Here is a 72,089-nt window from a genome sequence, read left to right as displayed (position 1 = left end):
CAAAAATTCAAAAAGAAGAACAGGGCATATACAATGCTGGATACAAATATCTGCATAAGTACTAAACAAAGATAAATACAGGATATACAAAGCTGAAATACAATAAGCAACAATAAACCATCATAAACTACAAAAATAGGAATACTAAGAGAAAACCCTGAACAAATAATAAAAACACAGACCAGTGTTCTTATAAAACCAATTAAAAAAACTGGTACTGCATGAATAATGTTTCATTGGGTAATTCATTAAACAAGAATTAAGAAGGGGCGATATAATTAATATGGTTGTATCCCCTTAAGGAGAAAAAGAAAGAGAAAAGCAAGATAATGTAAGCAGTTTGATTTAATCATAGCATGTCACCAGTTGTAGGAATTGGTTCTTGGGAAGGCGAACGTTAAGAGAAAACCAGCGTTCAAATCGAACTACAATGCATACAATGCTCATAAACAGTAAAGAACAATAGAGACAGCAATATAAGCTGTGTTTAGGACTGTGCAAATAGAGGAGAGGCTTGTTGAAATGTGGAGCCAGCAAAGATGTCTGTTTAGGCTGAGACTGTAATCACCCTGCGATTTCTAGTTGTATGGTTTGACACCATCAGAGGCAATGGGATTCAGCCACTGCAGTTGTTAAATCTGACATGCTGTCCAAATAGAAATTGTGTCATGTAGGTTATAGATTAATATTTTTTATTGTCTTGTGTCTGTATATAAAAGAACATGTCCATTTTCTGTTATCCTTATACCAGTAACGGAGCACTGCATGTTACACTTGACTTGAGCATTCATAGTTTTCATCCTCTTTCTCGGAGGTTGATGCGCTTGCTGCTTCCTGAGCAGCTCTTCTTTTCTCCACCCTAGCAGCCCGCTTATTCTCTTCTTTCGTCTGCATCTTTTCGCATTAAAACTGATTAAGTCGGTGCTTGTGTTGCAATTACTTAGTACATCTGCCTCAAGAATGATTTAAGATATGAAGAAGTAGGGGAAGTGACGGTGAAGGAGGTCAGGATGAGAACGGCACACATATGCATGTGCTGGACGGCCGCCCTGCTGGCCACTGCCGAGAGGTGATTCTACAATAAAATGAAATAAAAAGAGGAATAACCTTGGAGGTCAATCATCACCCCGAAACTGACAGTAGACATCATGTAGTATATGTGTACCAAATGTCACTTCAATAGGTCAAACGGTTTGCGAGCTACAGGTGATTTAAAGTCCTGGACAGACAAATGGACAACTACAGTAGCGTATTATATATAAAGATGATGAATAAAGTGGACTTTTTTGTTTATTGCCACAAGCGTATCTGAGTTATTTTTATAGAAAAAAAAAAAAGTCTATCATTACGTTCGAACCACAAAAACAGAACGTGAAGGATGATTTGTGTGCAATTTGGACAGTTTATGAACAAATCTCTTGTACTTCTGGTGTCCTGACTGGAATGTGAAATAGAGATACCCCACAATGCCCAAGGGGAAACATTTGGATACAAAAAACATGGGACCATGTGAGTGGGACAGTAAAACAAGGAAGGAAAGACCCGCTAGAAAAAGGACATAATATGATGCCAAAAGCTTCAAGCCTAACTTGGTGGCTCCAAAAAGTGCATCCATCAGGGCTTCATACTAAGCTTGGTTTAATGAAGCAGTTTGTCGAAGCTCTGTCAAAATAATGGAGCCTCTTTTATACATTTGTGCCAAAGGTTTCCAAATTTCTCAGAGGCTAAACTGGAAAAAGGACATTTCAGTCGGACCGAATATTAGAAAAGTCATTTCTGATGCAGAATCTGATTGTGCATTGAAGAACTTGGAATGATGGGCTTGGGTATTATTCATAAAAAAACTTTCTAAGTCTTTAGGTAACAATAAAGGTCTTAATTATAATGAAATTGTCAAAAATGTACAGATTAAGTTAAAGGAAATGAGTCTCAAAGTTTTATTTTTGGGTTCAAATGTGGAATGTTTCCCCCAAGAATTTTAGAGCAGTGAGTGAAGAGCGGGGTGAGAATATCAAGGACATGGAAAGAAGGTACCATTGATGTTGAGATGTCAGGATGATGGTGGACTTCTGCTGGATGATTCATACCGACAACAGAAAAACAGGGCCACCAAGTGGAGTTTTGGATCAAACAAACCAAGAAGTTATATACTGTATAATTCGAAGTATATGTATTGTTGCTTTCTCTACATAAATTTAAAAAAAATTTAGATTGACTAAATATTATAACATTAAATTGATTTAGACCAATAATGCATACATTAATACATTGTGTAATTTAAATATAATTTAAGTACATTTCTTTTCAATTTTGTACTTAAATATGATGCAATGGAAACATTTGAATGATTTTTCTCTTGTGTTTATGAATGCAAATAAAAGCAACTACTCACAATTCAGATTTTCTTATGAGTTTAGTTTTACAGTCCTATGAAATTAATATGACGTACCAAGTTATAACAGGGGAAGACAGTTTAGTAATAAAGGCAAATCACTTTAAAAAAAGTGTATTTATATTTTGGAAGATAATTAAAAACAAATGATCAGTAAGACATTGGAATATGTTGTCAGTTTTGGAGCTCTACATTCAAAGGAAAGCAAGCTTTCAATGCGTATTTTTTGATGTACAGTTTAGATCTAAAAATAATTGCCAGACATTCAGCCTGTCCTGAGCTGCAAACCGCTACAAAAGTACACAGAGCAGAGGGAGTCGGCTCATTTAGAAATTAAAAATAGCTTGGGTTTTGCAATAATTCCAGCAAACATTAAGATTCTAGTCTGGAATGAATTCAGAGAGTCACCAGTTATTTACTATTGATGGACCTTGTGTTAAACAAGGCAATGTTAGCGGCAGATCTGTTCTCCACGAAAGTAAAATATATAACTTAAATAAACAAGTGTGAGGAGACACACATGCACACTTCGACACCTTTAGAATTAACCATGATTTGTATTATAAAGTACCCAAAGATATATCTATATACCAGAACAGAACTCTTTTTGCACAGATCAACACTTTAGACTTATCTCAATGTGTTACAGATGTGGCACATTACCAGTCTTGTGATGAAAACTACAAGCTGGACAGCATACTTTAACACAAGCAGTGCTGATGAGCTTCACAGACAAATACTGGCAACATCCCAGTCGCACTTTGGATGCCACAGTATGATGAACTTCTTTACAGGGTTCCACTTTGACGATTTAAAATTGAGAAGTCCATCATACACACTTAAAAACAGTGATTCTTTAATGGAATTTTAATGGGTTGTGTGGTTCCTAATAGAACCTTTGCTTGATGAAGAACCCAAAAGAACCATTTAACGTGTTTGTTTTGCATACAAATGTGCTTCTTTGGGCTTTGGCTGAGTTCCTAATATGTGGACAAAACAGAAATCTTGCAAAATAATGTCTAGTAGGAGAACTATCAAGATACTAACAGATCAAGAAAAGCTGAATTGAACTTGTGCTACTCTCCTTTTAATTTCAGTTTGACAGATCTATCATCTGATTCATTATTATTTATGGAGTACTTGTGTACTAAACGGATGAACTAGTACCCTTTTCTGTTATTGTGACGCAAATCGGATTTTCGTTTTTAACATTATAGCACCCAAAGGGGGACATTAACATTAGGGACCTATAGGCAACTATGCTCCACCCCCACTAACTTTAAGGTTAGCATTTGTGGTTGGTGTAAATCAGTCTAATAATTTAAACTCCAAAAATTAAGCAACCGGGGCGCCTCCCCCACGGAGACCAACACTAGAATGGGTAGGAACTACCATCCATTTAGTAGACAAGTACCATTTATGGATCTAAAGGTTCTTTCAGGAACCTTCTTTTGGGAACTGTAAAGGGTACCCCCTATCGCATGGCTCTGAAAGGCCACTCTGGTACCTTTTTTTAAGAATGTAAGAGTACTTTAGAATAGTAAAAATCCTCTCTTTACCAAGGAAACAATATTCATTGGGTCATCAAAGCAAGGATGTACCTGGAATACTAAATAAAGTCCAGTCTAACAAGTGCCATTACTCGATTACCACTCATTAAAAAAGTAAAAATGATTATCACTTCAATTGCTTCAACTCATTAAAAACATTCGATTAACTGAACAAATATTCAATTTGATTTAAAAAAAAAATGTAATCCACTTTCAGCATCATCGAGTGGGAGGCAAGAATAAACGCTGGACTGGTTGGCACACCACCCTAGGGCCCACTATTACATTCTGTCCTACATGGCGATTTTTTAACCGGCATGTCTCTGGAATTCGCAAGGAAAATCGAAGAACTCGGGCGAAGTAACGGAAAAATGCAAAATCCACAGAGGTAGCTCTGCCTCACCAATCTACCCTAAAAATGAGCTCCAGGCCGCGACACGTACTGTTTAGATGCAAAATGCAACGAACGAATATTGTCATCTAACTGAAGCGGACTTTATAAATTTTAACTAGGAGGTGTGAAAATAGCGCATGGCAGTGTACTTCATTTCTTGTGATTGTTCATAAACCTGGTATTAATATTTAAATGAGAATAAAGTTTTCATCCTCCGAAACTTTTGAATATGGTGATGAAGCAGACGCAGTAACAGCCCGTCTCAGGCACACTCGCTCAATCTGTAGTCGCAAAGTGGCACAACACGTAAATCATGGAGATGGTAGAGAACACTATAGGAACAACTGGGATTCGATTTCTGGATTAGAAAAGACGATTTTTTTCACTGTAAGATATATTGTAATTATCAAGCCGTGTCAAGAAACCGAAAACGAACCTGGGCCTACCTGTCGGACAAGTTTTTTCAAATATCTACCGTGAGATGTCACCTGTGGTAAAATGTTCTGTTTATTTCTTTCTGAAAATGAAGCCATTCATTTCTTAGCATTCCATCGCTCATAGCAATAAGCCAGTAATCGTTGAAGCTCTCTGGGTCCAGACTTGAGTTGAACGTGGTTGTTACCAGATCGTCTGAACGGCTGGCTTTTCGGCGACTAAATGAACAATTGTAACAATGCTCATGCGCTTTGACTCCAAGGCTTTCTTTGTCGCGATTCCCGCAGCTGAAACACTACGTCATTTTGGGAAGGATTTCATGGAACTAGCAAGTAAAGCAAGAAGCACATTTTTTTCTTCGCAGTAGGCTTCATTTTCAAAGGTATTAAAACTGAAAACTGAGTTTGGGTTAATCCATAATATTTAATTCATTACATGTCTCTTAAATCGATCAATGTTTTTTTTATTTTGGATATCGCAATTCAAAGGCATGGCCAAATCTGAAGCATGATCAAAATTACAGTGCTATGGCATAGCCTACATATACTAACTATAATGCACACAATAATACCATACCCTTTTCTGAACCCGATGAATCCTGAGCAAGGTAGCAGGGGCATACCATAATATTACTAATTATTAAACGTTTCATAATAAAACACGTAAATTAATCTTAGTGCTGATTAGATACCTAGTCCTATAGGTAGAAGAAACCAGAACTCTATATTATTGGTACCTTAACTCTTTGAGGGCCGAATATTTTTTCCAAAAAAATCAAAGTTTTCTGAAAAGCACACAAAGCAATGGTTTCACGCATAAATCAACATAAAACGTCTGTTGCTATGTGCTGTGGCTGCTGTTGGCGCATGTTCGGTATCTCTGGCGGTAGTGGCTGCACCAGGGCGTCTCGATAGCCAGAAGGTGGGCTGGCTGCCTGGCTGTCTTCGCATAGCAGGTGAGTCGCGATGGCGGTCACAGTGTGACGCAATATGGTTTGTACTTCTTGTCATCATAAGTGGCGGTCCTCCCAGGCAAACACTGCCGTAGGCGCATCAGCTACACGAAAGAGTTCAGCACCATGATCAGCATGGTGACCAATCAGATGATGCTGGTACCTCACTTTCGTTTTCAATACCCACCTCCAGATAACTTGCATCAAACTCAAGAGTCAGACAAGCAAGAGTCCTATTCACCAAAAGTACGTAAAACGTCCATGGAGTATTTTGCTTTGTACATTCGGTTTGGTCTCTCACCAGATGTTGATGCCATTTTAGAAGTTGTTTGCTCTTCGCTACTCCTGCACACTTAGGGAATCAAGGTTATATCAACAAAGCTATGTAACTTTCCTTCTAGCAAAGAGAGTCGAACTAAAATGTAAGGGCAAGTTTTGTCACCGTTTACTGATTACTGCCCTCTACCCCTGAATTGTGACAAAAGTCAACATCAGCCCCGAAAAAGTTAATAAAGAACATAACGTTAAAATCCACAGTGTTAAAAACCAATCAATCCATCTTTAAATAATTTACTTCATGGTCGCGAGTCTACCGTGTCAATTCTGGCAGCGTCGACTAGACGCACAGTACACTACAGTATATCGATCAGGCAATGCTTGTCCATCCACCCATTATCCAACCTGTTATATCCTAACTACAGGGTCACGGGGGTCTGCTGGAGCCAATCCCAGCCAACACAGGGCGCAAGGCAGGAAACAAACCTTGGGCAGGGCGCCAGCCCACCGCAGCAAATAACGCAAAGTTTAGTCATGATGTTGTTTACAGTGCAAAACAAGTTTAGTACAAGAATGCTGTCTGGGTAGGGTTCTCTCTGATCTGGATTAAGCAGGTCCGCTAATAGATGTAGCCTATGGAAGGAAGAAACTGGTAAACTCAAGAGACTAGCACAAAAGAAAATGCCATGCAAAACGCACAAACGGTAACAGGAGGTTGGTAAAGGCCCGATGTCAATAACTTAAAGTAGTGCTCTTTAAATGATTTTCAATCGGCTGAAATCAAAAGGAGTTATAGCGCTGTCAAGCACAAATGTGCCCTTGAAACAATTATAAAGGTTTTTGCATGCGGTACCTCGTCCTGGTATATAGATATATCTTTGGGTACTTTATAATACGAATCATGCTTAATTCTAAAGATGTCGAAGTGTGCATGTCCCCTCACACTCGTTTATTTAAGTTATATATTTTATTTTCGTGGAGAACAGATACAGAAAGCGTATTGGTAGTTATTATTTTTGGAAAAGAAACGGAAAAATCCGTACGCACACGTTGTATTTAATTTAAAGTCTTAAGCGCCGAAAGCCATGTTGACAGCTCCAGGAACACAACATAAACTCAGAGCCTCTTGCACTCAGGAACTTCTCAAAGAAAAAACCTTGAAATCTCCTTAGGCAGTAGCGCTAACTACTGTGGCACTAGACTGCCAAAATCAAAATCTTCAGGGTTAAAATAGAGATAAAACTAACGTACAGTATGTGCGATAGTATACGGTTTAACTGTGCGCGTACCCCCTTATACAATTTAAAGACACAAGCGTCAGGTTAACCAATAGTGTGTGCGTGAACATGTTCCGCAACAGACTGCATGGCGCAGTCTCCCAAGTTGGATATTTCCTGCTTCAAATGGTACCGGGTTAGGTTCCGAAGTGTTCATTTGACACTCTTCAATCTGTTGCCCATTTATTTGTTAATTTTTTAAAAAGAAAAGGTTGACTGTACAAAAATGATTTACGTTATATTTTTCAAGATATCAGGCTCACGATCGCAATACGTTTAACAAAACATGTATTTTCTGCCGTTTAATTTGTATCATTAACCAATACTCCTCAAGAGAAACCTGATTAAATTGGTACAACGGATGCAAGCATTTTCCATTAAACCGATTTTTTTATTTCACATTTCTAGATTCATGAATGCAAATGCAGTCTTAATACAATTATATTAACGAGTTCTATAACGCGCCGATAGGCTCCTTGCAAATTCAACTATAGAAACGATATTACTATTCATATAGGCCTACATATTTTTAAGAAAACTGTTAGTTTTACTGCCGATTGTTAAAGGCGACAAAAATAACATGCATTATCAAGCAGGCGCTGCATGAGTGAAAAGATAACCGTTGCAATACATCGCCCTACCCAATTACAAATAATGTTATCACGTAGTGGAAGAAAATTACCAGAATTATGGAAAACTCCTCCCACAGTGTCAATAAAAAGAAGAGCAAAAATAACCGAATGAAATATTGTAATTTCTCCTTACCAGGTAATTTCAGCGCACGAGATAACGCAGCTGCCATAATGTCTTTTAGTGCGAACCAGTATAGTGGATAACACGTAAAGCATTTTGGGTGTTGTAGTACTAATGAAAACTTGACTGACGAAGTCGCGTTTAAAAAGCTTCAGAAACTACAACACCCATGTAGCCGTACGTTCTTTTCGACTGCTCGCCCAATCGAAACCCTTCTTTATCTATTGTAAGCTTGCTCATCACAGCTGCGTCGGGCTTGTGGCAGAAATCACCCAAAGAGAAAGACGCCAATCCTTTGATGGGCACATTTCTGCACATTCACTCATACAATTTAAGTCAAATCAATAAGTGAAGCTATAGCATAATGACAAAGCGTGCCACTACGTCTGCCTAAATTATATTACACGATGGGAGATGAAGAAGTTTCAGCCAATACCTGAAGGGGTATTCTAAAATGAAGACTTTAAATGTGGTCAAAGTTTAGCTCCTGTATAATATAATATGTGAATTACACATTGTAAGCATTTGTAGTTTATAAATTACTAGTATCACATTTATCACACGTTAAAAGTACGGCCAAAGAAGGCAACTGGAAATTCCTCGCAAAACAAGTATTAGGTACTGGTTGTGCCAGTGAGGAACACATTCAATATAACGAATACAATTAAAAGTAAACTCACAATAAATACTGAATATGCCACCTTATATGTTTAATAAAAAATTAAGTGCCCCATTGATATATTGGACCTGGCTCCAGACCTTTCTTCTTGGGCTAGTTATTTACTTGTGGTAATCTCACAGCCATTGCTAGATAGAGTGAGGATGTGACAATGTCCTGTTTACAGCCTTTGTTTTCATTTTGGTAAATTATGGCAAAGCTATTCAAATTTTGATACTTTTCTGAACGTCTTCAGATGATAGGGCCAGTGGGCAAATTTAGCACTGAGTTTACATCACTTAAGAGTTTTAATATATAGTAGATGCCAAAAAATATTGAACCAAGTATTATGTTATCACACTGATCTTTTTTTTTTTACTAGAGGAATCAGTGAGATTCAAGAGATTCATTCTCACCTAGTTAACATGCATCAGGACCAGTCCTCTTAATATCCCACAATTCATAGATGGGTTGTAGAATTCTGTCATGATGGGATGTCTCTGGAAGATGACCATGCAGGGTCCTTAGACATCGACAACAGAAAAAATGCTGCTACTGTTGAGTGAATTGTAATAGAGAACTGAAACACAAGACTGTGAGATAGGAGTCACTGGTCTGTATTGAGATCTGTGCATTTTGTTCCCCAAAATGTTGACTCCTGAAATGAAGCATCTCTACATCCAAAGTCCCAAGAAGAACCTTAAGCTAATTCAATTATATTGTAAGTAATTTCATAAGCTTAACTAACAATTGAAACACAGGAAACAAAATGGTCTCCTATCACACCAAAAGCCAGTGCCCTCTACCAGACTTGAAAGAATTGTGCTGGATTACTTTTATCAATGTCTTTGAGAACTCTGAGGACTTAGATCAGATCCCTGTGTGCCATCACTCTTAAACAATGTATACAGATATTCAATTCTTTAAACCTGCCTATGCAGGATATGCTTATTAGTCTAGGGGTCTACCTGATTGCTCTGCCCTTCAAAGTATGTACAGGTGCCGTGTCTTTTTCTTGTATCATAAACTGTTCAGCACCCAGTACTCCAGATGCAGTTTCATTAGTTCATAATGATGTCTGAGTACAATGCTTCTTGATTAACATTCAGAACTTTTACCATATAACATTTTGCCTTTGTATTTAAAAGAGGAGGTATTAAGAAAGACTCCTAAATTCATTTTTAGAGGTTGTTTTCTGTAGACCACCATTGCACAAATGGATTTTTGTTATAACATACCTTCTTTCTATGGAAGACCCAAAGAGTGTCTGATTTAAAAAGAACATGTCGTAGAGCTGAGCGTAAATGGAGGAAAACTAATCTAACTATCCATTATGAGATATTGAAAGCTAAAATAACAGAATACAATAACACAGTCCGCCTTGAGAGGCGTTGCTATTTCTCTAATATTATAAATAACAATGCTAGTAATCCCAGAGTCTTATTTTCTACAATTGATCGTCTGTTAAACCCAGGTAACTCAAAGGAATGCCCCCAGAATACTTCCAGTGAAACCTGTGAGAACATTGCTGTATTTTTCAATCAAAAAATTAATGATATTAGAGATAATATAGTATATCTCCCCAACACTGCAGAACCTCCAAAGCCCCGCTACTCCATTATAAACAAATTAAGTTCTTTCACCAGAATAGATTTACCTGAATTACATAGAATAATCTCTCAACTGAAACCCTCCACCTGCATCCTTGACCCAATACCAACAAGGTTTTTCAAAGAAATATCAGGCGTGCTAATTGACAATATTCTGGACATAGTTAATTCGTCATTAGATACGGGGGTCTTCCCAGACTGTCTTAAGACTGCTGTAGTTAAACCCCTGCTCAAGAAAAATAATCTTGACCCCTCTGCCTTTGAAAATTTTAGACCCATCTCTAACCTGCCCTTCTTAAGTAAAATTCTAGAGAAGGCAGTCATTTGCAATTAAATGACCACCTCAATAAACATGCTATTCTTGATAAATTTCAGTCAGGTTTCAGAACAAATCACAGCACAGAAACTGCACTCGTTAAAGTAGTAAATGATTTGCGAGTGAATGCAGACAGAGGCCATTTATCTGTTCTCATCCTCTTAGATCTGAGTGCTGCATTTGACACCATTGATCACAATATTCTTAGAAATCGCCTTAGTCAATGGGTGGGCCTCTCTGGCAGTGTCTTAAATTGGTTTGAATCCTACCTGGCAGGAGAAAATTCTTTGTGAGTTGTGGTAATCAAATCTCAAAGACACATGATATCCGATATGGTGTTCCACAAGGCTCTATCCTGGGTCCGCTGCTCTTCTCAATCTACATGCTTCCGTTAGGTCAGATTATCTCAGGTTACAACGTGAGTTACCACAGCTATGCTGATGACACACAGCTGTACTTATCAATAGCACCTGATGACTCCAACTCTTTCGATACACTAACACAATGTCTTACTGGTATTTCTGAATGGATGAATAGTAATTTTCTCAAACTAAATAAAGAGAAAACTGAAATCTTAGTAATTGGCAATAATGGATTCAATGAGGTTATCAGAAATAAACTTGATGCACTGAGGATTAGAAGTTAAGACGGAAGTAAAAAAGTTAGGGGTAACCGTTGACTGTAATCTGAATTTTAAATCGCATATTCATCAGACCACTAGGACAGCATTTTTTCACTTAAGAAACATAGCAAAGTTAGACCTCTTATATCATTGAAAGATGCTGAGAAATTAATTCACACTTTTGTTTTCAGTAGACTAGATTACTGTAACGCACTCCTCTCAGGACTACCCAAAAAAGACATAAATCACTTGCAACGAGTGCAAAATGCAGCTGCTAGAATCCTAACTGGGAAAAGAAAATCCGAACACATTTCTCCAGTTTTGATGTCACTACACTGGTTGCCTGTGTCATTCAGGATTGACTTTAAAATACTGCTTATGGTTTATAAAGCCTTAAATAATCGCTCCATCTTATATATCGGAATGCCTGACACATTATATTCCAAATCGTAACCTCAGATCCTCAAATGAGTGTCTCCTTATAATTCCAAAAGCTAAACTTAAAAGAAGTGGTGAGGCGGCCTTCTGCTGTTATGCACCTAAAATCTGGAATAGCCTGCCAATAGGAATTCGCCAGGCTGATACAGTAGAGCACTTTAAAACACTGCTGAAAACACATTACTTTAACATGGCCTTCTCATAACTTCACTTTAACTTAATCCTGATACTCTGTATGTTCAATTCATCACAATAACTATTCATAGTGGCTCTAAAATCTGTACTGACCCCAACTCTCTCTTCTGTTTCTTTTTCCGGTTTCTTTGTGGTGGCGGCCTGCGCCACCACCACCTACTCAAAGCATCATGATGCACCAACATTGATGGACTGAAAGCCAGAAGTCTACGTGACCATCATCATCAGGTCCTTCCATGAAAACCCTAAATACAAAGAGGACTGTTTCATTTATGTTAGGTAGATTGCCCAGAGGGGACTGGGCGGTCTCGTGGTCTGGAATCCCTACAGATTTTATTTTTTCTCCAGCCCTTGGAGTTTTTTGTTTTTTCTGTCCACCCTGGCCATTGGACCTTACTTATTCTATGCTAATTAATGTTGACTTATGTTTATTTTTTATTGTGTCTTCTATTTTCCTATTCATTTTGTGAAGCACTTTGAGCTACATTTTTTTGTATGAATATGTGCTATATAAATAAATGTTGATTGATTGATTGATTCTTTCTGTTTGTAGTACAGTACTTCAGAATTGTCTACATTAAATTACATTTTCAAAGAGTTTCCCCAGTCTTAAGTGGTTCCTGGATTTTTTTTTTTTAATTTCTTTTGCTGCCTTCTCAGAGGCCCTTAACCTGCATTTGCTTTGTCCCGGTATGGTGGTGGCTCAGATTGGTGGCTGTGAGGCTAGGGATCTGCTCCAGTAATCGAAAGGTTGCCATTCCGAATCCCATACATGCCAGAAGTGACTCTAATCCATTGGGCGCTTGAACAAGGCCTGCAACCTGCAATTGCTTCGTCCTGGGCATGATGTAAATAGATCCAGCCCTGTAAGCAGGTCCTCCAATTTACATGGAAAACTTTAGGTTGGTTGCAGGATTGGCATTCCAGTCACCATAAAAAAAATCTCACAGTGTTCCAGCATGGCCTTTGCACTCAGGTCCTAGTCCAGGTGGTTTGTCATGTGGTGGGTGTGGCAACGCGCTATCAGCACATGATCCCAACCACAGTTTTGATATCAACTGCATCTGTAAGGTAGCTGTTCTAAACATTGATCCACCCACAATAGTTATGTCAGAAGTTTATTTAGAACATATGGTTTTGATTATCCTTAAGAATTTTTGGAAGTAGGTTGATTTGAGACTCTAGCCTGGACCTGTGGAAGTGGGATTGAGCATATCCTGTGGTGGACTGTTTCTTCTGTCCAGGGTTGGTTACTGTTTACATCCTGTGACATTGAACTTCCTCTTCTTCTTCTTCTGGGTCATGGAAGATGAAGATCATTAAGTTCTTCAAATGGACAACATGAGAATTGACTAGATTTGTATGGAAGCAGTCAAAGCTATGGTATTTCCCAGTTTTCCCCAGAACAATTTCTGATTATTTGTAATTGATATATACACTAAAAAATATATATGTCTCACCCCAAGTTCTGTAAAAGAAAATTTCTTTGTTTATCTTTAAGAAAATGTTCCAGTGATTCAGGTTCACCACACAATTCACACAGCTCTCTCTGTTTCTTTCCTGTTTTGTATACTTGTACATCCATCTATCCATCCATTATCCAACCTGCTATATCCTAACTACAGGGCCACGGGGGTCTGCTGGAGCCGATCCCAGCCAACACAGGGTACAAAGGCAGGAAACAAACCCTGGGCAGGGCGTATTTTGTGTACAGTAGATGATTATTAACTCTTTCAGGGTGGATGTCAGCTTTTATCAAAAGGAGAGGTTAACAGTGGTAATCAAATGTAAACAGTGACAAAACCTGTTGTTATGTTTTTGTTGAACTCTCTGCTAGGAGGAAAGTTAGCTTCATTAGTTTGACTGAAATTCCTGCTCGCGTGAGTAGCTAGGAGCAAACAACGGCAAAAATTCCATCGAAACAAAAACGTAAAGCAAAATACTCTGTGGACGATGTTTTGCACATTATCACCAAACTGAACTCTTGACTTGTCAGACTCCAATTTTGATATAAGTGATCGGAAATGAACGTGAGGTGTCGGCATCAGCTGAATGGTCCCAAGCTGACTGTAATGCTGAACAGGACTGCCACTTACAATGACAAGAGGTACAAACCAGATTACGATGCACTGTAACCACCGCTGCCACCCCCGCCATGTGAAGACATCTTGCCAGTCAGCCTGCCATGCATTCTTGGCACACTGGCAGCCACAGCACGCAGCAGCAGGCGTTTATGTTGATTTCTGTGTGAATCCATTGCTTTGTGTGATTTTCAGAAAACTGTGTTTTTGGGAAACAAATATTCATCCCTTCACTGTGTGTTCCAGTTAAAATGAACATGGAAGGAGTTTCTCCAGTGTCACAAATCCACTAACCTCCTTGGTCTGCATCGGTAATATCATCCTACACCTAGCTTTCTTCTCTCTTTCAAACACAAGCTCTCAATATTCTTTTTAAACAGACATGCTATTTCAGATACACATACAGTATAGTAACACTGCTGCACATCCAATCCCTGACACACTAGCATTGAGTACGTTTAGCCAATTTATTATTCAGCATAAGTGAGTCACGAAAGACCACTGGGGATCCTTCATATCTACAGCATTATACCTTTATCATGTCTTACTGTGATTGCTCACTTATCTTTACCCAAGTGCAAGTTGCGACAGAAAAAATACAAAAAATAGACAATAAGTGCAATATATAGACAAATACAATAAATGGACAAATAGACAATGCACCAATGTAACAGTATAGTGTGAAAGGGAATACCCTGGAAAGACACTTGGTTAGACAGGAACTGTACATTTTTATGCATTCATAACTTCTGATGGTAAATGTCTTTCAGAGGAGATAGAGGAGCACCAATAGCCTTCTCAGCTGCTCTCTCTAAACGGTGGTAGTGTGTTGCAGTTTGAAACATTACAGTTCCTGTGCCAGACAGTGACGCAGCTAGAGAGCAGACTTTCAATGGTACTCCTATAGAATGTGGTAAGGATTGGTGGGGGAAGGCTCACTTTCTTCAATCTCCGCAAAAAGTACAGGTGCTACCTAGCCCTCGTGGCTTTGGAGGTGGAGTTCAGAGACTAAGAAAGGTCATGCATGATGTGGACTCCCAGGAACTTGGTGTTTTTGACCCTTTCAACAACAGCACCGTCAATGGGGAGAGGTGGGTGAAGAGTGCTGGATTTCCTGAAGTCTGTTATCATCTCTTTTGTCTTTTCAACATTAAGAGAGAGAGGCTGTTGCACTTACACCAGGCAGCTCTCTCGCCACCTCCTCTGCGTATGGTGAGACATCATCATTCTTAATGAGACCCACCAACGTCATGAACTTTGCTGAGCAGTTCTGTGTCAGCAGTGTAAGAACAAAGTTTATGCCTGTGCTAAGTGGGGTAGTTCTGGAGGTGCTGGTGCCAATGTGGACAGACTGAGGCCTTTCCACCAGGAAGTCTAAAATCCAGTTTACAAGGGGGTATTGAGGCCCAGCCTGCTCAACTTAGGGTGCAGTCTCTGTGGAATGATAGTGTTGAATGCTGAGCTGATTTCGATGAACAGCATCCTTACATGAGAGTCTCTCTTATTCAGATGTGTCAGTGACATATGAAGTGCAGTGGATATGGTGTCATTGGGGCAGTAGGCAAACTGAAGTGGGTCCAGTGAGCTGGGAAGAGTGGCTTTGATGTAGCTCATAAATAGTCTCTCAAAGCACTTTACGCAGTGACAGTCATTCAGGCAGATCACAGATGATTTCTTTGGAATCATGATGAGTGTGGTAGTCTTAAATCACACTGGAAAAACTGCCTGACTCAGGGAGGTGTTAAACACATCGGTGAGAACATCGGCCAACTGGTCTGCACACTCCTTGGGCACCCGTCCACATACGTTGTCATGACCAAGAGCTTTGCGTGGGTTTACTGTGGAGAGTGTTTGCCTTACAGTGGCCATAGTCAGACAGATTACCTGACCATCTGGGAGGGGGGTGGATTTCCTTGTGAGCTCACTGTTGAGTGCATCAAACCATGCATAGAAGGCAATTATGTTGTCAGGGAGGGAAGCATTACTGTCACAGACAGAAGGCACCGGTTTGGTCTGTGATGACCTGTGAATATCCCTTTCACATGCTGATTGCTGATTTCTTGATTGCCCTAGCCAGTTTAGCTCATGCAGTTTTGAGGAAAGTCTTATCTCCAGATCTGAAGGCAGCATCCCAGGCTTTCAGCGTCCTCCAGACCTCTGCAGGTATTCAGGGTTTCTGGTTGGCTCTTGCAGTCACCCTCTTGGAGACAGTCATGCCCTCAGTGCATTTGCTAATATAGCTAAGTCACAACTATTGTGTACTCCTCCACGTTAATGCAGCTCTCATGAGTAGCAGCCTCTCTAAAAAATTGACCAGTCTATGCACTCAAAACAGCCCTGAGGTGCTGAGATGTGCCCCTCATGCCACACCCTGATGTCTCTCTGGACTGGTTTAGTGTGTTCAATTTAAGGGAAGTGTGTCGAGAAATGCTACTTGGATTCCTTAATACCTATGACAATACATGGTTATAATGCCTCGCAGTGAGTGCTGATTAGACAAGTCAGTTTACTTTTTCTTGCAATTCTTGTGTGTGTATGAGGGAGGATGTTAATGTTGTTTGTTACCACTGAACCATCAAGTACATTTGCTCTTATACCAGAAGTCTCTACAGCAGGTGGTGAAAACTGCAGTATAGTCTTGGACTATCACTACCTCACAGCTATTGGGGTCCTGTTGTACCCATAAAACTGTCTGTACATTACTGTTTCTATTATTTGAACTGTTTTCTATACTTTACTGTACATATTTTATTCAATTTATTTATTTGTCCATACTGTATTCTATCTGGACTATCACTACCTCATGGCTGTTGGGGTTCTGTTGTATTCTATTCTATTCATATTGTCCATACTACATTCTATATTTCACTTATAATCTGTATATACTCTTGACTTACTGTTGTCTGCATAATCTCTCATTGCTGTATACTGTATAGATTTATATGTGTCTGATAACTTGCAATTAACTTCTATTTGGACTATTGGTTAGATGCAGAACTGTATTTCGTTGACACGGTACGTGTACTCTGTTCAATAACAATGAAGTTGATTCTAATCTAATATTTCTTGAGCTTCTGTAAAAAAATTGCTTTCTCCCTTCGGAAATCTATACAGTATATCTGTTTCAACTTCAGAGCCTCAGGGAAAGACCAACTTTCAAAATGTAAAATATAAACACCACAACGGGTGCTACTGTTGCAATATCAACAGTGGCGTTGGTTTACAGTAGGCTAGGTAATAAACTATGGCATTTTTTTTCTGCGGCACAGAGGTTTCAGAGAACATAACGAAAACTGAAGAAAAGATGATGCACCAGTTTATGTATATGTGCAACATTTGTTTGCCCCGACCTTCTCTTTATCAAAGTGGTTTAGCCCGCCCCGTGCCTGTCGCGAGCGGATGCCGTTAACGGTGTGACGACGTCTGAGCGCGCGAGGATGCGGAACACTTCCTCTGGAAAGACAAACTCCGGGGAGACGAAACGATTGCTTTAAATGTATTTGTAAAAATAACAGAATCATAAGATAAATGTGTATCTGGTAGTGTTGACCCAGCAGATGGTTTAACGTGCGGTGTAAAGTTTCCAACACGCTTTATTGTTTTTCTTGACACTTTATTTTTGTTGTATCGTGCACTGATACAGGTATATATAAAGAAAAACATATTTCGAGTATGTCGGCTCAAGCGCAAATGCGAGCCATGCTCGACCAATTGATGGGAACTGCGAGAGACGGTGAGTAAAAGCGGTTTTACAATAATTACATGTTTACACTTGACTGTGGCGCTTATTACGTGTGTGCCTTGCCATTAAAAGTCACGTAAATAGTAGCGGATACGTGTACTTTCAGTCAAGGTGCGAGTCCCCCCTCCTTTTTCGAATGGTTTAGCTGAGAATGGCCACGGTGCTGTGTTACTGTCTATTGATTCGCTGTGTGCTTTATTGGTTGGAACACTTTTATCCAATGAGAAATGGCTGAGCCTTGACGGGCTTCGAGATATGCCAGTGATACTGCGAGTGTTGGCGTAGTAGTTACGAGCTGTGCGCGGCATTGCTATACATCTTTAAGCGAGAAGACGGACACTTGTTCGTCAGTGCTATTTTTAAGTCGTTTACTATTTTTTTACATGGAATTCACGGTTGTGTTACTTTACTACACATTTTTCTGAACTAGAGAAATTCTTAGGTGAAAGAAACATTTACATACATCAACTCGTTGTTGCGCCACACGATTAACTGGTCCATATGGTAAAAACAAATGCTGCAGGAGCTGCTGTAACAGATTTGCAGGATCATTGTTCAGTGTAATAAAGCTAATTAACCGCTGTGAACAGTTTTAAATAGTCATGTAGTGAAACCGCATCTGACATTGCTTCCGTCTTTCTCCCGAACAACATTCTTGTTCTAAGTGTTAAATCTTTTTTGTAACATAGCCGTACCGATCCAGTTCCTAATTGATTATATTTTGTTACCTGACTTGCTGGTTTACATGTTAAATTGTTGTGTCCTCACTTCACTATACAGACCTTGACCTTTAATTACTATGGTACAGTATGTGCTTGAAAATAAGCGTAGTAGAGGCATTCCTGACATTTCTTTTCTATCTGAATGATCCCAGCAGTATACTTTGCTAATTTTGGAATATTGAATATTTTCATATACTTGTACATTAATTTATTCATTACCAAAATGCCAGCTATATATGTTTGTGACATAGCAGGTTGAAAAAACAGACTGTAAATATGTTTCAAAACCAAGTGGTGTAGATTCCAAAGCCTGCAGTGAGCTTTGGCTGAAAATATAATTTAATTTTTGATTTAGTCAGTCAGAGAGTAGGTGTTTGATTTATTGGTATTTTTCACATTATTTTCTTTCACCTTGTGTTTGTTTCTCTGAGAATTAATTCAAAAAAAGCAATATAAGTAACTTCTCAATGTGTTAAAAAATGTAACCAAGTGTATTCGTTTGAAGAGTACTTATAGTCATTTATTTTTGTTTAGGTCAGTTTCAGAAAGGCAAATTTACCTTTATTATTTGTCAAAGTAATTGTCCTTTTCCATGCACATACAGAATCTTAGCAATTTGAGACAAACATATCACTTAAAAAATCAGTTTCCTGCAATACTGTGAATGTATGGTATGAAAATAAAGCCACGTGACTTAAATGATGTTATAAAAGCAGCTTTGCCACCATGCCTTTAAGAAGCGAATGTCAGTTGTCTTTCATGGTCTAGTGAGGCTTTGTTTGCCTAAGTGGACTTGTGCAACTACTCCATAACTGAAGCAAAGTGAAATCTTATCTGGATGAAGTTTCATAAACAAATGGAAAGTAAGCTATATAGGTTAAAAGCTGAAACATCTAGCAGTGACAGAGTTTCTCTCAGAGCAATGCCTAGAAGTACATTTATATAGACAAGTTCATCAAGAAGCTGAGAAGTGCAATTTTAAACCAAAAAGTTGCACTTTTCGTCCCATGCCTCTGACTCACCATGTGCCACTGATTAAGTCACTTCACCATACTGTGCAACACTGATATAAAATAACATAAAACAAACCCAGTGGCTCTGTCTAGTACTTGTAAAACTCATTAAAGTGATGTTCATTATAAACTGCTGAAAAAATATTAAACACTTTGAAAATACATCATATCTCAATGGGGAAAAAAATCCTGCGGGATATCTCTACTGATATGGACTGGGTAATGTGTTAGGAACGAAAGGATGCTACATCGTTTGATGGAAATTAAAATTTTCAATGTACAGAGGGCTGAATTCAGAGACCCTGAAAATCAAAGTGAAAAAATGATGTGGCATGCTAGTCCATGTTGCCACAATTTCATTGCAACAACTCAGAATCATACTCAGTAGTTTGTATAGCCCACTTGTGCTTGTATGCATGCCTGACAATGTTGGGATGTGGTCCTAATGAGACGATGAATGGTGTCCTGGGGGATCTCCTCCCAGATCTGGACCAGGACATCACTGAGCTCCTGGACGGTCTGAAGTATCTGGCAGTGTCGGATGGACCGAAACATAATGTCCTGGAGGTGTTCTATTGGATTTAGGTCAGGCCAGCGTGGGGGCCAGTCAATGGTATCAATTCCTTCATCCTCCAGGAACTGCCTGCACACTCTAGCCACATGAGGCTGGGCATTGTCGTACACCAGGAAGAACTCAGGAAGCACTGCATGTATTGATGTGCCATCCTGGAGAAAGTTGGACTACCTGCGCAACCTCTGTAGGGTCCAGGTATCACCTCATGCTACCAGTAGTGACCCTGACCGTAGCCAAATGCAAAACTAGTGAAACAACAGATGAGGAGGGAAAAGTGTCAGTAGCCTCCACCTGTTAAACCATTCCTGTTTTGGGGGTCATCTCATTGTTGCCCCTCTAGTGCACCTGTTGATAATTTCATTAACACCAAAGCAGCTGAAACTGATTAACAACCCCCTCTGCTACTTAACTAACCAGATCAATAGCCCAGACGTTTAATAGACTTGATGCTATACTCGGATTAAAAAGGGTTCCTTTAATTTTTTGAGCAGGCTATCTTTAAGCCTCTTTCATTGTATACAATCATAGACCATTTCATTTCTCAAGAAAAAATATACAAAAGTAAAGTAATGCTTATGCTTAGCCCTATTTATGCTAGTGTTTTACCTTAGATTTTAAACACCTTTTTGCCAACCTTTTGATAGCACCTGGAATGAGGTATAAACCAGGTGAAACCTCATGCTATTAAACATTTTATTGTTTTATGTAAGCTGTGTGTTAGAAAGTATTATTTCTGTGTTGCATTTACACATTGAGATTTCTTTTTTAGTTTAAATCTATTTTGGAGCAATAGTGTAGTTGTCTTGAGGTGTTCATTTTTTGAAATGTTCTGAGGCCTGAAGATTTAACCTCGAGAAAAGAACAGTCTGAACAAAGTAGAAAATCAATTGCCCATGTACTGTTAGTATTGTAAATAGTACTCTGAACATTGTTGTAGCTGTTAGGCCTTCTCACAGAAAACACAAGACTAATAATGAATATGGATGGTTGTATACATTTACAATGAGTTCAGGAACATCTTGTTTAGTCCGATTACTTGAATAAAAGTGTCTGTCAGTTAGATCACAGTCTGTATTTCCTGTAGTATTTGGCAGAGATGTTAGTGGAGTATGCACAACTCTCAGAATCTACAGTATGTTTTTTTTTCCTCAACTTCTGAGTCAAAATTGATTTCTATGGGTCATAAAAATAATCTAGCAATCTGAAAATGTCTTCTTCAAAATGTTCTGTCATTCCAAATTTGCAGCAAGAGTGCCAGAGTTTATTGCAGTTTGTTGATCTGTTTGAGTTGTATGTATCTGTAGCCTTTGGCCATGAGTGAGTGCATAATCCTTTGTATCTATCGCTCAAAGCAGGTATTTTTTTCTGCTCTTTTAGAAAAGCCTTACTTCTGAGATCTTACAGATTAGGAAAGTCAATGCATTTCGATAGCAGAATAAGCTGATAAAACAAAGTTGTGTGAAGAGTACCACTTTTTTTTTAAAAAACGTAGGAACCTAGTGTTAAGGTGTAAAAAAAAAAAAAAATCTGAATCCAGATATGCAGAAGTTTCTAATGATTTTTTTAAATCTTAGCATCATTAATTTTGTCTTGCCTTTTATAAAATAACCATCTTTTGAACAGATAAGTACTGCATTGATGTAAACTGTTAAATCTTCATAGAAAATATCTGTCTCATAGCAGGACTCTGTTAAACTCCATATTTTAACACAAGACTGAAATAAAAGACAGCTTCAGACGTTTGCCTTTATTGGAAACAGCTACTTTAAAGTCTAGAACAGGTTTAAACTTCTACAGTAAAGTTGTGTGATCAATAGTACTTTGACATTTACATCCATCCACTTTCCAACCCGTTGAATCCGAACACAGGGTCACGGGGGGTCTGCTGGAGCCAATCCCAGGCAACACAGGGCGCAAGGCAGGAACCAATCCCGGGCAGGGCGCCAACCCACCGCAGGACACACAACCCCACACACCAAGCACACACTAGGGTCAATTGAGTACCGCCAATCCACCTAACCTGCATGTCTTTGGACTGTGGGAGGAAACTGGAGTACCCGCAGGAAACCCATGCAGACACGGGGAGAACATGCAAGCTCCACGCAGGGAGGACCCAGGAAGCGAACCCGGGTCTCCTAACTGCGAGGCAGCAGCGCTACCACTGCGCCACCGTGCCGCCCTTGACATTTACATAAGTGTAGAAATAGATTTTCTAGATAAGAGGATAGCAGTACTTGACTAGCCATTTTATGAAACATATTTATGTGTTTACATCTCATATTTGCTCTTTTAGAAGCACATGTGGTAATAAGCAACAGAAACCGTGACAAGATGAAATACACTTTGTGAATGATCAAAAGTTTTATGAGTGCACAAAAGGAAAGTGTAACATCAATAGATATCCCCTAGGCGAAAAATTGAGTAGAACTATAGTGAAAGGAGTGTACTGTCATTCATATTTACAAGGGCAATGGCACCTTCCTTTAATGATCAATTGAGCTGTAATAGAGATAATGTTTGGAGGATGAATACTCATTCTCTGTTGCTGTATTTAATAGTATTGGAGAGCTCCCTGGTATGTGTTTTGCTGCAGTTCATATTTATTGTCATTTCACATGTACAATGAAATTCTTAACTTATGTCTACTTTGGAGACAATGATATAATACCAACAAAAAGATGCTCAAAAATGGGACTTTTAAATTACATACTGTAAGCAAACACACAAGAAAATGTGCAGTATTTATTTTTGTGCATGTCTGTTTGTGACCTGTAGATATAAACTATTACTGAATCTATTGGTGTGTGTTTGGATAGTTCTGTTCTTAAAACATGTTGAATGATAATTTATCAGAATGCTGCGTTTTATAATTAATAAGTAGATAAAAACAAAAGGAATATTAACTTCAATAAATATAATAAGCATTTAGAGAACAGGCAAGTGGAAACCAGGACTTGAGTGACTAAGAGCATTCCAGGTCTTAAGGATATGCCCTACTCTGACAGACTTGGGAAATTAAACCTGTTTAGGGCCAAGCAGAGGAGACTGCATGGGGACCTAATCAAGGTATTTAAAATCCTAAAAGGCATTGATAAAGTAGATCTAGCAACATTCTTTCAGCTTAATGATGAATTATGCACTCGAGGACATCAGTGGAAATGTAACACTGTGGCCAGGAAGCACTTCTGTACACAAAGAGTTGGGAGACCCTGGAACAAACTACAAAGACGTGTAGCTGAAGCAGAAACCTTGGCAATGTTTAAGAAAAATCTGGATGAGATATTGGGACTGCTTAGCCATTAGTGAAACATACGGGCTTGATGGACTGAATGGTCTCCACTCGTTAGTCAAATTTCTTATGTTCTTATATAAAAGTGTTTTAGACATTCACATGGAATTTGGAACTTCCTGTCAAATAACAGTAGCTCAAAATTAGCTCATTGGAAGGTCACGTGGTTTGCATTGTGCAGCTTGAATGTGTGCTTGCATGACAGAGAGACTTCACAAATTATTTCATTTCTTATGTCTACAAATATTTATCATTCCACCGGTAATCTGCTGGAGATTGAATATATGGTCCCAAGTGCAAGATTTCTTTATTTAATTTAGGAATGAAACCTTACAGTCTCATTAAAAGTGTATACACAAAAGTTGAGGAACTGTAAGTAAGGAGAAACATTTTCCAAAACACTAAATTAAGCTATTGAAACAGAATCACTTTTTTAAATGTGGTTTTCTTTGAATTGTAAAGCTATATTCAAGTGCCCTTTTCTCACTGATATTGTTCTAAAGTGCCAAGGATGAACAACATACCAGTCTCCACATTGTCAGCCTACCAGCACACACATAAGCAGAAAAAGCAACTTGGCTGCAAGCATCACTGTTAGTGCTTACAATGGTTAAAGCACCAAGTGCTCACTGACATCAACGCTGTTATCTTTGACAAACTTGGCTCATTGTACTCGCCATATTCTACCTTGTGTCTGAGAAAGCTCCAACACTTTCCTTAGTGTGCCCATATTACACATTACCATTTCCTCACTGTTTCTTCTATGCTTCTGATATTAAAAGTGTCAGCAGAGGATTTATTATTTTTCATTGTGTACATCATAAGAGTGAAAGGTTCAATAACCCCCATTATTACCTGGGTGTCTCAGAGGTTACGTTTTTATACAATTTGATTTGATTCAGTTGTGCAAATTTGACTTATAGCTTCCTTGTCGAATTATTTGTTGATGCTCTATAGGCTGTATTGTTTTGTCTGTGAAGAGCATTGTGATTTGGAGGGAATGGATGAAGGAGTAGTATTTCTTATTTTTTGTTTCTTTTTCTTGTAAATGTTTTTCACCTTCAGATTGGCTAAATGAATAATGGGTTTTATTCATATCCCTTCCAAAGAAATTGTGTTACTGAATACTGCTTCAAGATTAATTGACACTGATTAACTGAAAGTAAATCATCTCAGCCTTTATATACCATAGACATTTACATCAACGGAGAGTTTTGTGCACATATTGCACCAGAACTTAGAGCTTCATTGTGGAGTAAAAGTAATGATCTGCTATTGAAGATGGTGCATACTGCTCCACTGTGTTACATTTTATACAGCAACTCTGGTAAACAAAAATTTCTCCTATCTTACTACTAACATTTCTTATGCTCCTGAATGAATAGCCAGAACACACTCAAACTCTTTACAATGTGCAATATTTTCTTTCATATTATATTTCACCCACTGACTGGCTTACATTTAAATATATCTTTTATAGTTATTGTTTGTACTGTGCTGCCTTGTGCTGTGTTACCTACTTTCTGTGCAAGAAGTGAAATGTTTGTAATGTCTTTATGTTGACTTGCGTGCGCTTGTCTTTTATGCACTTGTTTTTTTATGTCTGCACATTGAGTCTGGAGAAATGCAATTTCATTCAGCTATGCATCCGTTGTTGTACTGTTGTATGGTATGAATGACAATAAAGGTCACCTACTTCTTACTTACTTACTTTTAATTACTATTATTTTCATTACTTAAAGAGAGGTAAGATACCAGCAACAGCCTTAGTTAGCAAATCATCATTTATATCAACATCCAACATTTAGGCACATGGCATTGATACTTTCATTTTGCCTGTAAGATTTTCTTCAGCTTCCTTGGATGATCAGTTAAGTTTTGTTGGGCTTTGCCTGTCTGTTACCTGTAAACTGTGTCGCAAATTACTGTCTTTTGTGTGCATATGTGTTATGAGGAAATACTACACTGTTGGGTGACTTTTGGAGAAGCTTCAAAATTGTATATTTTTTATTAATATCATTGGTTACAGATACAGTGTTGTTGGTCTGAGTGTATAACCAGCAACTAAGAAAGAGAAAAGCAAAAAAATGTAAAGTTCATATTCATAAATTAAACTATTATTTCCTGGAAAAAGACTCGGTTATTTATGCTAGTAAATGTTCAACACCTGGTCCTGGAAAGTGCAGTAACTGCATCATCCTGCATGTAATATTATTGGTGCCCAGGTTGACTCCATGGTACCCAAAGTACAAAAGTCCTAATTTATGATCTTTGGAAGAGAGACACTGTCACTTCCCATGATAAATGTTTAAAGTGCCGCACAAATGCAGATCATGTGATACGTTAGCAGCAGCAAGCCAGTAGCTGATCGAACAAAGAGGAGGTAAAAAAAAACCCAAAAAACTTTTATTTGTTTTCCATTGTATCACTGTTTAATGTCCGAGTCTCCTTGTGCGTTCAGCCCCTCTCTTCACAACAGCATGTAGCCCCAGGGGGTTTGGGAGGGTGGCAGGCGTGTAGACGAGTAAAGTGCAGATCATGCGACATGGAAGTAGTAGCAAGCCAGCAGCTGATCGAGCAAAGAGGAGGTTAAAAAAAAAACACTCTGTTTCCCATTGTATAACCATTTAAGAGGGGTTTCGGAGGAGTGGCTGTGTCTCAGTTGGGTGCATTCAGCCCACCTCTTCACAACGGCGTGTAGCGCTGGCAGGGTGGGGAAGGGGTTGGCGAGCGAAGCCCCCTAGTAATCATAAGAAAAACCCTAGATTACTTTAATAATATAACAAATTCACCTGAACTTCATCTTTGATTTGCTAAAGAGGGTTGACCTGACAGGTGAATAGGTCACCTGCAACTTCTGTTTTTTTTTCTTTTTTTCTTCTTCTTGTCGTAGATTTTAATACCTACTTATATATATCTACGGTAACTTTTGACATGATGTGCTTAGTTTTCATGATTTAAGTAATTTTTCAAAGACAGAATTATTTAATGAAATATTGTTTATCTTGCTTGCAAGTATTGTGAAGGTTTAAATTAATTATATACACCTTTGAAAACATAATTGTTAAAACATAACTTTAAATGTACTCACTTTGTACAGAGTCAGTAAAGAAAGTAATATATGTAAATTCATAACAAAATGTATCTATTACTCTGTTTAAGCTATTTTTCTAGTTTGTCATGTACTAAATTTGTGTTTGAAGTATAATTGTAGAAAACAAATATTGCAGCTTAAGGCCTGCAGTAACTCCGCATAGTCCTAGTCAACTGCCAAGTTGCCCTGAAATGCCAGATCCGATGTGACACAAGTATGCTAATTTGCTTGATCTTTTGTGTGTGTATTGCAGGTGATAGCACTCGCCAGAGGATCAAGTTTGATGATGACAGAGTGTGTAAGAGTCATCTACTGAACTGCTGCCCTCATGACATTCTCTCTGGAACGGTGGGCATTCACTACTACACAGTACAACCTTCTGGGCTTGTGCTTCTGCTGGGATACATACTGAGCTATAGTTAATATTGTGTATATGGTAATGTGTCAAGTTAAGTCCATCTTATGATAGGATTGTCTCATGCAGAACTTTAATAAGCAAAAGTCTAAGTTAATCCAATTTATATAGTTCTCTTAATTAACCATTCCCACAAATGAACCTTGCTTTCAGTGTAGTTTCAGTATATTTTTGTTCCAAGAATATCTTGACTTTCTCTGGGTTAGGAAAGTTAAATAAGTTTTATGTACATTTTGGTATGTGTGAGAGCACTTTGAATAGTCATCTGAGTAGTTTTTAGCACATTTTAGAATTCATTTTGCAGTGCATAAAGTACTAGTTGAATATTTGGGCACCTACTGTTGTCCTTTGAATTTTTCTTTTTAGTTAAAGCAAGTTTCTACTTTTTAAAACGAAATGGCTTGTTTCAACAAGTTATGAATATTGTACAATGTATCTGAACTGATGCCTGATAGAAAAAAGCAGTAAGTATATAAGAATTAGCTTAATGAAAAAGTAAGTTAACCACAATGTGTATCAGTTTACTTACTAAAGAAAATAATTGGGTACTGAGTTAACTAATCACAGAACCAATCGCTGAGACAAAATTTAGGAGGCTAGCTTTATAGAGGTAAGAAATTGAGCCATAAAGGTTAGTGCATTGCACTGTAATTAAGTGTCATTGGTTAGTACTGAAAGTACTCATTAGCCTAATGTTGCTTATTAAAGTAGTAATTAAAATGTCATAATTGTTTTATTGTACTATCAAAAGGTGTGCATAGCCTTCAAGATAAATTCATAGAGTAAAAGGAATAGTTCCAGTGATTTCCAGATCTCTCTTGCCAAAACAGATATCCACGTCCACAGCTTAGCAATGTAAGGTAGACTAGGATAGTAAGAGAAATCACTGTATTGTTTTTTGGCCACCTACAAAAAAAATTGAAACAAATCTAGAATTTGACAAAATAATTTTAGACCTACTTTCTGCCTTGGTTAATTTGAAATTTCATGGTTTGAGGCTTGTTTCCTGTTCCATAAATATGGATGACCCATCATCATTAAGGAGACTATAAATTAAAGGTAATTCCACATTTTCTAAAAGCTAACGTCGGATCCACTTTTGATTCAATTTCAAGTAACCAGTGGAAGACCTAATAGCCTGACATTGATTTTAAATATTTCCTATCAAATTTACTAAAGAAAATATTAAGATAAGGAAATGTTATGTTTTGGAAAGGCTAAGGCAAAGTTCTTTTAACAGCATAAATGCTATGGCAAAACCATAACCTGTTTATGTACACAAAAAAATCTCACTAGTTTAAGTATTTGCAATTGAAGAATGGGCAAAGAGACACATAATAAATATATATATGAAATGGGTAATGTGTTAGGAACAAAAGGATGTCACATTTTTTCATGGAAATTAACATTATCAACCTACAGAGTGCTCAATTCAATGACACCCCGAAAATCAAATTGAAAAAATGATACGGCAGGCTAGTCCATTTTGCTGAAATTTCATTGCAGCAACTGAGAATTGTACTCAGTAGTTTGTATGGCCCCCACGTGCTTGTATGCATGGCTGACAATGTCGGGGCATGCTCCTAATGAGATGACGGGTGGTGTCCTGGGGGATCTCCTCCCGGATCTGGTCCAGGGCAAAATTTAATACAAATTTTGAGCTTTTGGTGTAAAAGAACTTCATTACTAGTTTTTGTGCATTTATTCAAGTGATAACCAAGTACATAAACGTCACAACATCTAGTATATAATAAAACTCTTAAGATCTGTGAGTGTGTGTGTGCCCTGTCCCTCAGAGCAATCTGATTGGTCAGTTTGGCTTTGGTGACGTGATCAGAAGAGCAAGCGTGAGTGAGGCACATGAGGAGGAATAAAGGTGTTGGAGGAATATGGAGATGCTGTGTGCAAGAGAGGACAGAGCCGACTATACTTCCTTAGAAGGCTGGCATCCTTCAACATCTGCAATAAGATGCTGCAGATGTTCTATCAGATGGTTGTGGCGAGCTCCCTCTTCTACGCACGGAGCTGGACAGTTTGACATCTGTAGCAGAGCGACCGGCGCTGAACAAGCTCCTGTCAGTCATGAAGAATCTAATACATCCAATGAACAGTATCATCACCAGACATAGGAGCTGCTACAGCAACAGATTGATGTCACTGTCCTGCTCCAATGACAGACTGAGGAGATCGTTCTTCCCCTACGCTATGCAGCTCTTAAATCCACCCCCCCCTTTGGGGTAGATGTTAACACTACACTGTGCTTTTATTGTTATTTAATTAATATTGTTTTTATCAGAATGCTGCAGCTGGAGTATGTGAATTTCCCCTTGGGGATTAATAAAATATCTTTCTATCGATCTATCTATCTATCGTATAAAGGCGAACAAGGTGTCTCAACAATTATGATAGAGTTTGATAAACAGACCTCACAAGAACACTTTGGATGGAGGGAGCACAAGTCAAGAGAATTTTAGATACATGTGGATGCTAAGGAAAGGTGCTAAAGGTACATGTAGGGCAAGAGAGATCAAAACATTTATTATATTACCTATTATATTACCTTTTCAGTTGTTAGCAAATTTATGGTAACATGATTGAAGTTTTTAAAATTATTAAAAGGTGTTAGTATAATGGATCCAGGTGGTTACTTTAAAATGAGTTCTTCAACAACAATATGGGTACACACAATGGCAACTCATGAAGGATATGCTTTTTAGTTTTTAAAAGTTTGGACTGGAGTAGTGAGATTTTAGCAACTGCTCAGTTTCTAGAGCTGTCACACTTTTTCACTAGTTCCATGTGCTATATTGAGCTGCTTGTGTAGTAGTGCAAGGTGATGGTCATTTTGGCAGCCAGTCAACATACAGAATTTCAGAGAAAGAACAGGAGGCTTCTGAAAGTAATCAAGTAAATAAGCATGGCTACAGTGTGCCAACTTAAACAAAAATCTGCAGATATTTAATAAACTGATTCAGTTAGCTTCAAGATTGAATGTTGCAGTACCTAGGGCTTGATAAGGCTGTGGATTATTGGGCAGATGATCAACATTAGTGGGTGGCCTTTCCATTAAGGTCATGTCACATTATGTAACTTTTCCAGCGATATTCAGTTGTTGCATTCATTTGCATAATTTTATCAAGTCGAAAGAAGTCTGCCATATGCTCCCATGAAGCATGTGATGTAACTTGCCCTTACACAAGCACATTCCGATAAAATCAAACAGTTTTGATTTATGTCTTTAGTCATAGAAGCAAACTCTGTGTGCATGAGTGCCGACAACCAATGACTACTTGTCCAGAAAAAAAAAAATTATATAACATAGCAACAAGGAGTAAGGGACATGGGTTTTATGGACTCCTTAAATGTAAGAGAAGGTTGCCTGTTTGATGTGCTGTACTTTACATAAAATGGAAAGGAATAAAAGAATAATTAAAAAGGCAGAGATTGCAGCTGAACTCACAGTACCTGTTAACCACTCATATAGCAACGGCTATTTGCTGTCACTAAAAGGGGCTCTGGAAGGTGGGCACTCTGTTGGTACATGTGACATGTCATGGATATTCAACCATTTAAAATGACATGGTCTATTTATGAATTTAGCGTCAGCTGTTAGCAAGACTTTCCTACTGCTCAATTAGAAGTTATGTAATGTGACATTGGTTTTAGTTTCAGTGGTTGGGGAAATCCTGCAGTTGGAACTTTGTAACTGCAGTTTTTTTCATGTTTTATGTTGTGGTAGCAATTGGATGAATGGTGGGACAGTGCTTAAATACTGTTGCCTCACATCTTCGGTGACTGAGTTTGAATCTTGAGCCTGGTTGTTTCCAAGTCCAGTCAATTAGTGGAGCCAAAGCTTGAGAGTTAGAGACATTATTGTCTTTTTCATCGATTTTTTTTTTTTCCACAAAACAGAATCCATGACACATGCTTTTGGCAAAAATTGCAAACTGCCTTTTCTTGAAATTCTTGTTCTTTTCCAGGGAATACATATATTGCAACTCTGCATCTATATGATTTTTTAAAATGGCAAAATGAACAGAACTTATTAGTTTACTAGCCATCCCATGCGGCTTCACCCGTGTATTGGTGAGGAGGACCCCTCCCAGGTCTCTACTCCTGACATCACTCTTTACCCTCCACCCGGCCTACAGCCTCTGTCTCGGATTCGCACTAATAAATTAGTACCCCAAGCATACTATGATACTTATCGTGATGAGAAAGTCACAAAATCAATGGAACGTTCAAGCAAATTACAGAAAAAAAAGATCTAAATCAGTTAAGTAGTTCTCTCGTGAAAAGCGGACAAACATACAAATGGATCTAAAAAACTATAAGAAGTTTCGTGCTTGTAACATGAAATTTTTAAAACCGTTTCTTAGCGAGCACCTATGGGCCAAGGGTAACTTGCATGCCAAATTTCAAGTCCCAAGTCCTCATTGTTCGGGAGATTTCATGATATATATATATATATATATATAGTGTTAGGGAAGATTTTATTTTAAATTTAGGGTGGTTTTGTTAATTTGCAGTATGTGCTGTGAGCATCTGATATGAAGCAGTCAAAAATATATGCATTTCTATTAATATGTGTTCAGATTATAAATCGCATTTTCCATATTACTAATCAAATACTTACGTGGCTTGGATCGAGCACAATATATGTATTTTAAAAAGCATATGTGAAAAATGTTAAAATTTAAAACTCAGTTAACATAATTTGTTTCCTTTTTAAATGTATAGCTATGATATTTAAGATCCATTTCAGATACTATTGTAAACCTCACATGTTGAAGGAATCAAAGATGCACTGATATAGGCTGATTTAACTTTTTTTCTCTCTTCCCTCTTCCTCCCTCCATCACCACAGCGAATGGACTTAGGTGAATGCTCACGAGTTCATGACTTAGCCCTCCGAGCAGACTACGAAATTGCAACAAAGCAGCGAGATTTCTTTTTTGAACTGGATGTAAGTATATGGCATGACAAAAAATGATAATGGCAACTTTTTATTTTATTGAATGCAAAATAAAATGCTTGTGTGGTTTGTTAAAAATGTTTATGTAAACAAAGTCATTTTTATTACTGGTAAATAGTACTTGCATTTAAACAGAGTACAGTGAAATACAGTATGATTTGGAGACAAAGGCAAATGTAAAGTACAGCTTGGTACAAAATTAAATTATTACATTAAGTAGAAAAGAATATTTCCTGAACTGGCATTGGTAAGACTTGTTCCTTAAGTCAATAGCATCAGTTTTATAAGGGTATGGCCTTGGAATTGCAGGGATAGCAGAGGAGAAATGATTATGGTTGTGTTGTTACAGAGTAACAAAATAACCATGAAGTACCCTGATGTGTAAGATTCTGACAAAGGTAGAATGCTTGTATAATACCAGAAAATATGGTAGGAAGGCCCTACAACATCTTATTTGGACCAGTGGACAAATGTCTCCTCAAGAATATTAAGTGCTTATGCATTTAAAAGTGGATTCTTGTTATGATTATAGAACAAGATAATCAAAAAATGTATTTTACAGAGATGAGTTTTTAAGTATTTGTATTAAAATATGAGAGTTACAAATTTCTAGCATTTCTGGTTTATGCTGCATGGTTTGTATTTCATAATAAACTCCAGAAACTGCAAAATAAGTGTCCATCAAGTGTTTTTATTGAGTTTGTAATGCTTGAACACAATACATATTTTGAAGATGTATTCTTTCCTAATCATTTCGTATCAGGACTACTTTGGTTCATGTGCCACACTCAAGAAATGGACTTAAGAATTGCATCATGGCAGGATGTCTCTTTTAGATTATCTGTTGTCTGAAAGGACATTGATGTTGGAAGAAAATGTTGTCACTGTGGAGTCAATTGTAATAGAAAATTGAAGTGAGATGTTGCATGAGATAACAAACACCAAACAAATTCAAGGTGTAAGCTGGTTTTGGCTAGGTCATGTTTTTAAGACGTTGAGAATATATTTCATATTGATTACATATATCAAGAGGTCCATGTAACTTGTTAATTTTCTTATGAATAGCTTTGTTGCTTTTGGCTGTTAGTCACGGAAAGAGTTGAGGAAAGTTGCTGACAATTCTGCTTCCACGTTTTGTTGATGAGCTCACTCACAAGACATGATTTACCAAACCTGCAAAATTCAGAAAGATGCCACACCAGCTATAATCTTCACACTTGGCAAAACACTTTACTTAAGTGGCATAACAGAAGTTTATGGAAGCAACTTCAGTTTGTGTTTACCGAAATTATGTTGGAAATGTAAGACTGTTTTTTTTTTTTTTTTGATTTTACTCGTGGTTTTTTTAATCAATCAGGCTTAAAACTTTTTGATCACCCCTCAAAGAAGCAGTGAGTCAATGACGTAGTTTAGGTTTAGTTAAGATTCTTACATTAATTAAGAATTGGGATTTCAGTATATCCTATCTTTATGTATGTTGAGTTTTAGTTTTCTAGGCTCTGAACATCTGTATCTGTTTAAATTGACCATAAATCCTATTTCACAAACCTAGATAATGCAATTTATTTAAATAAGGTTTTATTGAAGTAGTTTATATACAGCATATTTGATAATGGAGTATAAACAAGTTAAAAAAATGTATGCGTGTTATAACATTTGGATTTGTTTAGGGATTTAGTTGAGTGTTTTGAAAGTTAGATAATTTCTAAAATTTTGTTTATTTACTTCATCAAATAGAACATTTTTGTTTTTTTTAGATATTTTTGTAACAATGAGTTGAATTCAGGAAAAAACAGTGATAATGGAAGGTAATTACTTAAAATACAGGTAAAATACATGTTTTTAATAGCATTTTTCAGTATCTTGTAGTTAAATACCAGGTCATTGTGTATGTAGTAAATGAACAACAGTGTAATGAGGCATGCTTTGGGGAGTCCTTTCCTATTCTAACTATTTCTGGATAAGTTAAGTGAAGTTTTGCTTTCCTTTTCTATTATGACTTCACGCAGCAGAAATAAGTAAGTTGGTGTTACAGAGGTTCATGTGAGTCAATAATGTGTCACTGAGATCCCAATTGTACACGTTCTTCAACTGGAGTTTCAGCAACTTAATTAGAGATGGCTTACCTCAAGAGTGGCTTTCGGTTTTCTTAAAAAGGAGTATATAAAATTTGAATGAACTTTTCACAAGGTAAATAAGAAACAAAGGATTTAATCAATATTTCAGTTTGCACAGAATGTTTTTCTGTTTTAAGATATCAAAAAATCACCAATGCCTTTAAAGAGTTCTTCAAATATCAATACTTTGTCCAGGGGGCCTTTATTTAAAATGTCGCAAATAAACTTTCTTAACAATACCACCTGCACTTCAGAACACGTCATCCATCTGAAGCTAAGCATGTTCGGCCTAGCCAGTACTTAAATGGGAGATCATCTAGGAAAAGCTTGGGTTGCTGCTGAAAGAGGTTTTAGTGTTTACCCTGTGGTCTGTGTGTGGATCCCAATGCTCCAGTGGGTCACTGCTGTAAATATGGTGGCGTCCTTCAGATGAGACATAAAATTGAGGTTGTGACTCTCTGTGGTCATTAAAGATCCCTGAGCATCTTTCGAAAACAGTAGGATTTATCCTGCTGTCCTGGCTAAATTGCCCATCATGACCTTGTCCATTCTGGCAACTAATCATCCTCTGTCTTAAAACCGCTATCTCTCTCACTCCTTCACCACCATACAGCGAATATGTGGTGAGTGTGCTGGTGCACAATGGCTGCTGTCGCATTATCCAGTTGGGTGCTACACATTGATGGTGGATGAAGTGGTTCTATCTGTCTATGTAAAGTGTTCTGAGTAGTGAAAAAAGCATTATATATATTTATTTATTATCTATTATAAATTTCTGTAAAATTCACCAGTGCCTGAAGTTGTCCAATGTGTTCATATTTGAAATATTGCAATGAAAATTAATCTTTCTTAACAAGTTTCCTTGAAGAATAAGTGTTCCAAATTTAAACAGAATTGGTCCACTGGGAGCTGAGTTGGCTGTCAGTATAAAACATGATGATGAAAATAAGTATTTTTGCATTTTATCAGAATACACCTAAAGAATACAGTGCATCTGCACGATGCAGTCTGATCATTGTTTCTTCTTTATTTAAATTCAAGAGTGTCATCTTCCATTTCCTTGATATTGAATTTATTGTGCTATCATGGCTAAGCTCTGTCTACATGTTGTGAACCAGGGACCTTAGGATTACAATGATGTCATTTCATCTTAATTATAAAGCTTTGACTTCATGTGTGTGATGTCAGTCTTACTCTTTCCTATGACCTAGACTTCTAGACTTGTATTTTCAATTACAACTGCCTTCAAATACTGTATCATGCAAATAAATGTTCAATTTTAATTCTTCTGTTTTTCATGTAACAAGAATAACATGTTTGTGACATTGTGTTAAGATGTGTCACTGAAATTTCTCTCTTTTTATTGTCCAGCATTGCTAGTCCACAGTTTTACAGTTCTACTAAATTCTAATCTCTCTCATAAAAGCAAATCTCTGCAGCTGAGAGGAGATATTACAACACAATATTTAACTTTACACCACACAGTATTCAGCTCAGAATATTTGTGGTTGGTTCATGCTGTCATTGTGTCTTTATTGCTATTCTTGTTCTGCCTTGCAATGAGGTAGTAGCAGGTTGCTTGACTGGACTCTCCCAACAGTTGCAGTGGAAAATCTTACATGACTGTTGCTGAGCAGTGGCAGTGGGAAAAATCATTACCCATTTCTGCAAATATGACGAGCTATAAAGTAGTCCTTAAATAAGAATGCAAAGGCAGATTATTGAGGAATGCAAGCATTATATGTGATTCTGTTCCTGCTCATACTCTTGCTTTGTCTATCTTAGGCAGCCGACCATCTTCAGTCCTTCATTGCAGACTGTGACCGAAGAACTGAGGTAGCAAAGAAGCGATTGGCGGAGACACAAGAGGAGATCAATGCTGAGGTTGCGGCCAAGGTATTGTTTTTTCCTGTTTTGTTTTTTATATACATAATATATGTTTCAGTGTTCTTTTTCATAAGATGTTTATTTTCTTGCCTTACTAGTCAACGTGTCGACTTTATTCTCGTCATAAACGGCAAGAATAAAGTGGAGATGTTTTATTCTCGACATATAGTATTTTTTTTCTTCACTGTGTCCGTATTTTTTTTTTCTTCACCGTGGCCCTAATACACTTCCATAGTTTTGTTAAAGTGACCCATCTGCCTTTCCTTTTTTGTTCATATCTTGCCCTGCCATAGTGCAAGTGTGCATTGATGTGGCGATTTCATAAAAAGACATTGCAGAGGCTGGTCCATCAGGGGAAATCTCTTCAGCACACACTGTGCCAATTGATAAATCTAAGCACCGCTTATCCGGCATAAACAAACAATGGTTTAAAGATTTTGATTGGCTAATGGTCAAAGGAAATGGTATATGGTGCTCATTGTGCATGAAATATTCAAACAAACATCCCTCAAGAAGGGAGTTACCTTGGGTAAACGTGCCATGCACAAGAATTCGAAAATAAAGCTTGCTGGACCATGAAAAAAGTAAAATGCACATTGAGTCTTCTGCTGACCTTTTAGGAAAGCGTGTACTAGAGCAAACTAAACTGGAATTGGTCAAATTGAAAGATCTGCATGTGTGTTTAATAACTTACAGAGAGATGCCTTTGTGGGAGCTTTAAGATCCATGTATTGGTTGGCAAAAAAATGAGTTGCCACATACAATGCTGTTTGAAAAGCTGTTGTGGAACACAGTAAAGAAATGCGTTGTTCCTTGTTACAACATCTCAATGTTGGTAAAAATGCACATTACACCTCTGAAAGAATAATGCAAGAGCTGCTGGATGTCTTAGCATCAGAAATAAAATGATTGATAGATAGATATTTTATTAATCCCCAAGGGGAAATTCACTTACACCAGCAGCAGCATACTGATAAAAACAATATTAATTAAATAGTGATAACAATGCAGTGCAAGTTAAAAAATGCAAGGTGGAGAGTGTGAGGCAGGTATAACAATCAATAACATTGTGGAATTGAAGCGTCGCATAGTGTGGGGGAGGAACAATCTCCTCAGTCTGTCAGTGGAGCAGGACAGTGAGCAGTCTGTCGCTGAAGCTGCTCCTCTGTCTGGAGATTAAAAAGTTCAGTGGATTCTCCATGATTGACCGCCTGCTCAGCACCCGTCACTCTGCCACAAATGTCAAACTGTCCAGCTCCGTGCCTACAATAGAGCCTGCCTTCCTCACCAGTTTGTCCAGGCGTGAGGTGTCCCTCTTCTTTATACTGCCTCCCCAGCACACCACCATGTCGAAGAGGGTGCTTGCCACACCCGTCTAATAGAACATCTACAGCATCTGATTGCAGATGTTGAAGGATGCCAGCCTTCTAAGGAAGTATAGTCGACTCTGTCCTCTTTTGCACAGAGCATCAGTATTGGCAATCCAGTCCAATTTATCATCCAGCTGCACTCCCAGGTATCTAAGTCTGCACTCTCTGCACACAGTCACCTCTGATAATCACGGTGTCCGAGAGGGTCCTGGGCCTCCTAAAATCCACCACCAGCTCTTTGGTTTTGCTGTGTTTAGTTGTAGGTGGTTTGAGTCGCACCATTTAACAAAGTCCTTGATTAGGTTCCTATACTTCTCCTCTTGCCCACTTCTGATGCAGCCCCCAATAACAGTGTCATCAGCGAACTTTTGCACGTGACAAGACTCCAAGTTGTGATGTATATAGGCTGAACAGGACCGGAGAAAGCACAGACCCCTGCGGTGCTCCTATGCTGCTGACCACAATGTCAGACCTGCAGTTCCCGAGACGTACATACTGAGGTCTGTCTGTAAGATAATCCACCATCCATGCCACCAGGTATGAATCTACTCCCATCTCTGTCAGCTTGTCTATAAGTTGCAGAGGTTGGATGGTGTTGAAGGCGCTAGAGAAGTCCAGAAACATAATTCTTACTGCACCCTTACCTCTGTCCAAGTGGGAGAGGGATCGGTGTAGCATGTAGATGATGGCATCCTCCGCTCCCACCTTGGCAGGGCGTGGCAGACCTGTGGCCTCAGGTGGTGAAGCAGCAGCCGCTCCTTGGTCTTCATCACATGTGACGTCAGGGCGACAGGCCTGAAGTCATTCAGCTCACCAGGACATGGTACATTTGGGACTGGCATGATGCAAGATGTTTTCCAAAGCCTCGGGACTCTCCCCTGTTCCAGGCTTAGGTTGGATGCGCTGTACAGGGCTCCCCAGCTCCAACGCACAGGCCTTCAGCAGTCGTGGCGATACTCCATCTGGACCCACTGCTTTGCTGGCACGAAGTCTCCTTAGCTCTCTGCTTACCTGGGCTGCTGTAATTGTAGGTGGGGGGAAACTCTCTCTTATGCTGGTATCAGCAGAAGGATGGGTGGAGGACCTAACATAGTGAAAAATATGCACGCTGAAAATTTTTTCAGTCTTCTGTGTGATGAAACCACAGACATTTCATTTGTAAATCAATTAATTATTTACATTACATATGTGTGCCAGGTCACTAAAGAGGTAAGAATTTGTTTTGTATCATCCCGCAATATGATTGATGGCATAGCGGAGACTGTAACCAACACACTAAGTGAGACTATGGACACTCTAGGCTTGAAAACTGCTAATATGGTTGGACTAGGGTCAGATGGAGTGGCTGTTATGATTGGGAAACAGAAAGGTGTGGCGAAACTGCTTAAATATAAAAGATTTGGACTCTTGGTCAACTCCCACTGTGTAAACCACCGATTGGCCCTTGCAAGTGCCCAAGCAGCAGCTGCTGTACCTTTTTTAACAAAACTGAACAACATCTTAAGGCAACTGTTATGTTGCTTCCAAAATTCTTCAGTTAGGATCGCTGGTTTAACGGAAACTGAACATTCCCCAGATTAAGCTGAAAATGGCCAGTGAGACTAGATGGCTGTCTCATGACTTTGCAGTACAGTCACTACAACAGTGTATGATGAGTGTCATAGCTGGGCTGGAAAGAGAGGCCACTGAATGAAATGACATCACAGCTGAAGGACTAAGCAGATGTATTAAAACGTACAATTTTGTTTCCTCTCTAATGATGCTTTCAGACATATTACATTTGTTGTCCAATTTATCTAAGGCTTGGCAAAGGCAAGATGTCAATCTTACTGAAATTGAGCCAATTTTGCTCGCCACAAAATTGTCCATCATGGAGTTGAAAGACACTCCTGGGAGATATTTTCGAAGCCTTCATCATTATCTGGCAGAAGAATGGTCAGATCTCCACATTGTTTATACAAGGAGTGATGTAATGTCATTCAAAACTGCAATATATGATAAATATCTAGAGAAAGTTGTCAAGCACCTAGATGCAAGATTCCCTGACACACCAATTATTTCCAGCTTTTCAAAAGTTTTCAATGCAGAAACTCATAATTCAAGTGAATATGCTGAAATTCTTCTTTGATTATTACTCCAAAAATGGTAGCCCTCCAGTTTTAAAATATGAAAGTAGCAGGCAAGAATGGACAGTTGCATCAAAAATGATCAGATGTCAATCATACAAAGACTTCAGTCTAAAACAGATTTTAATAAAAATGACGACATCAGAGCTCAAAGAGTCGTTTCCAAATTTATGTTGCTTTTCTGTGCAGAGTCACCTAGGACACAGACTTCTAAACTCTGTACCACTGTAATTGTTAGTTCTTCTTTCAAATAATTTCAGAAACAAATGCATGTCATAATAGATGTTTTTTTTCAGATTGATACATCTATGCATCAATTCTTTATAGGCTGAATTACCATTTAGAGATTTAGGATTTTTGCGTGTGTTTCCACTGGTCTGACTAAAATATAATGGAAAAAATAAAAGGGTGAATGGATCACAAAACCTGCCATGTTGGAATTGCTTTGATCTAGTCATCTTGCCATCACAACTTTGTCAAAGTTACCCAGATCCTTAAGATTTCCCATTTTCCCTGCTTCTAACTCGTCACCAACAGGAACAGACTGTTCACTTCCTGCCTAACATGCCCTAGCCCCTTGGCAGGTGCCATTGTAATGAGATCTTCAATGTTATTCATTTCACCTCTCAGTGGAAACACAAATTAACAACCGTATAAAGAAACCCTTTACCCAACCCACAGAGCTGTATGAATAAGAAAGAGACAAAAGAGAAGAATGAGTTTAGTGGAGGCGAAGAAAAAAATGACCAGCCATCCAGTCACCGATCAATTGAGCAGCAGCTCATCACTCGTCAATAGTGGTACTGGATGAACCATGTATTTGGGACAAAAAGTTTCAAAAGCAAAAAAAAAAAAAGTAAAGATTTTTCAGAGATACAAAAAAGAAGGAACTGATTTCCATAATGTACTGTATATTTGTCTATTTGGATCCTAATGCCCATTTAGCCTAAAATGAAGAGTTTACACTCATATAGTAGGAGTTAATGATAGGTCCAAAAGAAAGAAATTATGAAGTAGAAGAGGAATATTAAAAGACACAATTTTTGAATGAGAGTTGTAGACAAAAGATCAAAAGAAAGCAACATGAGGAGAGTCCCTGCACATGTGAATGCTTAAAAGAACAAAAGTTACATTAGGGGCATGGGACAAGTCCCCTGGCAGAATATTTACATGTGGTAAGGTAACGATGGTGCACAAATTTAAACAGTGTAGTTGTGGTTGGGATTTTTGGAGAACAGAGAGATATTCTAAAATATTTTATTCCAGAGCAATGAAGGAGCAGAAGGAACATCATGGGGGTCTAATACAGAAAATAGTCAGGGTATTATAGGAGGCTTTGCTAAGAATAGCCTAAAGATTTTAAACTTGTTTCTTAACAGGAGTAGTATAATGATACATTTTATAAAGAGGGTGATGAGGGTGAGAAGAGCATATCAATACATTACATATCCTTAGGACTGATCTGAGCTGAAGAAAGAAAAAGAAATTATAAGGCTTTGAACATAATGAGTGCAACGGAAGAACCTTGGAGTCATCTAAAAATGTCACCCATAGTGCTTTGGCACATTTGTAACAAAGACAGAAAGATATATTTTGTCTGCAAACCCTAAGAGACTAATTTTGAAAAAATGGAACCCTGGATATGCCAAGCTAGACAGGAACCTGCCAGTCTATCAACTCAGTACCAAGTCATGAGAACGTAAGAAATTAGAGGGCCATATTTCCAGATGTGTGATTTAATTTTAAGTGACAACAAAGGTAAAGTGAATATTAATCAGGTAGACATTGTATTGAATTCTGTCAGAAACAAGGATGGATGGGTTAGACGAAGAGGTAAACCAAGAACTAAGTGGCTGAAGGGAAAGGCCCAATAATAAAGCTCTGAGTCAGGAAGTGACACCTGTGCATCAGATCTATCCCTGAATTTAAATAATGTATAAAAATCAGCTATAGATGAGGGTGTAACAGAAATAGACTGTCAGTTATTTTTATAACTTTAGTTGTTTTGTTTATCGAAAGTTTCAGAATATTAGATTTTCCCTTTTTGTTTGATCCATATGCACTGAAAAAGCACCTACTAAGTTTTTTTAATGAGAAAAGCATGTTTTTCATGTGTATTGTTTAGAGTAATACTGACTTGTATCTGTTTTTGTATGTCTTCAGGCAGAACGTGTACATGAACTAAACGAAGAAATTGGTAAACTTTTAGCCAAAGCAGAGCAGCTTGGAGCTGAAGGAAATGTTGACGAGGCTCAAAAAGTTTTGGAAGAAGTGGAGAAAGCAAGGGTATTGAAGAGAGAAGCAGAGGTGAGATCTGAAAAATCCTTTGTAAATGACAAGCTTGTCCTCTTTTTAATATAAATGCACATTAAATATTGCCAGTTTGGAAGGAAAAATAGAAGTCTTGCCTGTATATTCTATTCATTGCAAATGTAAATAGTATTAGTCTTCTGTAGAAAACAGAAAATTGTGCTCTTTTTGAAAATCAAAAGATTGCAACGGCATAGTATTTAATCAAAGAAATAATGATAACATAATGGGTACAACAATTTACTTCAAAAAAAGTTAATAGAAAACAAGAAAAATAGAAATATGAAGAAAAAATACAAAAGAATATTCAACCTTTACCCGAGACAGAGAAAAAGAAGGAAAACATGAGAATAACATTTTTTCTATAGTAAAACAAATAATATCACAAGAACGTTAATTGGAGACCTGGTACTCCTGCTTTAAATGCTATTAATGAATACTTGCCATGTTTTAAAAAAAATGTTTGAGATATCTTCTTAAAGAAGATTAAATGTTTTCTGATTTGAGATAATAAGGCACATCACTTACCCAGTCAGGTATAGAAGGACTAGGATTCTTTCAGGTGAGCAAAATAAGTGTGCGTAGTAGTGTGTTATAGGCTATTACCAATAATTTTTACCTGTGCACGTTGGATCTTGCCCTGTTGTTTTCCTCAGAATAAATTTATTTCAGTTAAAAGTTGGATTGCAGTTGATTTTTTTTAAGTGTGAGATAAAGGTAATTCACCAGAAGGAATTTTTTACAACCCTTTTTACTCATCTTGACCAAGAGTACCATTAATTATGGAGGGGACTGTATAGATACTGGTGAGATATTTTTAGTTATTAAATGCTTGGCACATATAGAACTAGAGTGAGTTCTACCTTTGGCTGAGTTCCACTCCTTTGCTGAGATTCTGATTGAACGGTTCCTTTCACATCATTCCCTAGGATTGTTGAAGGTTAGATTCTTTGAAATATTTTTATATAATGTTGAAATGCTGTGTGAGTCTTCATCAGGACAACCAGTATTGCCTCTTGGAAAACACTTTTCTTTTTCAGTTTTATACACATTAAAATGTTACAATTAAATATGTGTAACTTTTTCTTGGTAGGTGCACTTGTGTTACAGTAATCTTTTTAGTGGAGTTAATGTTCTTCATTGATGAAGTTAATGGCCATGTACGTCAAATTAGGATTGCATACATTACGGATAACATCATATGTCCCCTGTGAAAACATTTTAATCTTCTTGGTTTGCTGTTGAAATGAAATTCCTGTACACATTCATAAACTGAAGCTATTCAATTGGCATCAGATGGCAATTCTATAAACTGTCAATAAAAATGGAATGGTTCCTTACTGTCTTGTAAAGACCACATGCTATGAAAATGCTGCAGTTAATGTACAGTATATTGTTGTAAATAATATTTAAATATTTGGTTATCTCACAATGGCAATTAAATAGATACTTGAGTTGATCTTAAGTATATCTAGTGACACCTGGTTGTGGGTGTATGGTGGAGTTATTGTTTCAAGACATTTCATGGCTATAAATACTGGATTCCATGTCCTTTGTTCATCATACTAAGATGACTGTTTTCCATTTAAACTGAAAAGACGTGGGCACTGAAGCCAAGTGTTTGTTTAGTGTTGTGCATAATTACCATTTGCATCAAATGAGGTCAAACTTTAAATCCAAATCCACAACACATCTTAAATGGAGAGCATAGTTTTGGGTGACTGAATGGTGGTTACTTAAAGGTTTAGTCAGTTGTTTATGCCTTCATTTCCTTAAACACATTTCTTAATATGTAAAATTGCCTATGAAGATTTAAGATGATCATGTTATGTTATAAAGAAAAGTGTAGAAAAAGTAGCTGCAATAACACTGTCATTTTGTTCATTTTCACTCCTAGGAAATTTACAAAAACTCGATGCCTGCTTCAAGCTTTCAGCAGCAGAAATTGCGTGTATGTGAAGTTTGCTCTGCTTATCTGGGACTCCATGATAACGACCGACGTCTAGCAGACCACTTTGGAGGAAAACTGCACTTAGGATTTATTGAAATTCGGGAGAAACTGGATAAGCTTAAGGTGAATTAAGATTCTTGAAGCATTATTTCTATAAAAATAGTTTTGTATTTTCTTCTTTTTCCTAATATTTTTAAACAAGAAAGATTTAATTGTCTTGGTTTGTTTTTAACATGTTTTCTTATTGTTCCTGAAAATTTCTGTAATACTCTAAATTACATGTGCACCTACATACATACCTGCATTGTTTGTATGCATAAAACAAATGTGTATTTACACATGTATGCGTGTGTATAAGTATATACTGTATTTAGTTCACGTATTATACTTTATCTGGCAGTCTCTAGAAAGCTTGGCATAGTTGTAACTTTCTGAATTAAAGATGATGATTCAATATAAATGATCTGCTTACAAGTTACCGTTCACCGATGTTTCCAGTGGTGACGCAACACGTATGCATATTGAGCTGTTTTAAATTAGATGTGGAGGTTTGGTTGATGAATGAAAAATATAAAGCTCACTTCAAGATCAAGAAGTTTTTCAAACTGTGCAAGATCTTTAGTGATCACTTTGTTCAGAAGTAAAAAGTGGATTTATAATTTTACAGTGATAGAAATGAAATTACGTACTGACGACAAATCACTTTGTCTCGAATACAAAGTATACTGTAGTATGTTGAAAATGACAATAAGCAGTTTAAAGAATAAGTTGTATTTTTTCAGGTAAAGCTATTTCTTCAAAATCTTGGTTTATATTAATTTGCCATATTAAATTGCATTCTAAAGTGAAACATTTTTAAAAATGAAATAAAATCTGTAGCCTTCTCCTGGGCTTTATAAAGGAGGTAAAGGACACCAAGATCCAACATGAAACAAAAGCCTTTAAGCTTGCTAAATTTGTCTACTTTGAAGCAGCTTAGGTTTCAGTTTAAGACCACATGCCTTCCTCGTTTCTAAGACATGCTTGTGACAACAACAATAAACTGAAAATAATTTTATCACAAATTTTTGGTACTTAAGGTAAGGATGTGGATTTTGCCTGCTTGTGTTCTGACAACAGATGTCATGGGTGGAGTTTTGACCAATCCAAATCCCCCACTTCTACCCATTCCAAAAACTTTGGAAATTATAGGCTGTGTTTTAAGCTAGTTTTGTCTCTTCAGTTCTGTTTGTTGAATGGTGAATTTCTGCCATGGCTTATAGGAACATACAGATATGCGTCCAAATAATTATTTTTTTCCTAAACTGTGCCCACTTTTGACCTGTTTCATTCTGTGCTGTTATTTTACATAGTCTAGGTTCATGCTGAGTGTCCATTTGGTGGTGAAATGAGCACATAAGAGTTTCATTGTGCTTTGTAATCATAACAATAAATTTGAGCTGAACTGTTTGTGCTGTATTGATTTTTTTATTTTTTTATTTTTAAAGCCATAGATTTTTGAAGGAGCTATTCAATATGCATGTCCATATTATCACAGGGCCAGTCTGCACTCAGCGTTACTTGAAAAATGGAAAATGCATAGTGTGCAATAGATCAAACTATGATGAAACAGACTGAGGCACCACTAAACACAGGAAATTATATAATGCATGCTGAGTGATTCTTTGTAAGAATATGGTAATAAAATAACTGAGGACAATGTTTTTGACTGAGTAAACCCATGGACACTCAGTGATACAAATAAATTCATGAACACACTGGGAGAATGTGCAAACTTCATACAGATCCAGGAGCTGTTGGGCAGGAGTGACAGCTCTGCACTACCACTCTGTCTATGTAAAACATCACTAATAAACTCACTAAACTTCAGCCTGGTTAAAACTAAATGTATGCTGATCAGTTCTTGTCAATTAATTGCACACTGTGCACATGCTCAACCTTTCTCTAAATAGGCCACTTGAGCATGCACAGCCATGAGGATTGCGTCAGCAGTAGGCAGTATGTTTGCGAAATAACGCAATAAAATTTGTTTAGAGTAGCAGGAATACACTTCTGTATAGTGAAGGACTGTAAACAAAGGTGTGACTTTTTCAGTAATAGTCTAGTTCTCTATAGACCAGAGACATCAGTTCACATCTGGGTGTCAACATTTAAGAATTGTCAATAACAGCACTTGAAGGAAGACAAGCAGCTGAGTAAAGTGCACAGCTTATCTCCTTTTACAATGGCTGAGTCCCACAAAAACGTTTTAGCTTTTTTCCCTTTTAAAATTACAAGAATATGCTGTTTTGAAATATATGTACAAATGTTAACATGCTGATTAAATAATTTTAACACTTTTGGCTTGAAAAATGAACATTTATTTAAAAAAGAAAAAAAAACAAAAAAGGTCCACTTTAGAACATGTGGCAAATTAATATATGCCATGACTGTAGAAGTATCTTTAACTTGAGAAAATAGTAGACTTACTCTTTAAGGCTGTTGATTTTTATTATTAGAGAACTGTGAGTAACAGACAGTTTCTCCAAAGACAAGCTGTTGTGATTGGTTGCATAACTAAATTATTATTATTATTATTTTTTTTATTTAAAAAGAAGTGAAGTTACATCTTGATTAGATGGTGTTAATGGGTAGTTGTGTGCCGGCTTTCAATAGTTGCTACATGTGTTAGTGTAAACCACTTAATTAGATGAAAGAGGGGAAAAAAACAACCTACCAACAAAACTACAAAGAAATTGCAGCATAAAGTAAATTAGAAAGTCTTATATCCAGATAATACTTGGGATTAGGCCAGTTGAATACTTTTTTGTTTTAATTGTGATGGAAGGATATTGAGTTTGGTTGCCTCAGCTTGATTATTAGAAAAACACCAGGGGGCTCATGTATAAATGGTGCGTATGCACAGAAATGTTGCATACAAATGTTTTCACGCTCAAATTGCGATGTATAAAACCTAAACTTGGCATAAAGCCACGCACATTTCCACGGTACCTCATACCCTGGCATACGCAAGTTCTCCTCTCAGTTTTGCAGACTGGCGGCACCTAGCGGCAAAGCAGTGCACTGTTCCTGTTTGGTTACCCTTTCTTTTTCAGATCCACATCCCTGACGCGGCCTTTTAAATACACTGAAATTAACTGCATATTGTTTATTAGTTTAATGCATCTGATTGTAATTAACTAGTAACAATATAATGGTCCATGGAATGGTCAAACTATTCTAAATACAATAGCTGCTTTAGCGTTGTTACTCTCACTGCACCTTCTTCTTCTTCTTTCAGCTGCTGCCGTTAGAGGTTGCCACAGCGGATCATCTTTTTCCATATTACTCTCACTGCACCACTCAGAGTATTTATATCACTGTATCTGAATGGGGAATCAATGTACAAACCTCTTGGTTCAGAAACAGTTTCATCCCAAGAACTATAAACGTACTCAGTCATTTTATCAAGTGTTCCTTGTAGAACTGTTTGTACTTATAAATACAATCGACTCACTGTATCTTTGTACTTATAAATACAATCACCTCACTGTAAACTTGCGATACAGTTATAATATTGCACAACCTGAGCCACTTTATAAAGCGTGTATTTACATATGATGACGATATCATTTTTAAGATGAAATGCAGCAAAATATGCTCATTATATTATACAGATAAAACTTTAACTTGATTTAAATAATCTATATTGTTAATAATTAAACATGCCAAGACATGGCGCTGCAGTGCTAGCTTATGCTCCATTCACAGATTGTTCCTGCCTCTCGCTGTATTCTTGCTTGTGCTGGCGCGACACTGGAAGGATAGATGGATAGAATAATTAAACACGTACTCCGAAGATATTTCAATGTTCCTTAAAAGTTTTGAAGAATCGGCATTCTAAGCTTACAGATGGCTTAACGTCTATTACAGAGCTGATTGTATGGCGATTGATTATTTGGAGAAAGAAAAGTAAGAACAGGAATTAGGGGTTAGTACAGGGGTCCTCAATCACGGTCCTGGAGAGCCGCAGTGGCTGCAGGTTTTTGCTCCAACCCAGTTGCTTAATGAAAAGCACTTATTGCTAAAGTAACACTTCTGCTTCACTTTAGTGATTTTGAGCCCTTATTGCTTAATTTTGTCTTAAACAGCTATTTTAATTGCTCCTCATTATCAATAACATGCAAATAACAAGAGAGAGCAGCATTTCTCCATTTAGCTTATTTACATTTACACCTGTGTGTATTTATCTGCACTATTGGGTTTAATTAAATACTTGGAAGAAAAATGAAGAGAAAAAAGTGAAGGACTGAGAATTACTCGTCCATTTTAGCCTTCAAATCATTTGCATGATAGAAAGGGAAAGAAAATCTAGGATATGAGAATGACCTGACATAGCAGAGTTAATTTAATTTCATAGCTTGTTAGTGCTTTATTGGCAAGAATTGCTTTCTAATTAAGCAACCAGGTCAGAACAAAAACCTGCAGCCACTGCGGCTCTCCAGGACTGGGATTGAGGACCCCTGGGTTAGTCCGTTTGAAAGAGACATTACTGCTACAATAAAGTATTTAATCGAAGGTCATGCATGGCGCAGCAAGCATCTTGCGTGAGACATGAACAATCACTGTGCCACCGTGTTCCCATGTTTAATAACATGCTTTAACTCCTATCATCATGAAAATGATATCGTATACATCTCAGTATTTTAATTATTCAGAGAGCTGTAATAACATGAATGTAGTGGATTCTGTGTCCTGTCAGAGGAAGAGAAAGCCCAGAACCACGTAGTGATTCACACACATAGAAGATCAAATACATAACAAAGCATTTAACGTGCTACTTTAGTTACGATGGGATATGAGAAACTAGTAAATTAAATGACTTTAAGATGAAGTTTATGATGTTCTACTTTAATGACAAAATAAACTACATGATTAAAGTGGAAATTTCGAGATTAAAGTTGACATTTTGTGCTTTTTTCCCCACTGTGTGCCTATTTTTTTTGTCTGTACCCTAATAAGCTTTCATATGACACTCAGACGGTGGGCTACGACTCACCTTTTCATGGTGACTTTGATATCTGACAATGTCTTTTTTTATTTTGGGCACTGTGTGACTTTGTGAACTTGAGCTTTCGAGTTTCTCTGACACTCTGTCACTCGATCAACTTCCTTTTGTTGATTATATCACTGTTTAAACCAACAAATAGTACATTTTTCCTTGCCTCCACTTGGTATTCGCTGAAATTCTTCTATTTTCCTCTGTGCTTTTCCCATTGTCTTTTCACATGAGGCTGAGCTTAAGGGCACAGATTTTTTGCATCTAGATTTTTCTGTGCATACGCACATTCCCGCTTTTGTGCTTACACCATGTTATAGTGTGAGTTCTACGCACGGTGTTACACATGAGGCCCCAGGAGTGTATTGTATGTTTAGAATCCATTGCAGAAAAAGCATTTGATATTGAATGGAACTACCTTTTCACTACATTGGAGAAATTTGGGTTTGGCCCGATCATTTGTACATGTATAAACCTACTGTATACCAATCCAGAAGCTTCAGTTTGTATTAACAACATTAATTCAGACTACTTTAAACTAGAACGTGGTACCAGACAAGGATGCCCCTTGTCACCACTACTTTTTGCAATCACCACTGAGCGATTGAGCCAGTGGTAGTTCACTGTCGAAATGCATCAGAGAAGGACTTGAACAGATAATTTCTCTATATGCAGATGATATGGTACTGTATATTTCAGACACACAAAATACTGTGCCTGCATTCCTAACAGCACTTACAGAATTTCAAAAGATTTCTAGTCTCAGAATTAATTTGAATAAAAGTGTGCTCTTTCCAGTGAATTCTCAAGCACACAATATTAAATTGGACACCTTCCCTTTTATCTCACTTTAGCTGGAAAAATTAACATTGTTAAAATGAATATCCTCCCTACGCATCTCTTCTTATTTCAAAACATTCCAATATACATCAATAAATCATTTCTTTAAGAAATTAGATTCAACCATAGCCACATTTGGAATTCAAAACATCCACGTATCCAAAGAGCAACCCTACAAAGGCCAAAGGCAGAAGGTGGCATGGCTGTTACCTAACTTTCAGTTTTATTACTGAGCAGCAAACATACAAACTATAAAAACCTGGATACAAATAGATTAACATATACAGGCTTGGTCCGCAATAGAAATAAAATCCTGCAGTACTTCTTTACATTCCTTGCTTTGTGCCCCAATAAATGCAAGTTATCGCCAATATACTAACAACCCAATTGTGCTTCACTCACTCAGAATGTGGAACCGATGTAGGAAGCATTTTAAGATAGAGAATCTTTTATCTGTGGCACCTCTGCAAGAGAACCACCTTTTTCAACCCTCGCAAACATATGCAGTTTTTAATGTCTGGAAAACATTTGGGACAACGTCTTTGCATCCTATGAAAAATTACACTCCAAATTTAACTTAACAGTAACACACTTCTTTCACTACCTCCAAATTAGAAACTTTGTTAAACAGAACCTGCCCAAATTTCCTCACCTCCCACCTCCCTCTATGCTGGAAAAAATATTGCTCAGTTTCAAGGACTTAGACAGCATTTCTGCCATATATAAAACAATTTTACAGTCCCTCCCTTTCAAAGATCCTAGAGGATAATGGGAAAATTATCTCTCACTCAACATCTCAGAAAAGGAATGGAAGGCAGTAATGCAGAAAATCCACTCAAGCTGCATATGCACAAAGCATACAATTATTCAGCTCAAAATTATATATCTAGCACATATGTCTCATTTAAAATTGTCCAAAATGTTTCCAGGGCAAGATCCAACCTGTGAACGTTCCAATCAAGTTCCAGCCTCATTGGGCCACATGTTTTGGGCCTGCACCAAAGTAACATCATTTTGGACCAAAATTTTTAAATGCCCTTCAAACAGCCTTGGTGTCACAATCCCTCCTAACTCACTAACATCTGTATTTGGTGGACTCCCTGATGGGCTTAAAGTGGAGAAGGACAACCAAACTGTGATTGCCTTTACTACATCTATTGGCATGCAGACTTATTTTGCTCAACTGGAAGAATCCTAACTCTCCTCTTTTAAGTCAGTGGGTAACTGAAGTTCTACTATTTGAAACTGGAAAAATAACATTTTCGAATAAACTTTTAAAGCACTGAGGAAGCAGATTATCTCCCCATTTCTCCATTTATCTTTGTTCACTTATTAATTCATCTATGTATTTATTTTTACTAGCTTTTTCGGGGTGGGCATTGATTTGTGTTCAGTCCTATTTTTGTAAAATTGATCTATTTGTATGGAATGTTGTGTGATTTCAATAAAATCAATAAAATAAAAAAAAAAAAAAAGAATTCAAGTAAGCTTTTAGTTTTACGGATAGCTTTTAATAATGAACATTGTTGAACTTGTTCAGTTCATTTTTGAAAGCCGTTGTTTGTAACCACATGGCTGCTTATTAAATGATGCAGGTATGCACAGATTTTCCATTGCACAGGTTATATTCATAAAGGAAAGAGAGGAAGATCATTACTGGCCAAAATAATTGTTAAAGAACTACTCTGTGTATGTCATTTATGTACAGGTAAATGAAAACTCATTTTAAATAATATTATATAAACTAGTTGAATTTGCCATTCTGCTGTTCTGTAGTGCTGTTATAGTAAGGGTAGCTGCTTATTTTCTTAAATATTTTTCTTTTGAGAAACATTTGTATCTAGCTTTTCTTGTAGTTTACAAATATTGCAATGTTTAAATGCTGATATTTTGATTTCAGAATGTTTTGTGTTTTCTTTTAGTAATTAATTGTATTTTACTCTTATTATTAAGGTGTATTTGTTTTCTTTTATCAGAAAAAAGTGTCAGAAAAGCAGGAGCAGCGTAGTTTGGACAGAATCAGACGCAGAGATGACAGGGAAGAGCGTGAAAAGTTGAAGAGAAGGTAACAGTAATCATTTTCCTATACAGACTTATGTGTATTGCTTTTTCAGTAGGTATTCAGTCATACATATACATGAAACATTATTGTGTGTTGATTTCAAATTCAGCTTGCTTTCTGAATAATGCACATTTTTGTTAATTAAAATATAGAACATTCACAAATGTTTTTGTCAATTAAAATATTAAATATTCACAAATGTAGAATGCATACAGGATTTATCCATTTTTTTTTAAAATGCAAATTAATGCGCCCCACTCACATAAGCTGGTTTCAAATATACCTTTACCCTGTCAATTTTAAAATTTGAAGCTGAAGATAGGGTGGGCTTCTCACTTTTATTAGTTTTGCTTATAATGTGAAGAAGGGCAAAAAAGAAAATTGCAAATCTTGCAATGTCGTGTGAAGAAAATCCAAGGCTTGGAGAAATTTTTTGGCACATCTCACCGTAATTAAATTGATTTTGATTTAGAAGTACCTGAATGTCATTTCCAGTGTACATCATCTTACACTATTACAGCTTTCTGGTTACGCAGCTTGAAAGGACCCATCAAATGTTTTAGCTCCTTCAGAAGGGTAATGACCCTAAATATCAACCCAAAATCACCAAGGAATGATTTCAGAGGAAATGCTTAAAACAAAATGTTGGGTAATTCTGGAGTGTCCAGCAGCAAATTATGATTTGAAAACCTATGATTAGACCTGCAAACTGGTGCATGGTAATAACATTTGTATAGAGTATTTTCTGATACTGAAGTGCAAGTCAGAGTACTTTACAAGTAACAACATACACATTGAAATGGAAAGAAATAGTCTGTAGTGGTTATAGAGGCAAAACATGGTGTCCAATCTGAATATCTCTGCCATGGTGAAATACCAAGGGAGGAGAAGAAAACAAACATTTTAGCCTACACGAATGCTGGAGAACATAAACCACTGGGGGTCCAAGGCCTACCGATCCATTCCGTCTAGGCACTCACCTGGAAAAAAGAGTGTTCTGTCACGTGAAAAAGTAAGTACGCCCTTTTTAACCTAAGTGGACATATCAAGGCTTGATTTTCAGTGAAACCGAATATTTTGATAAGAATGGTATAATTGAAAAAATATTTGAAAAACAGAATTTGCAATATTCAATAGAAAATTAACAGATATGCCATTTCCATCTGTGCAAAATGGAAGAGCAACCTTGAATGTAATAGCTGGAATTGCTGTCTATGGCAGAAACAGTGTTCAGTAGGCATTTCCTGCAACTGTCTACCAGTCTGTGACATCAACTGAGAGAAAGTTTTGAACACACTTCCATGCAGTATTCTTTCAGCTGTACAATATTTGAGGGGTGTCTTGCATGCATGGCCTGTTTCAGATCCCTTCACAATATATCAATTTTGATTGAGTTCAGATACAGGCTTTGATTAGACCATTCCTGAACCCTCAATTTCTTTTCAGTATATTCCTTGGTGGATTTACTGGTATGTTTAGAGTCATTAATATGTTGCATGGTCCACGTTTTGTTGAGCTTCAGCCTCCTGACAGATGGTTTCATATTATCCTGAAGCACCCTCTGGTACAATGAAGAATTCCTAGTGATTGTGATTTTGAGCTACCCAGGCCCTACCAGCATGCTTTACAGTTGGCACCAGACTCTTCTGATCAAACGCTGTATTTGTTTTTTGCCAAACATTTCTTCTGGTACTTTGGCAACTTCTTTCAGCATCTACCATTCTGCTTTTCAGCTGAATGAGATTTTCATCAGTTGCACCTCTTCCGAATTTTAGGTATTAAAGGTAGTAATAAATGAAAGGGTGTTCCTCATGAGAACTTTGCATTTTTTTATTATACAATGGACAGAAAATGTAAGTGTGGCGTAATATTTGTTATTTCACAATTATCAATAGATACCAATTAAAAGAAGGTCAGAGTCTGAGGTATATTTACTTTTTCATGAAAGGAAAGCCTGTACAGAGGGCTTGGTTGGTTGCATTAGTTGACAATATGATTATCATTTTTCTATGTTATTTTGGCTATGTAGTTTTGTCCATAAATGACAGGTACTTTGCTGTTCCTGCAACTTGAGTGGCACAGCCTGTGAAGTGTAGCTGTAAATCCATGCTGTAATCATCACCACTTACTGAGATGGGTAGGTAAATAGTGTGGAGGAATACAAAATTTGTGTTCTGGAATCAAATATTCATTTCTTTACATAATATTAATTCTCTCTCTACTAAACTATTAATTTAAGGGGTTGGACTAGAGCTCTCAAATTCATATCAAATATTGTATTACAGAAATTTCATTGTGTCCTTTAACTTTTCCACGTTTGTACATCACTTCAAAGAACAGCCTGTTACTATTTTGATTGGGTGGACTCTGTCATCATTAATGAAACGTGGTAGAATTCTGTCCAATGAAGAATGAGTAGTCTTGTCCTTTTTAAAGTTGGAGCAAAGTAGAGAAGCAAAGTTCTAATTCTCTTTAGAACTCAGTTTAGTAACCTGGTGCGATTCACAAGGTAGAGAACTGATGCGTTTTGTTTTCTAATTGTGAATTTATACTTTCACATGAACTTTGGCTGTGACTTGAATTATTCTAATGTATACCAGGATTTTTTACATCTCATTTTTAAGGTGCATTTGTTGCCCCCACTGACTAGTATATAGGAGAATTTTTATAAACAGGGGCATTTTGCAAAATGTATAAAATAGTATTTTACATTATCAGAATAGTTAAAGTGACTAATCTCATCAACAGCTGAAAAAATCAAAAATTATGCAGTGTATACATTGTTTCTTTTTATATTAAAATGTCAAAACATACTGGTAAGTAATAAGCAATATGGACCAATCAAAAGAAATCTGCTTATGTCATTGGGACTTAGTGTTTTTGGATGGATGAATTTGATAAAGTCACACACCTATGGGTAAATGTCACTTTTTAGTGTAATTCCATGTTACAATTTCTACATCTATTTTACTAAATGTGTGTAAGTAAAAGTACTAAAATAATGATACATTATTGTTTGCATTACAAAGACCTGTATTTTAGCCATGATCAGGATTGAGAGTAGTAATGAATGCAGTGAGTCTCACCAGCCTCATGGAATTAAAGGATTTCAGTGGCCTCCCCAGGCTGACATCAGAATGCATTTAAAACCAAGGCTGCACAATGACCAGTTAAGGTTGTTGTGAAGAGAGTCCAAGCCCGAGTATGTGTTGAGCGAGAAAAAGGGGAGGAAATAACTAAAGAAGTATGGAATAGGAAGAAGAGGTTTATAAATACTGTATGTGTATAAATGTGTTTATAAGTAAATGTATAAATTAATATTTTTGTATCCCATCAGGACAAGATCCCGCAGTGGAGATCAAAGGAGGTAAAGCCATCCTTCCTTTTTTAATACAATTTTTTCCTCTCCTCCAAATAGACAATTAACTAGTTTTGTATTAAGTTTTAATACCAAGTACAATTATCAAATCAGAGGAGAGCATATATCAGATGCAGCATATACATACAAGTTGCTAAGCACAGGGTAATTTGAGAATGTTTCTTTTATTAGATATCTTTCTATAGAATTGATGTATCTGTATTTTTCCTCAGATCAAAATCACACAGCAAAGATCAAAAAAGGTATATATTGTTTATTTTCATTAAATTATTTTTTTGTTTTTATTTTTATTTATTTATTTTTTGCCATCTCATTTCTCTCTCTTTCTCATTGGACCATACCTTTTTAGGAATTTGTTAAGCAGGATACTTATTGTTATAATATAGAGAAGAGAGTGCATGTGAAATTCTCACTAAGTCAACTTTCACAATAAAATGCAGATATTAGATACATAAAGAAAACAGTCAACTAAGAGCAGATTGTTTCTGTCTCAGGTCTGAGTCGCGTGAGCAACGCAGTTCGCACTCTCATTCCTCTTCATCACGCAGGAAGCATTCACCTCCATCTCGAGAAAGGCATCGCCACAGGCCAAGATCACGATCAGGCAGTCGGAGTCATTCTCATCGTCACACCTCAAGGCACAGTTCAAAAGACAAAAGCAGCCGGAAAAGGTACAGGCATAAATGCTTTACTAATGTTATTTGTGCAAGTTACTAATATAGTTGTTTATATAAACTCGCTATTTAGGTGCATGTGGTTGACTTGTATGCATTTTTTATCACATAGATATAAAGAAGAGAGTATTTTAGAGAAAACAGCACTTTTTTTACAGTAGTGGCTTGCTTTCATTTGACCCAGATAAAATTTGTGAATTTTATTAATCAAAGCTGTATAATTTAAAAAAGTGCTTCTCCCAAGTAGCTTATGCTGGTGTCCAATAAGGCACAAGACCAAATCAAGAACTATATGTCTTCAAACTTAACAAATACTTATAGGAGAAAAGCTGATACTATAATTAAACATGATATTCACATTTTGGCGTATGCAAATAACAGCATGACTACTGTTGAAATCATGTTGGACATATTTAATTTAATTACCAGTTTTCAGCATTATCTTTTTTGATGGGCATATGCTTATTTTTTTCCAAATGCCCAGTGACCTGTACAGGGGAGTATTCAAGTAAACAAAAGCACACATGATAAGACACTGGTAGTAATTGCTATAGATCTGGGGTTGGGGGTGTAGTCATAAAATAAAATGTCTGTCTTTGGCTAATTAGATTAAAAAACCTTCCTTGCTAAAATTGTGTAGCAGTACATACCTAGAATGTGACAAAAAAATCATGAAGTGTTGGCCTATACTTTCCATTAAATGCAGTTCCATCAATTATTTTGTGGTGCTCACTTTTACAAGATTATTATGACTGCCTAAGAGGAAAAGAAACAATACTGCTGATCGCCCTCATCAAAAGTCTAGTGCAGTTCCAAAAGTTGCCAGGTGAGTCACTTCAAAGCAGCAAAAGTTGTGACTGCTAGATTACATTGTGTTTGTAGAGCTACAAATCGGATATATAAGTAACAACATGTTTTTGAGGATTTAATCTTTCAGAAATAACTGTGCTGACAAAAATGCTGTTTGTGTACAGTACAGGCCAAAAGTTTGGACACACCTCCTCATTCAATGTGTTTTCTTTATTTTCATGACCATTTACATTGGTAGATTCTCACTGAAGGCATCAAAACTATGAATGAACACATGTGGAGTTATGTACTTAACAAAAAAAGGTGAAATAACTGAAAACACGTTTTATATTCTAGTTTCTTCAAAATAGCCACCCTTTGCTCTGATTACTGCTTTGCACACTCTTGGCATTCTCTCGATGAGCTTCAACAGGTAGTCATCTGAAATGGTTTTCACTTTACAGGTGTGCCTTATCAGGGTTATTTAGTGGAATTTCTTGCTTTATCAATGGGGTTGGGACCAGCAGATGTGTTGTGCAGAAGTCAGGTTAGTTGGACGATCATTTATTTTTCAACAGGACAGTGACCCCAAACACAACTCCATACTGTGTAAGGGCTATTTGACCAAGAAGGAGAGTGATGGAGTGCTGTAAATGGTCATGAAAATAAAGAAAACACATTGAATGAGGAGGTGTGTCCAAACTTTTGGCCTGTACTGTATATGTGATCACTAGCATTCCAAGCACACACTCTTTGTACAAGTCATGTTTTAAATGTTTTAGTGCCGGTGATGTTTTGAACTGGTGACAAGGTGACACAGTGTCCAGCATTTTGGCATCATGGACCCATTTGGCTAGGTTTCAGGGTAGTCAAAGTGTAAGGGTAATTTTACATGGCTGGTTGATGTGTTTCTGTAAGTGTGCCCTATGATGGACTAACATACAATTCAGATTTGGATATTGCATTCCATTCAATTAATAGGTTTAATGAATTGGTGACGCTTTATTGTGTTGGTGTAAAAGGTTATGAGTCTATATATGATCTTGATGCAGTGGTTTGTCATGGGCTGATAATATCTGGCTAAGATAAGAGACTCTCCATGCCTCCATTAGGCAATAATATAATCAGTGTTTCCTATAGAAATCTGATACAGCGCCATACCACCCACAAAGTCGCTATCTTGAACATTTTCATTATAATTTAATGTTTGAATTAATTAAAAAAAGTGTAGTAGAATATGTATTTTTAAAATCAATTACTTAAAGGTTACCGTCATATGAAAAAGTTTGGGAACCCCTCTTAATTCTTTGGATTTTTGTTTATCATTGGCTGTGCTTTCAAAGTAGCAACTTCCTTTTAATATATGACATGCCTTATGAAAACAGTAGTATTTCAGCAGTTACATTAAGTTTATTGGATTAACAGAAAATATGCTTTATGCATCATAACAAAATTAGACAGGTGCATAAATTTGGGCAGCCCAACAGAGATATTACATCAATACTTAGTTGAGCCTCCTTTTGCAAATATAACAGCCCCTAGACGTCTTCTATAGCCTTTGATGAGTGTGTGGATTCTGGATGGAGGTATTTTTGACCATTCTTCCATACAAAATCTCTCCAGTTCAGTTAAATGTGATGGCTGCCAAGCATGGACAGCCTGCTTCAGATCATCCAATAGATTTTCGATGATAGTCAAGTCAGGGGACTGTGACAGCAATTCCAGAACATTGTACTTCTCCCTCTGCATGAATGCCTTTGTAGATTTAAAATTGTGTTTTGGGTCATTGTCTTGTTGGAATATCCAACCTCTGCGTAACTTTAAATTTGTGAATAATGCTTGAACATCTCTCTATTATAAAAAGAAATCCTGGAATGCAAAAACAAGGCGACAATACGTGATTTTCTTGGAAGTTCTCGAAAGACATTTAATAGACCCGCGAGACAACAGAGTCTTGCCACGGAGCGTCTCGCGGGGACTGTAAACATGAGACTTGGTGCCAAGAGACTGTCCCAGAGCTGTCTCGCAGGGACGTGGAACATGAGATTCTTGCAAGACATGCCCTACTTACAACAGATATCATATAAGAGCACATTCATCAAAAACCAGTCAGTCGTGTAAAAGCACATAGTGCACACACATCCTGTGCTCTCAACACATATAAAGCGTATAAGGGCAATACGGAGAATAGAGGCCCAAAGGCGTTGGAGAGAAAAAAAGGCAGATAAGAGATTATGAAAGCAGTGGAATTCGAAAGGCTCAAACAAACGATGGCACGATACACATGCAGAGAAAGGTACAGAATATGAAACCAGTAAAATTTGAAAGTATTGCAGTGTCCCAGCCAGGTTGTGGTATTTTTAGTTTTAAGTGACTTTTCAGTCCGATTGAGGGAGGGCTGATTACAGCACGGAAAACTGATAGCGGGGTATTGATTGATGCGGTAAGGGGAGCGGGGATGAGGAATTGGAGAGTGTGCTAGAAAGTAGTGTTTGGGGTTTGAAGTCAGCGATTGTTCAAGTAAATCTTTTGTGACACTTTATCATGTCAGTCGCTACAGTATCAAAGAAAAGATAGAAAAGATTGCATAACTGCAAAACAAAAGGTGATTAATCATCAGAACCAGGTGTAACTGAAAAAAGAGCAGGACAAATCGAGGTCGGAAATAAAAGGCAAAGAGTAGAGTCTGTTCGCTTCATTCTTATGTACAAAACGTGGATTTACACAATAATAGACCATACGCTATGAGAATCTGTGGTCAAGCAACAGTTAAAGCAAGGACAAGTTGAATTTCAAAGAATACACAATTCGGTCATGTGTATATTTATGATCACAGAGAAGCGATGCAAATTTTAACAGGCCAAAAGAAAGGTAATGTATATATTCCGCAAATAACATTACACACCAAAGGACATCATGATATGCCTTTCGTGTTAAAATGTTTACAGTTTACTGTGAGAATAGCTTTTGCTATGACAGTCACAGGGACAAACATTAGAAAAAGTCGGATTATTTATTAGAGAAACAGAAACAATATTCACTCACGGGCAGTTATACGTTGCATTGTCACAGTGTGTCTCCAGAAAATACTGTTTTTAATGAAGCTTTAAAGTAAAAGTGCAAATAATGAAATTGAAACAATTCCAAAGAAAAAAAAAATTAAAATTGTATATCCAATTAACCAAACACAGGGGTTGGTGAGCGAAGCGAGCAGGGGGCAAAGCCCCCTAGTTATCCTGAAGAATTTGTTGATATTGGGTTGAATTCATCTGACCCTCAACTTTAACAAGGGCCCTAGTCCCTGAACTAGCCACACAGCCCCACAGCATGATGGAACCTCCATCAAATTTGGCAGTAGGTAGCAGTTGTTTTTCTTGGAATGTGGTGTTCTTCTTCCTCCATGCAAAGTGCTTTTTGTTATGACCAAATAACTCAATTTTTGTCTCATCAGTCCAGAGCACTTTCTTCAAAAAATTAATCTGGCTTGTCTAAATGAGCATTTGCATACAACAAGCAACTCTGTTTGTGGCATGAGTGCAGAAAGGGCTTTTTTCTCTTCACCCTGCCATGCAGATGTTCTTTGTGCAAGTTTCGCTGAATTGTAGATCGATGTACACCATCTGCAGCAAGATGTTCTTGCAGGTCTTTGGACGTGATCTGTGGGTTGTCTGTAACCATTATCACAATCCTGCGCTTATGCTGCTCCTGAATTTTTCTTGAACTGCCAGACCTGGGTTTAACAGCAACTGTGCCTGTGGCCTTCTCTTTCCTGATTACATTCCTTACAGTTAAAACTGACAGTTTAAACCTCTGAGATAGCTTTTTGCAGCCTTCCCCTAAACCATGATACCGAACAATCTTTGTTTTCAGATCTTTTGAGAGTTGCTTTGAGGATCCCATGCTCTTTGAGGAGAGTCAAAGGGAAGCACAACTTGCAACTGACCACCTTAAATACCTTTTCTCGTGATTGGACACACCTGTCTATGAAGTTCGAGGCTTAAGAAGCTAATCCAACTAATTTGGTGTTGCAAGTAATCATATTGAGCAGTTACCTGCATTCAAATCAGCAAAATTACAAGGGTACCCAAATTTTTGCACAGCCAGGTTTTCACATTTGATTTAATTTCATACAACTAAATACTGCTTCACTAAAAATCTTTGTTCAGAAAATAACCCAGTACTCAGATGTTCCTAGGAAATGAAAGACATACCACTGTTATCTTTTTGTTGAAAGTAGAGTAAATTATTATGCAGGCTGAGAGGGGTTCCCAAACTTTTTCATATGACTGTATAATGATTATTACTATTTTGCATACTGCTAATCTGGGTTATTTTAATAAACAAAAAAATGTAACTTTACAAGTTATGTCAACAGTTATAATAAGCAAAAAAATAAGTGGAAATAATATAATAAATATATATATATATATATATATATATATATATATATATATATATATATATATATATACTGCTCAAAAGAATTAAAGGAACACTTTTTAATCAGAGTATAGCATAAAGTCAGTGAAACTTATGGGATATTAATCTGGTCAGGTAAGTAGCAGAGGGGTTGTTAATCAGTTCCAGCTGCTGTGGTGTTAATGAAATTAACAACAGATGCACAAGAGGGGCAACAATGAGATGACCCCCAAAACAGAAATGGTTTAACAGGTGGAGGCCACTGACATTTTTCCCTCCTCATCTTTTCTGACTGTTCCTTCACTAGTTTTGCATTTGGCTACAGTCAGTGTCACTACTGGTAGCATGAGGCGATACCTGGACCCTACAGAGGTTGAACAGGTAGTCCAACTTCTCCAGGATGGCACATCAATACGTGTCATTGCCAGAAGGTTTGCTGTGTCTCCTGCACAGTCTCAAGGGCATGGAGGAGATTCTAGGAGACAAGCAGTTACTCTAGGAGAGCTGGAGAGGGCCATAGAAGGTCCATAACCCATCAGCAGGACCAGTATCTGCTCCTTTGGGCAAGGAGGAACAGGATGAGCACTGCCAGAGCCCTACAAAATGACCTCCAGCAGGCCACTGGTGTGAATGTCTCTGACCAAACAACCAGAAAGACTTCATGAGTGTGACCCAAGGGCCCCATGTCCTCTAATGGGCCCTGAGCTCACTGCCCAGCAGCATGCAACTCGATTGGCATTCGCCATAGAATACCAGAATTGGCAGATGCACCACTGGTGCCCTGTGCTTTTTACAGATGAGAGCAGGTTTACCCTGAGCACGTGACAGAAGTGAAAGGGTCTGGAGAAGCCATGGAGAACATTATGCTGCCTGTAACATCATTCAGCATGAGCAGTTTGGTGGTGGGTTAATGATTGTCTGGGGCATATCCATGGAGGGTCACACAGACCGCTACAGGCTTGACAAAGGCACCTTGGCTGCCATTAGGTATCAGGATGAAATCCTTGGACCCATTGTCAGACCCTATGCTGGTACAGTGGCTCCTGGTACACGACAATTCCTGGCCTCATGTGGTGAGATTATGCAGGCAGTTCCTGGAGGATGAAGGAATTGATACCAATAAAACACCTCTGGGACATTATGTTTTGGTCCATCCAGTGCCACCAGGTTGCACCTCAGACTGTCCAGGAGCTCAGTGATGCCCTGGTCCAGATCTGGGAGGAGATCCCCCACAACACCATTTGTCATCTCATTAGAAGCATGCACCGATGTTGTCAGACATGTATACAAGAACACAGGGGCCATACAAAGTGCTGCGTATAATTTTGAGTTGCTGCAATTAAATTTTGGCAAAATGGACTAGCCTGCCACATAATTTTTTCACTCTGATTTTTGGGGCGTCTTTGAATTCAGGGCTCTGTAGGTTGATCATTTTCATTTCCATCAAACGATGTGGCATCCTTTCGTTCCTAACACATTACCCAGTCTATATCAGTATAGATATCCAGGAGGATTTCTTTTTCCCATTGAGATCTGATGTGTTTTCAAAGTGTTCCTTTAATTTTTTTGAGCAGTTTATATATAATATATATTTGTATATGCATTATATAAACAAAACTGAATGACTAACTCATCAACAAAAAAACTATTTCCTAGTCATAAAGCTGAAATTTGGCAAGATGCTACCTCTAATGTTGTAGGTTATCTGCTAAGAAAGGACATTCGATACATCATTATTAGGGATATAAACCCCTTACAATATAAAATGTATATACCCTGAAATCTCAAAAACACATTTATTTAATTGAAATTTGGTGATGTTATAGAAAAAAGAACATTAGCCAGCACATTTTGTTTGTTTTATTTGCCAGTATTTGTTTGTAGTAATGTTACAGTGAGTGAGGTATTTTTAGGTATCATGTCCTTTTTCCATCTAAGAACATAGAAATGGGGCTTGCATTTCATGTAAATGAACACTACCAGCAACCAGGCTGAGGTTATAATCGTGGAAAATTAGGGCTGGTGCTTTATGCAAATGAGCGCTGCTACTCGAAGCAAAGTGAAAGGAAGAAAGTTCAGCTAAGCTCTCAGAAGACAATTTTAGCAATTCTATTCTTTCGGCATCTTCATATTCCTCACAATGTGGAATAAAATTAATACAAATTCAGGCCAGATTGATTTGTCAAGTACACTTAAGTACATATGCTTTAAACAGTGGGTTAGGGGCTGATGGTCCCTTGGTAGTAAAATACATGCAGTATTGCGGAAAGCTGGAGTGTCCCATTTGAAGTCAAGTCTGTGATATGCAGCAACACTGTAATTCACAAAGCAAAAACCGTGAAATGCTGTTATGCTTACCTGCCCACTTTAAGCCTTGCTACAGCACAAGCCAGGAGTGTCAGCATGCCTTAGTAAATTTAAACAGTTGTGCATCACTGTTCGATTTGGACTGAACATAGAGGAGGTGAGCGTTGTTCATGATTCACCGTATTAATTTTTTTCACCTGGTCTTTTTTAATACAGTTCTTAAAATGTTCAATTCATTCCATGGGCTATATAAATGTGCCACCTGTAAAGGTCAATGATGTATAATATACTGTAGGTTAAATAAATATATAATAATAGGTTAAATTAAACCATGATTCCATGTGTATTGCTTTTGAGCTAAATCCTCCAAAACGTTGTAACAGTACAAGATTACAGATCAAAGCTTTATATTCAAATTTGATTGAAGTTACAGTTTTTATAAGATGTGTATTACAGGATGAAATTTGATTTATACCCCAAATTCCCATTTTTCCTACTGATTAATTATTCAAAATAATATAGTTCAATGTAAAATTCTGTTTTCCAATGACTACCAACATAAGACACTAAAAACAATAAAATGATGTGATGCACAAATGTTCTACTGATGGCAATTTTATGTAGCATATTCAAGAGTAAGGAGCTCCTGTGAACTAATAATATTAGCCCTGGTATAAAAAGTAACAAATATTGCATACAGAAAAATACTTACTGATGCATCTAATTAAATGATGGCACTATAACTGAGGCCCCATTGTCTTAGGAAAGTTTTTTTCCGTAGTTTTCAATAAAAATAATAGGCTTCCTAAATAAAGATTTAAATGTCACTGTGATGACACACAGCAACTATGCAACAGAGCAAAATGCAACTGCATTCTTTATTTGCAAATGAACAGTGTCTTCCCTTCTTTCTTGTAATGGAGACACCTCATGTACAATAAATACATCACCAAGGTTTTAATAGGCATTGTGATAGCATGTTATACAGTCGTCATTTCAGACCAGCCTGCTTGAAACTGCATACCATGAAAAAGTTTCATCGCTATCTGAACATGAAGCTGTAATGTAATATATATGCCTTCAGGAGATCAATATAAAGTAAAAAAAAAAAAATAAATAAAGATGACAGCCCTTAACTGATATATATATAGGTAGTCCTTGGGCTGGCCTATTTCTGCTTGTGCTGCCACAATCCAATAATGGATAAGACTGTTTTGTAAAATAGAATGAGATACGTTGGGTATGAAAGTTTTGTGTGGAGACATAATTATTTCCTGTTCATGATATTTAGCTTAGCAAATCACTTGTTTTGAGGGTCTGCACTATAATGAACGAGTAGCTTGACTGGTTTATCATTGAGATTCAGGGTGATTCTTGTGGAAATCTGGTTATCAGGTTGGCAGCCATATAATCATATTTATGAGTGGTAAGGATCTAGAAACTATTTAAATAGCATATGTTACTCTGTGTAAATCTTTCTTATTGAGCATTTATGGTTTATTAGCCAGGAGCCTTGTTTATAAAGCAAACCTGAAGAAATTAAAATGCTGGAAGAAGAAGGCAAAAACAAAACAAACTTCTTTGTCTGGACAAATGATGATGTATGAATCATAAAGCAAGTAGAAATTTGCCAAATCCCTGGGAAATACAGACTGAAACTCCTGCCAAATTAAATATAGCAGAATATTCAAGTGTTTCAAGGGGTAGCACCCATCAACTGATGCAAATAAATATTAGGAAAGGTCTGTCCCCACAGACAATATGACCTAACATGGGGTACACGTGAATTCTGTGCCTGATCACAAACGCCTGTGTTTTCTAAAAGCTCAGATTTCACACCACTACACGAGACCCAATGTTTCTAAATTTGTACACTTTGGAGCAAAAGAGAAGCATAATTCCTCTCGCACTTGGTGCTGTCTTTTTCAAAAAGTGCCAATGTGAGAGACTCCATGATCTGATCTGAGGCATGATTCATGATTTGTTGTTAAAACAAGTATGAGTGTTTTAAACTAACTGATTTCTTCTGTTTTGTTAGTGCAAATCCTATTTTTTTTTTTTTTTTTTGCTATCACCAGTTTTACTTCTAGAAATTAAATACAATTATTTATAAACCAAAAGTTTACTCTTATTATTTTTCTAACAATAAATGCTTTGAAACTGAAGATATGTTCCACTTTTTCCCACTTCCTTTTAATGGAGCTCTGTAGCATCTTTAACAGACTTGTCACAGAGGCTTAGGCTGTTAATGCCTCTGCTGGGCTTGTTAGTCACAGTTTCACAGTTTTTCTTTGGGGATGGGAAAGGGATTGGTCTTCTTAGTGACATCATGATGAAAACTTGAAGAGCATTATGTTCAACATGGCTGATTTTAATGGTGTAGTAATAAACTATGTTTAGTAACGAATAAATAACAGATTTGAAAATAAAACCGAGAACAAAGAGAGCTAAAAATTGTTGTTTTTGAAAGAAAATGTCTAGCATGCTTTTTATAACTCTCATTCAACTTAGACCCTAAAACTACACCGGTACTATTCATTTAAAAGTCACCTGGTTTCTGCAAGTTCAGCCTCCAATATAAAATAGAAGGAAAACACTTCAAATGAAAAGTAATCATAATTACAAAGAAAATGTCATATGGATTGAATAGAAATTGTTGATTTGAAATGTAGTAAAATTGCCCAGGATTCACATATTTTCCAATTTCCTTTTGAAATTGTGACTTACGGTTGAGTTTGTGCTTTTTACACTCTGTTATTTTTTTTTTTATCTTTTTGCTTTTAACAGCCTTTTTCTTAACTCTCCATCTGGGCTAGTGTTTTAATATGGTTTAAAGGATATATTCAGTATTTTTCAGGTTGGAAGTTGTTTTCTTCACAATCATCCTATGTGTTAATTTGCCACATGAAACTTTGTTCTAAATTGAAACATTTTTTAATAATGAAAAACTCCTAGCCCGCTCTTGTGCTTTAAAATGGAAGTAAAAGGTGTTGGTATCCAAACATGAAAACAAAAGACTTAAAATTACCAAATACTTTTTCAAGTGTGGTATTGAGCATTGATCCTCACATTGAGATTGTGTGCAAATTGTAAAACAATGTATCCATGTGGTTTTAGAATGGAAAAAAATAAAAAGCAATACATTAGTTTGAGAATCACCTGTTTTAACAAGAGACTTATTTTTCTTTTTTGTAGCAGTCTTTAGCCTCAGGGGTGCAGTTTTCTCCAAACATATTCACTAATAACGCTCAATACATAAATACACAGAGGAATTTGTTAACTCCATGCAGACTCTGATACTGTGAGGCAGGAATGACAGCTGTGTGCTACCACTCTTCCTATACTAAAGAATCTGTACTAAACTTAATAAACCTTGACGTGATTAATACTAAATGTATGCCTTTAATGTTTTTAGTTCATGTAACTTGATTCGAAAAGCACATTCCCAAAGTACAGGCATAATGCTTTTGAATTGAAGAACTGTTTCGTCCTGTAATTCACTGGTCAAGAATCCTGTGTTCAGTTCAAAAGAACTTTATTATGCAGTTTTCATGTTTGAGGTTTCCATAAGTATATTTTACCAAAAAATGCATGGATTTTGCATGGTTTAAATATACAAATTGATACCATAAATGCAGATTGTGTGACATGAGTTATGCAAGATTTTTTTTTTTCTTTTTTCTGTGGACATTTTCTTTACATCATTTGCTGTTGTCTAGTGTTGGTCACTATTGGGTCACATTCTGTTAAAATATTTTTATGTACTTTCTCTAGGAAAGCATAAAATTATAAGAAATTCTGAGCCACCACTACAAACTACATGGAATAAGTAACATTTAAAAAAATACAAACTTTAGGCAGAGTATTCCTTTAAGCATGAGAAAAGTAATGAAATGTGCCTGTGCTGTATTTATTGTCTCTCTAGCAATGAATTTGCTTTGCGATTTTCTGATTTCTGACGTGATTTGGACACTTTCAGGTGCCTCTTTTTTGACAGTTTGTCTGAAACTTTTCTTTTCAAACAGCTATGAACATTTTTTAAAATAATAGTTGCAACTTTAATACAGCTAGTGTGTATTTAAGGAATTTTTCCTCTTTTTAGGAAATGGTGTAACACCAGTCTTATTCCACTGCTTAGGGTAAATGTTAACTCGGAGCATGAGATCTGGCTTAGTCCGTACAAGTATTGTGATAGTGTATGCATAGAATAGGCTCCAACTGACTATAAATATGTTTAGTCAAAAATCTTACATCTTTCATTTTTAATCACAGCAACCTTTAATTGATGAATTATTCTAGACTTTGAAACTCATGATGAGTGGTCTCAATATGACTTGTTTTGTTATTTAAATTAGGTCCTCCAAGGATCGTTCGCCTCGGGAAAAAGACAGGCATTCAAAGGACAAGTCACAGGACCGCCGTGAGAGGAAACGATCTTGTAGCAGCACAAATGGCAAGTCCAGTTCTGAAGAGAGAGAGGCAGGTGAAATTTAAGGAAACATGAATACTTGCAAATCTGCATTCCAAAAAGTAAAAGCCTCCTAGTGGACTGTTTGACAGGTTGGGTTCAGAAAAATTTCTTGACAGAAGTAATTTACGGTAAGAGTACTCTTCTCTGGAGATGTGATTGAGTGTAAAGACTGGCTATTAACCAGAATTAGCCTAAGACTTTTGTTTTTTGTTTGTTTTGGTAAGACTGTTATTTGGGCTGACGTTCATTTATTTGAACCACCTTATCTTTCTCTTGCCTTGGCACATCACACTTATTTCAAGGCTACCTGTCAACAAGCAAGTGATTTCTTCAGCTATTGCTGTCAGCAACACCATTTATACTAACCAGCTGCTGGCAGTCAGACACATACTGCTGCAAAAGCAAACATCTTTACAGTGCTTTTTCAGGCATTTTATTATTTAAATTGCAAAGTAGTTGAGAAAGGAGTGTGAATTTTTGGGTAAACTAGGAATGATTTGCATTCTGTTTGACACCATAATTGCCTTTCCCCAAGAATTTGAGTCCAAAGTTTTCAACTAGTTAAAAATTAGCATTTTTGTAATTAGTCAGAAAAATTGTTTTGGTAAGATCAATATTATATTTTCTCATATTTAAAAATGATACAGTACAGTACTCAATTATTTTGAGCCATTTATTTAAAAAGTTATCATTAAAGTCATCCAAATTGTTTTGTGTGTGTGTTTTTTTTTTGGTGCAATAATGTTTACTAGGAGATACTATGCTCATTTAGACCATAGATATTAACATTGCTATGTATGGTTTTTGTCCTTATTTTTAAAGCAACATTTGGGTATGAACTCTAATCATTTTACTGTTTTGTCTAAATTTCAAATTATATATATTTTTTATATAAATAATTTTTGATCTGTTCATTATTATTTAAATACCCCTTTCCAGTGCAGTTTAACTTCCCAAAATATAGAATTTTGGTTCTGGTTTCATACTAATGTTATGAAAATTAATACAAAAATATTTTTAATTGTATAATGGAAGGATTTTGAGTTTTTATAGTAACAGATGGCTGGCTGATTTAGCACAATATTTAAAAGGGTGTCTGTTGCTCTGTTGCACAGGAATTTTATCACTACATCACTACCCACAAATTACAGTACAGTTTTCCAAATTTTGGCCCTGTCCTTAATTAAATAAAAAAAGAGATGTTTAATAATATAAGTTACTGAGCCCAAATAAGTAAAACTTGCACTTAAAAAAAAAAAAATCAAGTTTCCTTATACTCCTTATTTTAATTCAAAATATTACAAATTTAAGAAAGGTTCCATTCATTATTTGTTTTTCTTTGAAAGGTACATTTAAATATTAAATACGTTTTTTTTTTATATCTTGGAATTAGTGAAAATTTTACTTAAGAAGTTATGTTTATGTTCCAGCTTGTTTATACAGTAGACTTATGACATTTACTGTGGTACATTTATTTACTGCATTTTGTATTTTTGTTTTCAAGTTGCACTGTAATTTTCTGTAATAAAATTAATTGCTCAGTTCTGTCTTCTTTCTGAGTTTTCTTTAACTTTGTGTAATAATATTTAAGCAGAAAAGATACACTGCAGTTATAGGCATATTCACATTACAGATTAGAATCTATCAGTGGCATTTAAACCAGTTAGCATCTTAGTGCAAACAGTCCAGATCAAAATGTTCTCCTTGTACACATTTACCACCACTCACAACCCAGTGCCATCTCTGTCACTGCTTCTCTTTTCCAGAAGCAGATCGAGTTATATGTTAAGGTGGGAGCAGAGATCCATGTAGCTATCAGGAAAAGTAATATTGTAGTAGCATATGTGTTTGGATCCATGCTACTTCGTATTTTGCTTAATTAGTTTTCTGTTTCACATCCATGATGGTGTTTATGTTATGATTCTAGTACACCATAAAAACAGTAATCAAAATACAATCATATAAATAAAACAAATGTGGCATTTGACTACTTCTGCTTACCAACATTTTCTTTGAGACAAAAAAACAACAATAATTGTGTGCCCACAGTCTTCTTACACTATATCCAAAGTTTGTGCTCTGTTTACTGCGATATATACTTTAATGTGTGAACACTGTCGACCTGGGGGGTATTTCGCTAGTAAGCCTTGTTTAAATGAAGAAGTAGAGCTTATTTAAGCTTTGGTAACTGAACCAAATAAGCATCATCTCCTTAGCAGGCTAAAGATGAAGCTTAGCAGTGTGTTGTGGATTGGGAGTTCATAAAACTCCCATTTAATGAGAAAATAAAAAAACCTCAAGAGAAAGGATTTTTTAGCATATGTAATGCTCCTGAATTCTAGGTGAAATTAGTGTTGTATTCTAGGAGCCAAACCTTTTAAGTCAATGTTAATGGTAAATTCCCATATATTTTTGTTTAATTGGAATTGAATGTTGGTTTCACATAGCAACATAGATAACAGAAGATTCTATTTTGCTCCTTATAAGCTAACTTGTTAATAGAATAACATTAATTATGTGCTATATTCCTATATTTAAACAATAGAATAATCTCAGGTTGTAGTCAGACAACTGGAAAGAAACATGAACTTTTAGACAAACAGGTATAAAGGCATATAGTTGTCTAACCATTTGCTTTAGTATTACATTGCCTACATACTGTCCTCGTGTTTGTGCTAAAATATTGAAACTTTATGAAATGTAACCATAAACACTTAAGCCTTAAACAAAAACATAGCTAAGATTTTTTTTTTGTTTCTTCTTTGTGTATATCATCAACTTTATTTTTTGTTTGAATTGTTTGCTTTCAGTTGTACTAAAACTTTTAAAATGAAGGCACTTGAACTGTGTATTTCTTTTTTGAACATGATTCATACTTACTGCTGGAACCTTTTGTGTAGCTGCGTTTTGAACTAGCTACAAACCCACGACAGAGGCAGCTACTTACAGTATAAGTTCATTACAAAATCATAAAACATTATAACCTAAACTATCCATTGACAACACCAAAAAGTAATAATATATGGTATTTAAATTATATCCTTCATCAACACCCTTTATTGGGGGTCATGACAGGATTTTTTTTAACGCATGTAATGTTTCCTCATTCTTGGTTGCACTATTTGCAAAAACCTCAAGTAAACTTTTTTCACGTTGTCATTATGGGGTGTTGTGTGTAGAATTCTGAGGAAAAAAAGGAATTTAATCCATTTTGGAATAAGGCTGTAACATAACAAAATGTGGAAAAAGTAATGTGCTGTGAATACTTTCTGGATGCACTGTATGTGTAATAGGGAGGTAATAGTAAAGGAGTATAAAATGATAGATTATGCCTCTAAATTCTGAGAAAGAGCTTACCTTAAGCACTTGAAAAACTCTCAAAAGAGCAATAGCAATTGCAGCATCGACAAAACCACAACGGGTGGTCTCCACAGTAATAATTATGTGACTTATAAAGCCAAATGCCTTTATCAGTCATGGTTTAGGTGTGTCAAAAGGGTTGAATTCTTAGGTCAGGTCAGGTTAGGCAGGGGAGCATGCACTGGTAGAGTGTGTTGATGCACCCACCATATGACAAAGCAGCTCGGAATCCCAGTTGGTAACTCCCCAGGCAGACATACAGTCCAGTCCTATCCTCTGGAAATGACCATCTATCTGCTGCAGCCAGGTGTTGTTATGTGGGCATCCTCTTGGATTGGTTCATCCATCAATGATTACGCGATTAATTATTTCTTCGTTTATTATATTTGTAATTAATGCATTCCACTTTGTAGATCTGTTTTCAGTTTTGACATTAAAGAGCCTTTCTTGTTTATCAGTATCAAAAAAGCCAAATTAAATCCATTGTGATTCAATGTTGTATAATAATGAAATGTGAAGACTTACAAGGGGGTGAATATTTTTTATGGGCAATGGGATTTTGTACATTTGTTTCAGGGATTATTACTGTCACGTGTATGGTGAAATACTTATTTGCATGCACTAATTGACATGCAGTGTGACACCATGATTAATGGGGTATAACAATCTTACCTCAAAACATCCATCTTCTTTATCTTCAATAACTACCTTACGTCAAAACATCTACCTGCCTTACTTGAAAAATCTCAGTACCTATTGTAGATGTGGTCCTGTTCACTTTTTGTCACATTTTGTTGTGTTGTATCCTTGTGCTAAATTCATTTTTTCCCTCATCAAGCAGCACTCGATACCTGAGTGGCAAAGTGAAAAAAATATTTTAGAAAGTTTTACCAATTTATTGAAAGTAAGTAACTGAAATTTCCCCTTCACACAAATATTCAGACCCTTTATTCAGTACTTGGTTGAAGAGCCATCAGCAGCGAATACATCCTGAAGTCTTATCGGGTATAACATGGCCAGCTTCGCACACCTGGAATTAGGGTTTTTCTGCCATTCTCTGCCGATCCTCTAAAGCTGTGTCTGTTTTGATGCTGACTTTTAGTAGACAGCTAATTTCAGGTCTTTCCAGAGATGTTCCACTGAGTTCAAGTCTGGGATTTGGCATGTCAACTCCAGGACTTTCCCAGAGATGGCCCTACAGCACTCCAGTGTCTTT

The 72,089-nt window shown here is 36.9% G+C and overlaps 2 protein-coding genes across 3 annotated transcripts in view; one reads left to right on the top strand and one right to left on the bottom strand.

Annotated features, from left to right (window-relative positions):
- Window positions 1–8,129, bottom strand: part of fam234b (family with sequence similarity 234 member B) — a 76,649-nt gene extending 68,520 nt beyond the window's left edge. For both annotated transcript variants that reach the window (XM_039765678.1, XM_039765679.1), the window contains exon 1: window positions 8,042–8,129. In XM_039765678.1, the coding sequence (XP_039621612.1) occupies window positions 8,042–8,078 (37 nt within the window). In that variant the 5' untranslated portion in view covers window positions 8,079–8,129. The remainder of the gene's footprint in view (window positions 1–8,041) is intronic.
- A 9,227-nt stretch (window positions 8,130–17,356) lies between these two features.
- LOC120537061 (putative RNA-binding protein Luc7-like 2) lies at window positions 17,357–68,774 on the top strand. Its single transcript, XM_039765677.1, has 11 exons — window positions 17,357–17,682; window positions 26,637–26,731; window positions 31,666–31,764; window positions 35,676–35,786; window positions 41,437–41,580; window positions 43,481–43,657; window positions 51,389–51,477; window positions 54,812–54,841; window positions 55,066–55,095; window positions 55,348–55,524; window positions 67,398–68,774. The coding sequence occupies exons 1-11, from the start codon at window positions 17,622–17,624 to the stop codon at window positions 67,534–67,536; spliced, it is 1,152 nt and encodes a 383-aa protein (XP_039621611.1). The 5' UTR covers window positions 17,357–17,621; the 3' UTR covers window positions 67,537–68,774.
- Window positions 68,775–72,089: the final 3,315 nt, after the last annotated feature.

This window comes from Polypterus senegalus, chromosome 10 (assembly GCF_016835505.1).
Source record: "Polypterus senegalus isolate Bchr_013 chromosome 10, ASM1683550v1, whole genome shotgun sequence".
NCBI classification, from domain to species: domain Eukaryota; kingdom Metazoa; phylum Chordata; class Cladistia; order Polypteriformes; family Polypteridae; genus Polypterus; species Polypterus senegalus.
Note: the sequence above shows the minus strand (reverse complement) of the source record. Positions and strands in the feature narration are given on the sequence as shown.

Coding starts and splice junctions, on each gene's coding strand:
- LOC120537061 (XM_039765677.1), top strand. CDS start 17,622: ATGTCGGCTCAAGCGCAAATGCGAGCCATGCTCGACCAATTGATGGGA. Junction 17,683..26,636: donor GATGGGAACTGCGAGAGACG/GTGAGTAAAAGC, acceptor TGTGTATTGCAG/GTGATAGCACTCGCCAGAGG. Junction 35,787..41,436: donor ATGCTGAGGTTGCGGCCAAG/GTATTGTTTTTT, acceptor GTATGTCTTCAG/GCAGAACGTGTACATGAACT.